The 70,598-nt window shown below is 51.5% G+C and overlaps 1 protein-coding gene across 1 annotated transcript; it reads left to right on the top strand.

Moving 5' to 3' along the window:
- Positions 1–23,046: 23,046 nt before the first annotated feature.
- On the top strand, positions 23,047–57,522 carry FLT4 (fms related receptor tyrosine kinase 4). The gene is made up of 31 exons (XM_064279728.1): positions 23,047–23,125; positions 23,415–23,511; positions 24,226–24,470; positions 24,652–24,764; positions 24,886–25,048; positions 25,267–25,406; positions 25,753–25,921; positions 26,208–26,325; positions 26,739–26,935; positions 27,064–27,157; positions 29,183–29,668; positions 31,430–31,553; positions 32,677–32,785; positions 33,650–34,114; positions 34,460–34,606; positions 34,695–34,826; positions 35,009–35,115; positions 35,420–35,555; positions 36,004–36,108; positions 36,462–36,575; positions 36,847–36,935; positions 37,067–37,220; positions 37,711–37,805; positions 38,236–38,358; positions 39,538–39,649; positions 41,643–41,742; positions 42,181–42,286; positions 43,625–43,773; positions 44,229–44,349; positions 45,567–45,652; positions 55,442–57,522. The coding sequence occupies exons 1-31, from the start codon at positions 23,047–23,049 to the stop codon at positions 55,638–55,640; spliced, it is 4,674 nt and encodes a 1,557-aa protein (XP_064135798.1). The 3' UTR covers positions 55,641–57,522.
- Positions 57,523–70,598: the final 13,076 nt, after the last annotated feature.

Here is a 70,598-nt window from a genome sequence, read left to right as displayed (position 1 = left end):
AAAACAATATATGTATTAATTGTTTAATGAGAAATTAATTTGCTCTGTAAACCTTCATCTAAAATACAACAAAAATAATAATAAAGTATGTCTCCTGTAGACAACATATAACCAAAAAACCAAACCCCTTGCTGTTGAGTCAATTCCAATTCATACCAACCCTATAAGCATACAGCAGAACTGCCCCCATAGGATTTCCAAGGCTGTAACCTTTATTGGGTTTTTTTTAACCTTTATGGAAACAAACCACCGTATCTTTCTCCCACAGAGTGGCTGGTGGGTTCGAATTGGAGACTTTTGGTTACCAGTCAAGCGCTTAACCACTGTCCCACCAGGCCTCCTTTAGATGGCAAACAGCTGTGTCTTTTTTTTGTAATCAGTTTGACAGGCTCTGCCTTTTGATTGTACAGTTTAATCCATTCACTTTTAATGTTATTACTGATACAGTTAGATTTATGTCTGCCATCTTAATTTTGGTTCCATGTCTTTTTTGTTCCTCTATTCCTCCTTTAATGATTTCTTTTGCATTAGGTGAATATTTTAATGTAACATTTTAATTTCTTTAATGATTTTTTAAGCGTTTATTTCCTTAGTGATTGCTCTTGGGCTTACAATAGGCACCTTAATTCAGAATCTACCTTGGATTTATACTAACTTAATTCCAGTGAGATGTAGAATGTTACTTCTATATAGCTGTATCACTTCTGCCCCTTTTTTGTAATATCGTTACATATACCGGATCTATATATATATTACAAACCCAATAATAATATTACTTTATATAATTTTATGTCTTTTAAAGAAGCTATAAGGAGAAAAAAAAAGCAAGTATATATTTATAGCTTTTGTTATATCAGCCTTCTAATTTACCATTTCTGATTTTCGGTGTTTGCTCTATGGCAGGAGTAATTTCCTTAGCCCAATACAGCTTGGGTCCCACCCTCCTCTTCTGTGATGTTATTGGCAAATATTTTTTTAGGTTACAGGCCTTATAAGACATTTATATACATATTGTTGTATATGATTGCTTTTTAAATAAGTTTAAAAAGAAATATACATTTATATTGTCTTCTATAATTACATAATTATCTTTAGAGGTGCTCTTTGACTTTTTGTATGGACTCAAATTACTGTTTGTGGTCACTTGCTTTCAACCTAAAGAACTCCGTTTAGTATTTCTTGTAAGGAGAGTCTACTAACAACAAATTCTCTCAGTTTTTGTTTTTCTGAGAATGTTTATATTTTGCCATTTTTGAAAGATATCTTTGCTGGATACATGATTCTTTTTTAACAGATTTTTGTTTTGTTTTCCTTTGAGCATTTAGAACATATTATCACACTGTCTTTTGGCCTCCACTGTTTTTGCTGAAAAGTCAGCTGATAAGCTTACTGGGGTCCCTCATAAGTGACATATCAGTTTTCTCTCAATGATTTCAAGATTTTCTCCTTGTCTTTGAATTTCATCATTTTTACTATGATTTGTCTGTTTTGAGTCTCTTTAAGTTTATCCTACCTGGCATTCATTGAGTTTCCTGGATGCATTATTGTTTTTTTTTTAATAAATTTGGAAGGTTTGCAGCCTTTATTTCTTCAAATATTTTTTTCTTCTCCTTTCTCTCTCTCCTCTCATCTGGTACTCCTATTATCCACTTGTTGTTGCACTTCATAACGTCTCACATTTCTTTGAGGCTGTGTTCATTCTTCTTCATTCTTTTTTCTCTCTGTTCTTCAGATTGCATATCTATGGATCTAACCACAGGTTTGCTAATTCTTTCTCTTTCCCCTCTGTTGTTAACAGTAATTTCTGTTACTGTACTTCTCAGCTCCAGAATTTCCATTTGGTTCCTTTTTATAATATCCATCTTTTTGATATCCTCTATTTGATGAGACGTTGTCATTGTATCTTCCTTTATTTCTTTAAGTATGGTTTCCTTTAGTTCTTCGAACATATTTTTAATGACTACTTTGAAGTCTCAGTCTGTTAAATCTGACATCTAGTCACTCTCATATGCAGTTTCTATTGTCTGATTTTTTTTTCCTGGTAATGGTTCAGACTTTCATGTTTCTTTGCATGTTTCATATTTTTTTGTTAGAACCTGGACATTTTAGATAATATATTGTAGCAATTCTGGGTACTGGTCTCCACTTGCCTCCATGGCTTGTTATTGTTATTTACTCATTTATTTATTTAGTGACTAGATAATTTTACTGAAGTCTATTGCCCTTTTCTGATGCTGCTTGTTGGAGGGCACAGCCTTGGCCATGAGCGCAGTCACTCTGGATGACAATGGTTTTGGCAGCATCTTCTCTGACTATCTCTCTCCCTGACAACACCCAGCTGTTAAATTCTACTAATTTCTGACTGGTTGCTCTATTATTTTCAGCAATGTCCTGGGGCATAAAGAGCTCCACAGACTGATCCAATTAAATTTGGGTTCCTTAACAGGGTTAGTTTTTGAGGTGACTGTTTAAGTTTTGCTTTGACCCCAAGAGGGCTCTTCTTAGCTGTCTCTCTCTCTCTCTCTGGTAAACTTGCCAGCCTATGGTTTTGCTTATATCTCTAGCATGTCTACCAGTTTCGTCATTAACTGTTTTTTTACCATACCTCCATTGTTTTTGAAAGTGCCCAAATGCTAAACTTCCCCAATTTCTGTTGCATATGAACTCATTTCCTTTTGGCAGATCTCTGGAGCTCTCTGTTTTATGGCCTGCCTCTCTCACTGGGTAAAAATTTCTGAGCCGCAAAGCTGGAGCTGGGGATGGGGACAGTGACGGTTTCTCTCCAAGTGGACCATCTGCCATAGGAGCAAAGTGCTCAGCCAAAAGAGGGGTTAGCTGTAGCCTCTGATCTTCTTTGCTTGTTTCTCGCAGAATGGAATCTCCACTTTACAAATGAGCCAGAATGAGAGCCCCTATTACCGTCAGCACACTGCGCCCCAGGTAGATCCTCTGTCCCATGAGTGGGATCTGGATAAAAGAAGAGAGCTCCACCTCTCAGCTACACTTGCTTGGAACTTAGCCTCTGCAAGAGGTAGATAGGGGAGAAATACTAATGTCCTGCCCCACTGGAAAGATACTGTAGCCCTGTGATTGGGAGCTGAGGTGAGGGCACCCTGCGTTCCTGGCTCCACCTATCTGGAATGGAGTTTCCATCACTCTGAGCTGAGAGGAGGAAGGGGGGAGCAGGTTGTGGTTCAAATGCCATAGACTCACTGCTCTCATTGAATTTAGGTAGATTTTCTTGAAAAAAATGTTTCTTCATTTCCTGTATTTCCTTAGGATCATTTCCAGAAGACATTAAATGTTGTTGTTGCTGATGTTGTTTTAATAGTTTTCAACAGTTTCACTGGAAAACAGGTGTATGGAGCTCCTCACACCACCACGGAGAAGTGGAAACTATGCTACCATTTTTAATGTTGTTGTTGTGGTTAGCTGCCATTGATTTGGCCCCTGAATCATGGTAACCCCATATACAACCACACTAAACACTGCCCAATCCTGCACCATCCCCATGATTAGTTGTGGATCAGACTGTTGTGATCCACAGGGTTTTCACTGGCTGATTTTCGGAAGTAGTCTGTCAGGCCTTTCTTCCTAGTCTGTCTTAGTCTGGAAGCTCCATTAAAACCTGTTCAGTATCATAACACACAAACCTCCAAAGACAGATGGATATGGCTGTGCCTGAGGTACATCAGCCAGGAATCAAACTGGGTCTCCTGAATGAAAGGTTCTACCACTGAACCACCAATAATCTCTACCATTTTTAATATGTTCCTATCATTTTTAGGTGTTACTGATGAAGTTTTTTAAAGCTGTGCCTGGTCCCTTTTTTTCCATATACTCTGTGGTTTTTATTGCATACTATTTTTATTATTTTTAGAAACCTGTATTGCACTACAGCAGAACAAACTAAACGCTGAAAGTAAGAAAATGTTAAAGACGGACTACATAAACAAAAATCAACAAAAAGCTGGTGTGGCTATAGTAATGTCAGACAACTAGACTTTAAGTTAAAATATATTACAAGAGATAAAAGTTGCAAGTATTCCATACAGATGAAAGGGTCATTTCAATAGGAATATATAACAATCCTAAATTTGTGTGCTCCTAAAAATATACATTCAAAATACATAAATGTATAAATCAATAGGAGGAGCTGCATAATCCCATTTTAAAGGGCATGGACCCAGAGGGAAGTAAAGGTGGGTGGCTATCTTTGCAATCTACCACATTAACAGAAGACAAAAAAACAATTAAACAAAACTCTATTTGATTAGTCCATAAAAATACATAAATACATAATAATATACTTTCAAAATACATAAAACAAAAATTAACAAAACTAAAAAAAGTTGATATATCCAAATTATAGTTAGAGTTTTAACATATTTCTTTCAGCAACTGACAGAACAAGAATACAAGAGAATTGAACAACATAATTAACCTACCTGACTTAAATGCCATGTGAACAATGCTACACCAAACAGCCTTTTCAAGTACATTATTTCCAAGTATAAAGGTATGTTTACAAAGATGGAAAACATGCTGAGCCTAAAAGCAAGTCTGAACAAATTCCAAGGAAGTGGACTAAGAATACCTTCTCTGATCACAAAGTAAACTAGAAATCAACAATAACTCAAAATCTCCAAATATCTGTAAATTAAGAAATGTACTTCTAAATATGTTTTAAAACATACTTTTAAATAGGTCGAAAATGAAAATTGTATAAACCGAATCATAATGAAAACACGGCAAATTATTACAAAACATTATAGGTATAAATGAAAGAAAAACTAAATAAATTGTTGGATATAACAAATTCTTGAATGGAAGATTCAATTTTTTTTAAGATTTCAGTTCCTCCAAAAGTAATTCAACCATTCAATGTAATTCCAATCAAACTTCTAGCAGAATTTTATTAATGAAAATTGACAAACTACTTATAAAATTAATATGCAAATGCAGAGTCAATAATAAGTAATTCTCTCTGGAAACGGAAGCACGATGTTCCCCCAAAAAAGGGAGTGAGAAGTAAGCCACGGAATGGGAGAAGAGATTTGTAGCACATTGTGGCCAAGTGTATTTTGGAATCCTGGCCTCAACAATATCTCCTAACCCACATGCTCTTCTGCAATGTGACCTTGCCTCTCCCTATCTAGAGTTGGGGAGCACGTCCCTTGGGCAGGCTTGTGACTACTTCATTGATCAATAAAGTATGCCAGAAGTGATGCTATATGACTTTCAAGGTTAGATTACTAATATACCCAATTCTTCCTCTGCAGAGAGATGGTCCTGGTTTTCGGCAAGGAGGTTGGACTTTTGTGGGGGCGGGGAATGGAAAAGTGGGAGTGAAGTAGAATTTAAAGCAGGGAAGGAAAGTTGAGATAGTCATTGTCATGGGATTTATTTTAAATTAGATTCTAGAGACAGAACCGAAAAGAGAAAGGAAGTCTGTGCGAGGGTTTCCAAGTCAGAGAGTTCAGTGTCACCTGATTAAAGGACTTACGGATGAGCTCAGAGAAAAAAATTCGGGGGAGACCTAAAGGGGTGCCCAGACCTGCAGGTTGGGGGTTAGTTACACCGGGTGCCTGACTCAATGGCACTGCCTCCACCTGCACCAAAGATGTAGTAAGGTAAAGTCTGCTAAACGGTTTCAAAGCTTTGACATTACTGCTGCTTTCAAATCATATGTATTGCTTTTTTGCTTACTCTAGGGTAGTATCTTGACGGCAGTGGGTGGGAGGCATAGTATTTATTGCTTGAAAGAAATTACGTAATTACAAGTTTGTGAAATTGTAATGCGCTGCCACATTTTGTCCATCCTTTAACTGCCAGGCCTCATTCCCCTTTACGGCGCATAAAGAACAGTGGCCTTACCTGCACTCCCTGGCCGCAGCAGCCTCGGGGGGGCTGAAGGGCGGCGGTGCTATGGGAAGTTGCGGAGCCCTCACGTCTCACTTCGACTGGATGTTCAGGCGGCTGAGACGCACCGAGAGGTGCGAGGGGCGGTCTGCGGTCCCCGGCCCCGCCCCGCTCGGCCCCACCCCGGCGCCCCGGTCCCGCCGGCCGCCCCGCCCACCCCCGCGCCCGGCCCACGCCTACACTCGGAGCCCTGAGCCGCGGCCGGCTGGTCGGACCCGCGCCGCAGCGGCCGGAGATGCAGCGAGGCACCGCTCTGTGCCTGCGCCTGTGGCTCTGCCTCGGACTCCTCCCAGGTGAGCACGAGGAGCCCGCTGCCAGCCTTCCAGAGTGCGGGGCGGTGGTAGGGGCAGGGGTACCTCCCGCCGGGGGCGAGTAGTGGGACCGCACCGACGGACTCAAAGGGGACAGGACTGCCCAGGAGGAAGCCCTAGAGAGCCTTGTGGAGGACGGGAGGGCGACAGGGTTGGCTGGGAGCCTGGAACACCGAGGGAGGCAGGGGCGGGAACCTGGGGTACCGACAGCGGACGGAGCGCCGGGGTCGGGGCGCTGGGACAGCCAGGATGAGGAAAGGGCGGGCGGGGACTGCAGCCGGGTCAGGGACCGGCAGCCGTGCTGCGCCGCTGCGCAGCGATCGCCCTTGGGCTCCCCCGCTTCCCCCGTCCGTGGCTCCCTCGGAGCCGTGTCCCGTCGCGTTGCATCCTCACCCTGGATCCCTCGTTCCCTTACTCGGTTCCCCGTGGAGTCCCGGCGCCGCACCGCTTGGCCCTGGCGACCCACGGGCACGGAGATGGCTCCCTGGGTGCCGCGGCGCCAATCCTGGCCGAGGCCCAGACCTGGGTGCGCACTTCCCGACGCCTCCCGTCTGTGCTCGAGATCAGTCCTGGGAGGCCCCCAAGAGGGCGCTCCGGACGGGCGTCCACCTTCCCCCCCGGCTAGGGAGGCTAGGGACTGCGGAGGCAGGGACTTTGGTAGCGTCGGGCGCCTGAGGCAGAGGCCGCCAGGCGAAGAGGGCGCAGGTGAGAGTTGGGATTTGAGGTAGGGTCACCGCCCAGAAAAGGCAGGCAGCCAGGCCTTCCTGGATTTGAGAGGGCAGGAGCCTTGAAGGCCGAGCCAATGAGCCTGGCTATTAAGGCACAGGCCTCCACAGAAGGGTCTTTAAGCACAGGAGAGGCAGAGGCGGTGTTGTTGGGTACATGACTCTGGCAGGGTGAGACCCAAACCAGAAGCTGCAGCTGTGGGATTGGAGAAAAGGGAGGTGGGGCGTGAGAGAGGGAGCAGAAGGGATATGGTTAGAGAAGAATTTAGAGGACAAGGGAGGATGAGCTGGAGTGCACACAGGAACTGGCAGTCTCTGAAAATCAAGGAATGCAGGAGGGGTCCCAGGCCCTGGTAGATGGGTAGGAGTACATGTGAGATACCAGAACCTCCTTATGTTGAACACTGTAGACATTAAATACCTGCTTTACATCTTTCATCACTTTTAATCCTTACAGGGAGTGTTAGACCTATTTTACAGATGGAGAAGCTCAGATCAAGGACATTATGAAACTCCCCCAAGGTCCCCAGGAAGCCAGTAGTAGGGAAGAACTGGTCTGTGGGAAAAGAGATCCCCTGCTGTCTGCTCACACACCTGTGCCTTCAGCAGCTGAGTGGCTGAGGACAGGGAGAGGAGGGAGGTGGGGAGAAGCCTAAGGGGGAGGCCATCTGTAGCCTCTGAGTCTGGGCAGGTCTGGGCATAGAGGCTACCCTGGGCCCTTCCCTCTTTCCCCTGCACCCTGCCCAGGACCAGGCTCTCACAGGTGCTCAGTATGTTTGTAGAGTGACTAAATGGAGGAGCAGGGGTGAATGGAGCCCTGGTTGGACTGCAGGGGTCAGGGTGTGAGACCCCATGTTGAGCAGATGTCTGAGAGGCAGCTGGGTGTAACATCTGAGGCTCAGGAAAGAGGCTGAGTTGGGGAGCCAGAGAGGAAGCAGAGCAAAGGGTCCAGGATCCGACCCTAGGGCAGGGGGCCAGAGGCAGTGGGGGCTTGCAGGGAGACAGGGATGAAACATTCATCCTAAGGAGAAGCAGGAAAGGCCAGAGTCGTGGTGCCACGGGGCAGAGCAGTCACAGAGCTAGAATTGCGGCCGTGGCAGATGCCTGAGGGAGTCAGACGGGGTGAGGATGGGACCAAGTGTCCTCTGGATTCAAATCAAGAATGTTGTACAATGGGTGGCACCAGCGTGGGTAGTTGAGGAGTGAGGGAGGTGAAGCGGGGCACCATACTAAGTGTGGCTGTGAAGCGAGGGGAGAGTGTCAGCTGGAGGGGCTCATGGAGGAAGGGTGGCCCAGCCTGGACCAGGGTGGGGCTGGTGGGGAGATGTCAATGGAGACCATCGCCAATGCCCTCCCTGAGCCCGCACCTTGCCCCACCAGATGTTAGGTGGAGGAGGACTGGAGCTCCTGGCCTAATGGGGGATGCTAAAGCTGAAGCATAAACGAGTTAAGTGTAGTCAAGCATCTAGGCAGCTAAGTGGGAGACGAGCAGCCAGCAGGTGAGAAACTGGGAACCCTGAAGCTGCCCCCTCAAAAGTGTGCTGTTGGTTCTAGAACCAGGCCTGCCCCTGAATTCCTTGCTGTGTGGTCTGGGATCCTTCCTTGCACTCTCGCACCTCAGCTTCTCCGTGCACAGCTGCAAGTGCTAAGGGGCTATGGCTTGGGCTGTGACTTTCTGGCTAGATGTCCCCAGTCCAGTTCCATGAAGTCTTGCCCAGCAGTGTCCCTGTGGAGAGGGTTAGTGACAGTTGTCGTCCCCAAAAGGCTTAGTCTGTAGAAAGGCTGTTTGTGCCTCTGGCCAGTACAAACTGGGGAAGCAGGAGATTCCTGGGCTGGCCCAGCCAGTGAACAGCTCACCCTGCCTTGGACTGAGTCCATACATGACCATCCCAGCCCTCTGCTGCTCTGCTATTCAGCCCTGAACCAGACCCAGGTGTGTACAGGGATATGGAGATGAGTGGGGGACCCAGCCTGCTTTACGTGGCAACCAGGAAACTTCTGGCCCCAGCTCAGTGCTCTAGGGACTCAAATCCAGGTGCTGCTCATTTGCCCACCTGCCTGAAGCACAGGGTGAGTGTGGCTGCCCAGAGCACAGTGCTCACCCACATGGGCAGGCCCCAAGTAGGGTGTGTCTGACCGATGAACTCCCCAGTATGCCATCCCACCCTGACCCCAGCCAGTGGCACCCAGACCAGGGAAGGACTGCAGTTCTATGTAAACCCCGAGCCACAGTGCCTCCTCAGGGTGGCCCCAGAGAGGATTTGGGCCTGGCCCTGTCCTATGGGGGTTTCCTGAGTGCCAGACTGGCAGGGACACAGACATGGAATCAGACATCCTAGTCCAGGGACCAGAGTGCTCAGTGACTCCAATGAGTCCCAGCTGGTGGCTGTGGGCTACCGGACGAAAGTGTCACTTCCAGCCAAGGGCTTCCTGGAGGGGTGCTCTTTGAGCTGAGTGGCAGAACTTGGGGGAAGGGCATTCCAAGCAGGGCAAAGAACCCCTCAAAGGCCCAAAGCCAGGAAAATCCAGATGGTGTATGAGGACAAGTCATATGCGGCTGAGCCTGGGCTAGGGGGATGGGAAGAGGTGGGGGAAACACAAGGCAGAAAGGGTGACAGGAGCCTGCAGCATACCAGGAAAGGTGGGTTCTGTGCAGGTCAACCACCTGATCATATTCCCTGAAGACATTGCTAGAGGAGTAAGACCAGATGAGGCAGGCTAGGGCTGAACCAGGGAGGTCATGAAGGGAATTGCAAATAGATGGACCCAAGAGAAATGCCAGGGGCAGAAGCAGTAATAACTGGATGGAGTGGGCATGCGGCTGGGGAGAGGTGGGAGAGTACCAGTCTCTGGCTTAAACAACAGAGTGGATCATGAGATAGTTTACCCAGATAGAGACCCTGGGGAGGAGGAGCAAATGTGGGGAGCTCCACTGGGAATGCAGGTCGGGTAGGTGGAGACCTCCAGCAGAACTTCCCTGGAGGCCCCAGTTGATGCAAATTCGCCAGATAAGCAAGAAGGAAAGTTGAAAGCAATTGAGTGTGAAGGGGCAGAGGGGAGCTTAAGTGTTCCAATTCGCAATAAATCCGGGGACCCAGGGAAATTGAGTGAGATCTCAGTCTTGAGGGGAAGTTCTTCTCCATGTCTAGCTTACACCCCTCCTGCTGTCGTTTGAGCCTGTTTCTGTGTATGGCAGATTTCTCTCCACTAGGGCCTACCCTGTTTCCCATAGCCCTCTGAGATGCCCTTCGAATCGAGAGAGGGGCCCAGGGAGCCTCTCACACTCCCTGGACCGACCTGTGAACAAGACGCAGCCAACGGGTGCCCAGCTGGAGCCAGGGATTCCTGCGTCTAGATCCCTTTCAGACACTGGCTTCCTCTGGGATCTCAATTTTGTTTTCCGGTCATTCCGAGGGGAAAAGTCTGGGGGCAGGAAGGTGCGGGTATTCATTGCTGGAGGAGGCGAGGCGCCTGCCCAGGCCAGGCAGGGCGGGGTGGAAGGCAGGCCCACCCCCAGGTTCTAGCGCCCGTGCCTGAGGGCGCCCCCGCCCTCGCGGACCTGCAGAAGTTGTGGACGGCTGCGTGAGCAGGCGCAGGTCCGGGTGGCGAGTGGGGGAGCCCCGCCACGTGGCCGTCGAGGTCAGCAGGGGTTCATGGGAAAGGACTTGTCGGCAACAGGAGAGGACATCCTGCCTGCGTTTCCCTCTTCCTGCGGCAGGAGCCAGTGGCCCCGATTTAGCAGCGCTGGGGGGCCACCTCCGACCCAGCTGGGTTGTCTGATAACACCACCCGTCCTGCCGGCTGGCGCAGCGGAGTCCTGACCCCAGTGAGGCCAGAACGAGTGTCTCGCACAGCGGGTTGCACCAGCGGCGTAGCGCGGGGAGCCCAGCATCTGCCAGGTGGCCCTCCCCTCCTCCGCCACAACTCCACCCCTTGGGCCGGAGCAGCCCAAGTTCTCAGCAGGTGTAGCCCCGCTCCCCTCAGCCTCACCAAGTTCCCCGCTGTCAGCATCTTCCCCCAAATTTGCTTCCACACTGCCCAGAGGGACTTTTTAAAACAGATTTGAGCCTTCAGTGCACCCCCTTGAAGATAAAGCACTGGCAGTGCTCCCCTTCCTGCTAGGGTTCAAGGGTGTCCCTGCCCCATGCCCACCCAGACTGAGCCCACCCTAAACCCCATCCTCATGACCTTTCTCCACCTTGAAAAGGGTGCTGCTCCTAGTAGAGGGGTCTGCCAGGGTGGGAGGAGACTTCTTTCCCACTTTGTTACTGACCCTGGGTGCGTGGAATCCAGGATTTGGGGCACATTCGGACTGATAGATGGGTATAGGGGAAACTGTGATCCTCACCCAAGCCAAGTACTATCCTTAAAGATTCCCTAAATTCCAGCAAATGGAGATTTGAGATTTAATTGTGTTAATAAGCAAAGTGTGAGCTCACTCTAGCGCACCCTTTCTCTCTCTCCTCACCCCCACCCCCTGCCTTAGGCAGTCAGCCATACCTTCATGTGTAAAATGTTTAATCAAATTACTTCACACTAGAGTGTCTGAAGATTTTAACCTTCTGTCATAGGCCATATCGCCCCCATTTTAGAGATTAGGAAATTAAAGCCAGAGGGTGAAATGGCTCACTAGATGCCGGAGCAGCTAGAGGCTTTCAGGGAGGTGACAGGTGTCTGGTATCCCAGTTGGCATGGGGACTAAGGGAATAAGAAGGGGCAGGCACAGTAGGAGGTTGTCCATATTCCCCAGTGAAGGCCCTAGAGAGGTGGGGACTTGGGGTCCCAGATCTCTGGCCACCCCTTAGATGTTTCCCTTGATGTCCCAGAGAACTTTCAAAAGCCCCAAATAGATGCATCATCTTCCCCCCAGGTCTGTCCCTCATCCCATGTGCCTACTCAGTGCCTGGGGTCTTCACCTTTCCCACCACACCACACTGCTCTTTCCCTCCCTCACTTCCACACCCCTCCTGACCCACACACATACACATGCTATGCTGTCCTTTTTGTCCCCCGGATCCTCAAAACCAGTCATTGGTCAAGTTCTCTGCTGGGATGCCATGATGAAAATGAGCTTAACCCCTTGTCTTTGCATTAAGGAAGCATAAAGTATAGCAAGCCAGCTGCTACCCCAGAGTTGCATCAAAGTTCAGAGGAGCCCCTGAAAAGGGGAGCCTCAGCTTGCAAATCTGGGGAGGTGGAGCTGGAGCTGAGACATCCAGTGGGGAAGGAATTTGCCAGTTGGAAAAATGGAGAAGAGTGTTCCAGACAGACGGTGTGCCATGGGCAAAGGTTCCAACTAGAGTGGGCATGAGAGGCAAAGGCAGGAAGGTGTGTGGCAGGGAGGCTGGCGAGGCTGGCTGGAGGGCCTAGAGGGTCATGGGAGCTCAGATTCTGCCCACAAGCAGCAGGGAGTCAGGGAATGGTTTTAGGTAGGATAGGGACTGTGTTCTAGGAAGATCACCTGACCACTGGGGATGATCAGTGAGGAGACCCAGGAGATGGGTAAGTGGCCGACCTGGTGATCCAGGGAAGAGGTGTTGAGACTGGCCGGGCAGTGGAGTGGAAGGGAGGGAGAATGGAGAGCTGGGCAGCCCCAGAATTTCTAGGAGTGGCTCTCTGGCCAGAAAACATCCAGTGCAAAGTGTCCGAAAGCTGTTTGTGCAGAGTTCTTTGTCAGGATCAGGGAGACGTTGGATGACAGGGAGGGGAGAGAGGACAGAGACCATGGCACTCCCTGTCACCCCATCCTTGGCACCGGGTCTGAGAATAGGTGTGCCTTGCTGACCAGTTTGGTTGTGGGGGGATTTGAGTGGAGTCAGGAATGCCTGGTGGGGTGACCACCACTAGGATGGTCAACCTAGGGGGAAGGAGGAACCATTTTTCCAGAGTTGGTGAAAGAAGGATTATTAGATCAGCTCAAGGCCTTTAAATTTCTTGAACAGTAAAAATGCAGACATGATTGTTGTTAGTTGCCATTGAGTTGACCCCAACTCACGGCAACCCCATGCACAACAAAATGAAAAACTGCCTGGTCCTACACCATCCCCATAATCAGTTACAGATCAGACCATTGTGATCCGTAGGGTTTTCATTGTATGATTTTTGGAAGTAGATCACCAGGCCCTTCTCCCTAGTCTGTCTTTAGTCTGGAAGCTTCTGCTAAAACCTGTTCAGCGTCATAGCAACACCCAAGCCTTCACTGACAGACGGATGGTAGCTGTGTATGATATGCATGGGCCAGGAATTGAACCCAAGTCTCTTGCATGGAAGGCAAGAACTCTGCCACTGAAGCATCAATACCTCATAGTCCCCATAATCCTCTCCCCCAAAGATAAGAATTTAACCTCTGAATGCCTTAGGCTCTTCATACAGAATGATAACAATAGCACCTACTTCAGGGGCAGTATTGAAGAAGCTGATGCATGTAGAAGTACACAGGCCTGTGCTGGCATACAGAAAGTGCTAGATGTGTGTTTGCTGTTATGATTATAACAGGATGTATCAGTATGAGCAGAATTTTGAGGTCAAAGTGTATGCACTTTTTTTTATTACTGTGTGAGTGCGTTTCCCCACGTCCTTGCCAGCACTGTATTCTCTCTCTTTTTTAATACTTACTCATTGGGTGAGTGGACACTGGTGTGCCCTGTGGCTCCAGGTTGACCTGTCCAGTGGTGGGTGTGGTCTGGGACATGCTGGATTTGAGGGTCAGGTGCGCTGGGCAGGAGACATCTGGGAAGCAGGGTCACCTAGGGCTGGAACTCAGGAGAGTTGGCAGGGAGAAGTGGGGGAGCCGTGTATACAGCCATGTATACAAAGCCTGGGATATACCACTGCCTGGAGGAGGGAGTGAATCCAATGAGCAGGATAGGCTCCAATCCGGCAAGCTCCTACTCAGCCTGCAATGCCCATTTCAGCTCACATATATGCTGCCCACCCCCACCAGTGAGGCTCTCCCTGACTTTTGCCTTCATACTGTGACCATGGTACAGAGCTGTAGTGAGATTCAACAGATGGAGCATGCAAAGCACAGCAGCGACACAGAGAAGGCTCAGTGGTACTAGCCAGTAGTAGTTTAATTCTTGTGGTGGTTCTTATTGTGGTCTATGTATGTTCTGTGGTTCCCAGTAATCCTAGGACCAATCCTCATTTCAAAAGTGAGAAAACTGGGGCTTGGAGGGAGGAAGTGACTTGCCCAAGGCCAGACAACCAGAGAGTGGCAGAGTGGGGTGCCCAGCCAGGCTCTAAGCATACTCTGAAACAGAGGGCTCGCTACCATCTCAATCAGCAGGGCAGGAGGTGGGGGGGATCGGATGGGCTTTGAACCTCACCCTTGAGCTCTGGAGGCGGACACTTCTTCCCACCTCCTCCCTGGACCTGTGAAGACACAGAAGCTGCTCTGCAGGATGAGGCCAGTGGAAGGACTCCAAGACAGAGCCCTGCCTCCTTCCCAGCTCAATAGATAGGCCTAGCCCCAAGAATGAAGGGACAGGGCCTAATGTGGGTCTCCCAACTCTGCTCAGCCCCAGAGCCAATGAATGGAACACCCTGAGCCAAATCTATTCCCCAGCCTGGCCTGCTGACCCTCAGGTTTCCCCCGCAACCCAGGTCCAGTCTGCAGCCACATGCCTGGCCCCTGGCTGCCTCTGTCCTCCGGGCACAGCTGCCAAGGGAAGACTGGCAGGACTGCCCCAGGAAGAAGGTAGAAAGGAGCCAGGCCCAGGGTGGCACTCTGTCTGCCAGAGTGTGGAGGGGCTTCCTGGTGTGCAGATGACCCTGCCATCACCCCTGTGCCAATGACTTTTCAGCCCCAGTAGCCACCTTATGACGCCAGCCATCCCTGTGCTGTGGGTCAGGGCTAGCTGGAGGCAGAGGCAGTCCTCTCTGCCTCCAGGATCGGGGCAGCCTTCCCAGGCCTTAGACCACAAGCAGCAGTTGTCCAGGCTTGGAGAGAGGGAGGACAGAGGAAACAACCCAAGACAGGCAGGATAGGTGAGGGCCTGCTGTGCCGGGCAGCTGGGCGCTGAGTGTGGCAGTTGCGCTGATGGTGTGCCAGGAGCATTAGAGGGAAGCTGGCCAAGGGGCAGGGCTTGTGGGGATGGGCATCACCCTGGAGGCCATGCCTAGGGTATGCCTAGCTCTAGAGGGCCACGAGATCAGTGAAGCTGACATCAGGCCATGGCGCCCTCTGGGATTGGAGGGCATGCCTGGAGGCCACAAAGGATGCTGCTGGGAGCAGGGAGTCAGCACCCAGGGTGATGGTGGGAGAGAAGGGGACAGAGAGATGTGGGAACGAGGGTGGGGGAGCAGCAGCATGCACCAGTGTCTGGCTTGGTGCTGCTGCTGTTCTTAACCCTAGCTTTTTCATGCCAACCCCTTGTCCCTTCTGCACCCCCACCTGTACTCAGCCGTGTCCTGTTGACTCAGTGATCAGCCTAGAGGCAGCCCCTCAGAAACCACCACAGGGTGGCCCCTATCCCTCTGCACTATGGAGAAGGCCCAAGCTCAGTGCTCGGGGTGGGGGGGACCAGGATCCTGTCACACTGGTGTCTGTATCCCCAAAGTCTGTCCAGGTGGGCACAGAGTGGGAGACACAGGACAAACAGTTTGGGGGCTGAAGGAGGGGACCAAAAAACCAAACCAAACCCGTTGCCATCAAGTTGATTCCAGCTCATAGAGACTCTACAGGACAGAGTAGAACTGCCCTATAGGGTTTCCCAGGAGTGGCTGGTGGATTCGAACTGCGAGTCTTTTGGTTAGCAGCCAAGCTCTTAACCACTACACCGAGTGCCCTGGGGCTATACTAGGACAGGTATGGACTCTCACTTAGTAGTTCTTGTGTTTGGTTGGGTTTTCCTTCAGCTTCCCAGGAACATTCCTTTTGAAAAATATCATTGGAAACTTAAAGGGCTTTTCCCGCAGCCAAGTGTCCTTGGGTGATGCAAAGGGTTAATGTGCTCAACTGCTAACTGAAAGGTTGGCCATTCAAGCCCACCCAGAAGTACCTCAGAAGGAAACCCTGGTGGTCTGCTTCTGAAGACCAGCCATTGAAAACTCTGCAGAGCACAGCTCTGCTCTGACACACACGGGGTCACCATGAGTCAGAGTCGACTCGACGGTAACTGGTTACTGATTTGCCTGCAGCCAACAAGGTCATAGAGTTGGGGGGCCAGGGCTCAGAAGTGGGGTGTTGTGGGGGCATCTGGGAGTTAAGGAGCCAAGGCGGCCAGACTGTCTATCTGTGTGGAGTTTCCTGAGCGGAGATGGGGAGGTTCTGAGACATCGAAGGGCCCTAAGCAGGGAACAGCTTTGGGCTCAGACAGACCTGGGCTCCAGCACAGCTGCCCTGCAACTGACTACTGTGAAGCCTGGAGCCTCCGTTTCCTCATCTGTTGACTGGGATCATAATCCCTCCCTCCCAAGCTGCTGTGAGGAACCATTCCTGGTCAATGCCTAGCCTCTGGGACTCCCTCCCAGGACCACACTCCCCAAGGGACGCCAGCACTGCCCTGGGGAGGCTGCAGGATCCCTGCATGCTGCTCCCACAGTCAGTGCCTGCAGCTGACAGGAGGGTCCCTGCTGCCTAAGGCCAGAAGGTGTCCCGGGTCTGCTGACAACACCGAGAAGAGGAGGTGTGCACTCTGGCCTTGCTGACCTCAGCCAGCCCGGCGCCTGCCCCACCACTCTGCTGCAGGCCCTGGGGGCCAGGGCCGAGGCCAGTGAGGGAAGGAAGAAGCCAGTTCCTGGGCCAGGAACAGGAAGGCAGGGGGAGTGCGACAGAGGCCAGGATGACAGCTTCCTGATGTGGGAAGGGAAGGACAGGAGGAGACAGACAACAGTGAAGCAGGAAAAGATGCGCCTTCTTCAGGGCTGCAGGTGGGGGCTGGGGCTCCCATGTAGTCTCTGAACATGCAGCCTGAGGTACACGGTCGCCAGGGAGTCAGTCCTTTAAAACTAGAAGCACCTTTTCAAAGGAACGATAGGGTTTGACAAAGTTCTAGTGCCAAGGAAGAACTCAGAGGTCTGTGTAGCCATTCATCCATCCATCCATTCCTCTGTCCATCCATCCATTCATTCATCCTTCCATCTGTCCATCCACTCATCTATCCTTTGATTCATCTATCTGCCCATCTGTCCTTCCATCCATCCTTCTTCCATCCACCCATCCTTCCATCCCTCCATCCATTTATTAATTAAATAGGTATTTATTGAGCAGTTACTCTGTTCTAGGCACTGTGCTAGGCATGGAGAGGAAGTAGAAAAGAGAACTGTTATGGTCCCTGTAGAAACCCTGGTGGCGTCGTGGTTAAGTGCCACAGCTGCTAACCGAAAGGTCAGCAGTTTGAATCCACCAGGCACTCCTTGGAAACTCTATGGGGCAGTTCTACTCTGTTCTGTAGGGTCACTATGAGTTGGACTCAACTCAATGGCAATGGGTTTGGTTTTTTCTGGTTTATGGTCCCTGTCCCACTGAAGTTTTCTGTCTAGTGGAGGAAGTGGAAAACATAAATTAAACCAGTAAGTAGATAAGATAATTATACATTGTGATAAGTGGGAGGAAGTAAGCAACCAGGAGGATGAGATGGAGCCAAAGGGGGGATTTAAGTTCAGTGAGGAGGTAAGGAGATCATGTCTAAGCTGAGTCATGAAGGTGAGAAGAGGCATAGGAGAGGAAGCATATCAGGAAGAAAGGTGTGTGCAAAGGCCCTGGGGTAGGAAGAAGCATGGCATGTTTGCAGAACAGGAGGCAAAAAGGGTGTGGAGGGGTGGACAAGAGCCAGGCCATAGTCAGGAGTTTGGTTTTCTTGGAGGAGCAATGGGAAATCACTGACAGCATTTAATCACAAAAGTGATATGGCCCCATTTGTGTTTTTAAAGCAGCACTCTAATGACTGTGTGGTGAAGGAGTGGAGGAGGGCACGAGTGGACCCAAGAGACTACTTTGGGGCATGTGCAGTTGTCAGATCCCCAAAAAGAGAGAAAGGACTGACTCCGAGAAACGTTCAGGCCTCCCTGGGTTTGGTGGTGGCCTGGATGTGCTGGGAGGATGAGGCGGTGTCTGCAGAAACTCCTGATTTTCTTTTGGGAAGATGGGAAATACTAGGGGAGGAGTTGTTCCGTAGAGGTACAGAGGGTGTGCGTCTGGGGTTTAGCACTGGAAATTCGTAAATTGAGGTGCTGTGGGGTGTCTAAGTCAAGTGGGCAGTTGGATACGTAAAGCTGGAGTTGAGCAAAGCGGTCTGGGCTAGAGATAGACATCTTGAAGGTGGCTGAACACTTGGGAGAGAGGGTTATGGAGAACAGGGAGCTGAAGAACAGTACCATCCCCTGTTGGGCAAGGGGGGCAGAAGAAGACCAGGAGAGCATGAGAGGGTCACAGAAGCCTACCAGAAGGGCTCTGCTCCCTACCCTGAAGGGGCTGAGGGGGAGAAGTGCAGAGAGTGCTACTGGATTGGCAGTCTGGAGGTCACTGAGTACCTTGACTGACAGCCCTGTAAAGGGTAGGGGCCCTGCCCCCCGCAGCGGGTGGATGAGCAAGCATGAAAGGAGGGGGTCAGTGAGCAGAAGCAGCTGCTCTGAGGACTTTTGCTATGAAGGGGAATAGAAAAGAGGGCAGGAATTGATTTGTTTTGTTTTTGAGATGGGAGATGATTCCATAGAGAGAAAGACTGGTGATCCAAAGAGAATGAAATTACCTGCAGGAATCAGGTCCGGGGAGATGGGTTCCCAGGCACTGTGGGGAGCTGCCCTTAGGAGCAGAAATGTCAGAGATGCAGTGTTTCCAGGGACCCTGGCTGGTGGCTGTGGGGTCTGGATGTGGGAAGGTGTGGGTGTATCCATTTGATGGCTTTACTTTGAGAATGAAGGCGGAAGAAGCATCTGGAACTGCCAGCCAGGACTGAGTACCCATAAAGGTCTGCAACCATGAAAACCAAGGGAAGCAGCTAATGTGGGGCTAGGACTTTCTTCTACAGTTCTCTGCTGCTCAGGGGACATGGTGGTGTGGAGAGTAGGAATGGAGGGTGAGGAGACCAATAAGCAATCGCAATGATGGGCTGTGGAGCCCACGCTGAACTAGGAAACAGGTGGCACGGTAGGGCTTGATGGATGGTGAGAGGGCAGTGGAGTCCCTGAACTGGAATTTTGAGTGCGGTTGAAGAACCTAGCAGTGGCGGAACAAGAACGCCTGAGCAAGGAGAGGAGAAGGTGGATGAAAGTAGAAAATTGTATGAAGTCAGGAATTCCGTGATGACGCCATTTCCAGTGATGACCAGGCCAGGGTGTGCCCACAGAAGTGAGTGGCGTGGGGAAGAGGAGGGAAAATTGTGGTGATGATGCAGTCACAGACCTTAAAAGCCAGGGTGCTGGTGAGTCACCATGTGGATGTTGAGGTCATTAGAGAATGGCATAAGCTGGAGTGGAGAGGTGGTGTTGAGCCAGGAACGCCGGCAAGCAGAGAATGAGGGGAAGTGAGCAGGAGAGCACTGACAACTATAGAGGGAGAGGGTGGTACAGTCAGAGTAGGAGCCTCAAAGGGGTTTGGTTAGGGAGAGGAAGTGGCCACCATCCTCACCTCCTGGTCTTAGGCCTGTGCAGTGTGAGCAGAGTGTCCTCAGAGAAAGCCCGGTTTCAGTTGAGAAAGGAAGTAGAGGAAACATTCAGAGAGGACAGTGAGGTGTAGAGGAAAGTTTACTGATAACTGAGGTCCCAGTGGAAAGTCAGTGAAGGCAGAGGGGGCATTGGGGTAGGTCAAGGCATGTGGTAACAAAGGGGAGAGGCTTACACAGATGGATAAAAGGGTTGGGAAGCAGGATGGATGGTCCCTCTGTTTTAGTACAGTGATCTGAATGCTTTCTTTGGTGGTATGGTAGCCTCCAGGGAGGAAGCTACCTCAGGGTCCATTCCCCCATCCATCCATGCATCCATCCATCCACGTACCCATCCATCCACGCACCCATCCATCCACGCACCCATCCATCCATCCACGCACCCATCCATCCATCCATGCATCCATGCATCCATCCACCCATCCACCCATCCACCCATCCACCCACCCATCCACCCATCCACCCAACCACCCATCCATCCATCCATCCATCCATCCATCCATCCATCCATCCATCCATCCATCCATCCATCCATCCTTCCATCCTTCCATCCTTCCATCCTTCCATCCTTCCATCCATCTATCCTTCCATCTATCCACCCACCCATCCATCTACCCACTCACTCTTCCTTTCATCCATCCACACTTCCATCCATCCATCCTTCCACCCACCCACCCATCCTTCCTTCCTTCCATCCACCCATCCATTCACCTGATTACCCATCATTCATCTATCCTTTATCCATTCATCACCCATACAACCTTTCTTGTATAAATCTCCTGACTGTCGGGTGCTCATGTCCTTTATACTAGGCTTAAGATGATGAATAAAATACAGCCCCTATTCAGACTGAGCAGAAATGCACAACTCAGCCTGACAAGTGTTCTAACAGTAGGAGCCCAGAGGAGGGCAGGGCTGACACTGCCTAAGAATTGATGACTCCTCCATAGGGCAGGGGTGCACAAGCTAGACATTAAAAAGGAAGGTCAGTGAGCTAAGGACAAGCAAAGACAAAGACTTCAAGATGTGAAAAAAACTGGCACTTGGGAAAATGGCAAGTATTCCCGTGCTTTTGGAGGTATGTCAGGAGATGAAGCTTGAGAGAAAGGGGAAGACTGGCATGTCCTGCTAATAAACTTTGTCTCGGAAGCAAAGGGGAGCCATGAAAGGAGGCTGAGCTGACCATTGCCAGGTATGTGCCTTGGGAGACTGTGAAGCCAGAGAAGCTGTGCCACAGCCACCCTGAGGACCCCCCAATGCCTCAGACCTCTCCATGAGGCTTTTCCTTCTCACAGTGGCTTGAACCCCACTGGTTGCCTAACCATTGCTCAGTATCCAGGGACCTGGAGCCAGGGTGGGGCTGCCCTTCCTGTCTTCTCTTCTGCACCCTCCCAACTTCAAGTCTAACCATGTGCCAGAGTCAAGCCTGACCTCTCCACAGACCTCTGGCTGGCTGCCAACACCTCCATGGGGAGGGCACAGTCATTTCATCCTCCACAGGTCCAAAGCCAAGCCCACCATTTTCCCCAAGCCCTCCATCCACTCATTGCCCACATATTTGCCTGCTGCCTGCCTGGAATGGCCTTATTCGCTTTTCAGTGCCTGGAAACTCCTACTTCTCCTTCATAGCCCAGCTCAGAGGTGCTCTCTGTCGTTCCTTGTCTGCCCCCGCACCACCCCTGGAGGGGAGCCTTCTCTCTGCTGGGGTCCCTTGATCTCCGGAACCCATGTCTCTCCCTAACAGCCCCAGGGATCGCTGATGTGCATATGGAGGGCCTGGGGACACAGAAGGGATGGGGTTGGGGGGGAATAAGGGGAGGTGGCTAGACATGGCAGAAAAGCCCAGATGGAGAGGCCCTGAGGACAGAGTCTGGCGCTACCTTCCTCCCTCATGGCACCAGGGCAGGGTGGGCCCCAAGGGCAAGATGCCGGCCGGAATGCAAGGGAGGGGGCTCGCTGGACTCAGGCCAAAACAAGAAAAACCAAACCTGTTGCTGTTAAGTCGGTTCTAACTCATAGTGACCCTACAGGACAGAGTAGAACTGCCCCATAGGGCTTCCAAGGCAGTAATTTTTACGGAAGTAGACCGGCAGATCTTCCTCCAGCAGATCAGCTAGCAGGTGTGAACTACCGACCTTTTGGTTAGCAGCCAAGCACTTAACCACTGTGCCATTAGGGCTCCTCTGGGCTCAGGCTAAAAAAGGGCTTTGCAGGCTGAAGTTGAAGCATCGGCCAGGCGAGGGGCTGCCTTCTGAAGGCGCCTCAGTTTCCTTGTCGGTTCAGTGAAACTAGATGCTCTGTAAGGGCCTTCCGGCTCTGACCCATGTTGGTGTGGAGCCTCCAAAGGTTAGGCCGGGGCGGAGGGGCAGGAGAGGCTGACCTGGACACTGGCTGTGGTGTCGACCTGGTGTTGAAATGAGATCTTGGTATGCGGAGTGTCCCACCCTGGTGCCTCTTCCTTGGGTGGCTTGGGTCGGGGGGGTGTGGAACCAACTGTGGCGGGGTCCCTCTGGCTTCGCTCCACTCCACTTGGCTGCCAAGGTGGGAGCCAGGCCCTAGGCGAGCTGGGCTGGGGAAGACAGAGAAGCCTGACCTCTGCTGCCCAGAATGCTGCTGGCCTGCGGGACTGTGGGCACTGGGGGGAGAGCAGGCTGCGCTCCCCCAGGAGGACAGGGACTTGGGGGAAGGGACAGGACACAGCCCTGGGCATCCGGCCACACAGTCCTCCCTTCCTGTTGTCTCAGGATGGTCCTGGCAGGATGCATCTGCCAGATTCCAGGCCAGACCTCCCCCAGAGCCTGCTCCTACCCCCACCAGGATCCCCCGCAACACACACAGCTTCATATACACCCACAAGCGCATGTGCACACACACTAACATGTGAGAGACACACAAACGTACACACACACAAGGCCGCACACTCAGACATAGATGCACATGCAGGTATGCACAGTTGGCCCTATGCACTAATTCACACAGTCCCCAGACTCACACAGTCCCACAGACACACAGACCCACATCCACCGACACAGACAGACGCACATACAGGAACATATACCTTCCCGCTTAAAGGAGGAAGGGAGGGGAGCTGCCTTGGCAGCAGGGCCTGGGTCCTGGGGGACAGAGGCCCAGCTTATCCCTGCAGGCAGCCAGAGCATTTGGGAGGATTTTCAGGGAGGAGAGGCAAGTTTGTGTGTTTGAGGACTAGCCCTGTGGAAGAATGGTGGAGACTGGAGGCAGTGAGAAAGGAGGCTAGGCAGCAAGTGGGGCCTGCATGGGGTGGAGAGAGATTCGTGGGGTCAGAGGACATGTGAGGTAGAGTCTATGGTACCTGGGACAGGCAGAGTCACAGGCAGCCGAGCCTGGGGAAGGTCTAGGACATTTGGGGGCCTCTCACAAGCAATGGGTCTGGAGGAGAGGCTTCCAGCAGAGTTGTGGGGTCACAGTGTCAGGGTGATGCTCCAGGCCTTCCCCCATACAGGGATGAGGTCTGAGGCCTCCTACTGTCTCCTTCATGCCGGCAGCCCAGTGTGGGGCTGGGTGTACTCATTTGGGGGCAGAGGTCAGAGTTGAATCGGTCAGACTCCCTTGGGCTGGGCTCCATCTGAGGGCAGGGTCAGGGCTCTGTCAGGGATAGTTGGCAGTGGGGGCAGGGGGCAGGTCTCAGGCTGTGTGGAGGTTATAGCTTGTCTTGGGGCCTTGCAGGTTGTGACACTCAGGGTGTACATGGGCTAGCCCAGGCTGCTGGGTCTGCTCCTGTGAACAGAGAAGGGTCTGCAGCCTCCTGGTCAGTGTCTGTCCTGTGACCTGACCCCATGATCCAGTGCCAGTAACCCTGTCTTCCTCCCCAGATCTGGTGAGCAGCTACTCCATGACCCCCCCAAGCCTGAATATTACAGAGGAGGTACACATCATCAATACCAGTGATAGCCTGTCCATCTCCTGCAGGTACGTGGCCCCCAGTCCAGGGAAGCAGGGCCTGGGCCCTTCCTAGCTAGCAGGCGAAGGAGGTTGAAGAAGGCTGAGGCAGGAGATGGTGGCTGAGGATCCAGAAGGCACTCTGTCCCCAGGAAGCTTGGGTGTATGCAGTGTGCTGAAGGGACAGACATCCCCTGCCCTGCAGCTATAGGCACCTGCACTCACTCCACCCCACCTCACCCCACACCTACTCCACATGCACCCCACCCACCCCAGGACAGTCCCCACTGACCCCGGGCGACCTCTCACTAGTCCCAGGTCATCTGCACTGACTCCACCTGAACTGACTCCAGTTCACCCAGACTGACCCTAGATGGCCCACACTTACTCTGGATCATCCCCAGGCCACTCTGCATGGACCCTTGGCCACTTTCATGCTCCCTCAGCTGTCCACACCAGCCCCAGGCCCCAGTGATGTTACCCTCCCTGGAGCCCCAGCTGTAATCTCAGGCCAGGCTTCTCTGCAGGACAGTCCACTACAAGCAGCTCCTAGAGCCAGGCAGAGGCCCCAGATGGCTCAGGGCTGGGTCCATGGTATGGGCCTGAGCCTGGGTTGTCCTGTGAACACACCTATCCTTGGGGTAGGTAAGCTATGGTCAAGGCTTAGCCATTGATGGGGGCTCCTTGGGGACCTTTCCCTGGGCTGCAGCCAGGCCCCTCTTGACCTTCCCCATCCTCTGCTAGGGGGCAGCACCCTCTCGAGTGGGCCTGGCCAGGGGCTCAGGAGGCACCAGCCAAGGGTGAGAAGGACAGTGAGGATACAGGGGTTGTGCGAGACTGCGAGGGCACTGACACCAGGCCCTACTGCAAGGAGTTGCTGCTTCGAGAGGCTCACGCCAATGACACGGGCAGCTACCGCTGCTATTACAAGTACATCAAGGCCCGCATCGAGGGCACCACTGCAGCCAGTGTCTACGTATTTGTGAGAGGTGAGACAGTGCTCCCTCACAGAGGGTTGCCAGGCCCTGTAGGCCTACCCACAGCCTGCCAACCCTGGCTTTCAGGAGGTCATAGGCTGACCAGCACTAGGGGTCTACCCCTGCTGCCCCCCACCTCAGAGAATCCCTGAGCCCACCTTCCCCTCCTCCAACTCCCACTCCTTCTCCGCAGACTTTGAGCAGCCTTTCATCAACCAGCCGCACACTCTCCTGGTCAAAAGGAAGGACTTCGTGTGGGTGCCCTGCCTGGTGTCCATCCCGGGCCTCAACATCACACTGTGCTTGGTACAGCCTCCACCCACACCCCAGGGTCCAGCCCGCCTGTCCAGTCCCTGGGAAAGGCAGTTTCTGGTCTGGCTGGGAGGAAGGGGGCAGCTGGGCCCTGATGCCTGCCATGTCCCTCCAGCAAAACTCGGTGCTGCGACCAGACAGGCAGGAGGTGGTGTGGGATGACCGCCGGGGCATGCGGGTGCCCGTGCCACTGCTGCGAGAGACCTTGTACCTGCAGTGTGAGACCACCCTGGGTGGCCAGGACTTCCAATCCAGCCCCTTCCTCGTGCACATCACAGGTAGGGGCCTGCCAGGCTGGGGCTGGGCCCCTCAGCCCAGTGACCACTTACTCTGCCTTGGGAGGAGGGCTGTGGAGGAGGACTGGTGATGACTCCCCAACTCAGTTCCCAGGAACAGGGCTGTTAATGCCATGGCCTGTCTCAGTGGTCACTGTGTAGTGCACATCCTTGTGTGTGTCCCATATGGGGTGTGTGACTCACTGTGCATGTGTCACCAGGCAATGAGCTCTATGACATCCAGCTGTTCCCCAAGAAGTCGCTGGAGCTATTGGTTGGGGAGAAGCTGGTCCTGAACTGCACCGTGTGGGCTGAGTTCAATGCAGGTGTCACCTTCAACTGGGACTATCCTGGGAAGCAGGTGAGGTCCCAGCCCTGCCAGGGCTCCTTCCTCCTGCCCATGCCCACCTCATGCCCAGCACGTCCCAAGAGTCCCCTGGACACCACCCACGCCTGCCCCGTGCCCGGCACGTCCTGAGGAGTCCTCTGGACACTGCCATGGCCCCCCCCCGCCATGTCCAGTATACACTGGGGCTCTGTCTAGAGAAGGCACAGACCCAGTCCTGCTCTACAGGTCCTGGTTCAGTGGGGAATTTTCCTGCCCTAAGGAAAACTCTGGGTCTGGGTTCAAGACTAGGGAGTGTGCCTTTGGCACATCAGTTCTACCAGAGCCTCTCTTCTGACCCTGGCTTCCCTGGTGCGGGCAGGCAGAGCGGGGTAAATGGGTGCCAGAGCGGCGCTCGCAGCAGACCCACACAGAGCTCTCCAGCATCCTCACCATCCACAACGTCAGCCAGCATGACCTGGGCCCCTATGTGTGTGAGGCCAACAACGGTGACCAGCGATTCCGGGAGAGCACCGAGGTCATTGTGCACGGTACAGCCTGGGTTTGGGCAGGCATCCCCAAGCCTGGGTCCTAAGAGTCAGTGCGCAGCATGGCCCCACAGTCAGAGCTCATGGTGTACCTGGTCAGTGGGGGGTCCAGCCAGAGGGGAGGGAGAGCATGAGTGAGGGTCTGCCCAGCTCCCATATCCCAGCACAGGGTGAGCCCCCATCTGCAGGGGTCAGCAGCTGGGGGTGTAAGGGCTGTCACTGTAGATCCTGGGCAGTGGTAGGTCACAAGGCTGGCCCTGGCCTTACACTGGATCCTCCCACCTGGCAGAAAAGCCCTTCATCAGCGTTGAGTGGCTCAAGGGTCCCGTCCTGGAGGCCACGGCAGGAGATGAGCTGGTAAAGCTGCCAGTGAAGCTGTCGGCATACCCCCCACCCGAATTCCAATGGTAACAGCATGGGCTCCCTGGGGCCCCAACTATTCCCTGCCCTCACTGCCCATGGGTCCTGCATGGGAACAGACCAGGGGCTAGAAGGGACCTCATCAGGACCTGGGTACTGAGACCCGGGGTCAGGATCCACTGTAGGGGCACTCCTACAGGTCATCCACATAGGGAGGGCCTCTCCCCTCCACTCATAAGCAGTGAAGAATGCAGGTGGAGTGAAGGTTGACTTGGGTTGCTTCCAAGCTGTTGAAAGCTGTAAATCCTGGCTTTCTGTTTGGTGTGGATGTAGAGGGCAAAGCGTGTGCCTTTATCTGACTGCTTCCCACATGCACTTAGCATCTCTAAGGGCCCTCTCAGCCGGACCGACATTGAGTCAACTCAGGCTCAACTCGTAGCCTCTGTCTTGGGGCCCCTAGGCCTTCTTCCAGCCAGGCTACCACCTCCAGGGCCCTCCTATCCAGAAATCCTGAGATGCCAAGTTGTCATGGAGGCCGGAGCTATGTGGCAGTCAGTAAGGAGCTTACAGAGAGGTCTGCGGGGCCACCAGAGCTCAGGCAGAAAGGAATGCTCCTCCTGCAGGGTGTGCTGAGTGGACCAGCATGGCCCAACCATGGTAGGCCTCACTTTAGCCTCAGTTCCCATTGTCCAGATGAGGAAACTGAGACTAAGAAAGGGTAAGGGCATTCCAACCTGAGCCCTGAGCCTGCTGGGACAGGCCTCCGCTTTGCCTTTCTGGTTTAGCCAGAGGAGCCTTGCCTGCTCCAGCCTACCGGCACCTCCCTCCGGGCAGGATGACCTTCTCTGAAAGGCTGGAGCTGGGCAAGAGAGGCCCCAGGTAGCCTCAGTCAGGATTCCTACCACACTGGCCACAAGGCTGGAAGCTGGCCACAGGCTTTGGGATCCGTGAGGGTAGGGGGAGCAACTGCTGCAGAAGTAGGCCTCTTATGGAGGAACTCTGAAGGGCCCTGAGAACAGGCAAAAGGCAGGATCTGCCTCCAAAGCCTCATTAGCAGCTGCGGGACATGCCTCCTTTGTCTTGCCCATAGTGTGAGCTCACAGGTGTCCTGGAGACATTGGGGCCCTGTCCCCTGCCCTACAAAGCCACAGGACTGACTCTGCTCTGGGCAGAGTGGCTGGCTCTGCTACATCTAGGGCCCTGCACAGGCTTGACCCTTCATCTGCTTTTCCACTTGAACATTCACACAACATCTGGCCTTTCTCTTCTCACACGGCTAATGCATCCTGCAAGGAAGGCTCAGCTGGCCCCACTGTCCACCTCAGACATCCACCCCAGCTGCCCTGTGATCACCACAGCTCCCTAGGTGCCTGATCTTCTGAGGCATCCTGTGGTGTTTGTGTGAAGAAAGAGCAGGTAAAGAAATGGATGAAAGATCTAATGGACAGACAGACTGGCACTCAGCTCCGGCAGCACCTACTGTGTGCCCAGCACTACCCTGCATGCTACACTCCACATCTCAGTTTGCCCTCACAGCCTCCTGCAAGGAACTCCTGTTCCTCATTTACAGATGAGGATACTGAGGCTGTCAGACAGCCCAGCGGTCCAGGATTTTGGAAAGGAGGGCAAACCTCACTCTGATCCCTTCCCTACCTTTTTTTCTCTGTGACCCAGGGCAGGTCCCATCCCTCTCTGGGCCCAGCTGGGGTAAGGTAGGAGGTGTCACAATTGAGAGCAGAGTTCCTGCATCCCCATCCCTTTTGGTCCTTGCCTTGCTCAAGAGATGCATTTCCTCAGCTCTCTCCCCCAGGCCACACCACAGCCCTCCTGTCTGGCTAAACACCCCCAGCACCCATGGGGAAAGTGCTGCCTGGGGGGAGGACTGATCTCAGGCAGCATCCAGAACTCAGGCCACAGTGCAGCTGCCTGGATGAAGCCCAGCTCTACATGGGGCAAGAGCCATCCCAGGCTGTGGGGTCTGCACACGTGTAACACACTGTTTGGGAATCTACCCCATCAGGTGCAATTCTACGTGTGCAACTGCAGCAAGAAGGCGGTCCCTGTCCTCATGGGGCTCACAGTTCAGTGGAGAGGCAGACAATCAACGGACACATGTGTAAAAACCAATGTGTCAGCAAGAAGCAAAGCAGGGGAAGAGACAGGGCTGGGGCTGCTGCTTCCTACAGGAGGGTATGAGGGGAAGCTTCCCTGAGGAGCAGGTATTTGAGCAGATGGAATGAAGAAGGTGGGAGCCGTGGAGATATCTAGAAGGAAGAGCAGTCCAAGCAGGGGTGCAGTAAGTACAAAGGCCCCAAGAGGACAGAGAGCAGAAAGGGAGACAGGGACCCTAGCACAGAGTTTTGTGGCCACGGTAAGGGTGCCAGACTGTGCTCCAAGACGACTGCACCTTCTCTCAGCACACACTCTCGGATACCTGGGAGACAGAGGCAGAGCCCATGGAGGGCCCTGTGGTTGGTCCTGAGGCTGAAGCTGGGGTGGCAGGACCCTCTGGGCTGGGCCTCGTGGGCCTGGCTACAGGAGGCTGCTGCCCCAAGCAGTAACATGGTCTCCTCACTACTTGTAGAAAGGCTTGGAGGCTTTGGGAGCGTGGGAAGTGCTAGAGACCTCCAGGGATGTCCCTTAGACAGCTGCCTAATGCTGGTGGTGGCAGGGGAGGGGAGCTTCAGCTGTGAGGCTGGCAGGTCTTGCCTGGGAGACCATCTCCATGGCCTTTAGGCCATCGACTTCCAGACCAGGGTCTGTCCCCCTACCCCGCCCTCTTGCCAGCTTCTCAGCAGCTGCCTGGCCAGGGCCCAGGGTGGTGGGGGGCTGCAGGGAAGACTTGCTCTGACCTGACCTATCAGGACCCAGAACCTGACCTTATCTTCCTGCCTCTGGTTGGAGGGGGGTGGGATGGAACAGGGAGGGAGTGCCAGGATGGGGTTGGGGTAAGTCCACATGGGCCCTGAATGCCCTTCCTGGTAGGTACAAGGACAGGAAGGTAGTGTCAGGGCGCCACAGTCCACACGCTCTGGTGATCAAGGAGGTGACAGAGGCCAGTGCTGGCACCTACACCCTCGCCCTCTGGAATTCAGCTGCTGGCCTGCGGCGAAACATCAGCCTGGAGCTGGTGGTGAACGGTACGGGTGTTGGGACTTTTAGAACGCATGGGCTGGGCCAGAGAGGGGTGGGGGTCAGGCTGACTGACTGCCTGCCTGTGCCCCCAGTGCCCCCCCACATCCATGAGAAGGAGGCCTCCTCCCCCAGCATCTACTCGCGCCACAGTCGCCAAGCCCTCACCTGCACCGCCTATGGGGTGCCCCCACCCCTCAGCGTCCAGTGGCACTGGCGGCCCTGGACGCCCTGCAAGACCTTCGCCCAGCACAGCCTGTGAGTGTGGCTTCAGCCCCATCCTCCCCTATCCCACAGCCCCATCCCTGACCTCAGCTGTGATTCCATTTCCCAGCTCCTCCCTGCAACCATCTCTAGGCCTAGCCCTGCTCCAAAGGAACCCAGCACTGATTCCACTGTAACGGATCCCTGACCCCACCTCACCTGGCGGGGGAGGCCTGAGGTGGCTCAGACACTCCCTGTGTAAACCCCCACCCAGCAGGCCTGGGCTGGACACTGGGCATGCGGCTGACCCCACTCAGTCTCCCTCAGGAGCAAAGCCCCCAGATACATCACTGCATTATCAGGGCAGGACCACAGAACGAGCCTCTGGGCACCAAGGGGTCTCCTCCCACCGAACAGGTGGCTCAGGGATAGCTTGTGAGCCCCAATCCCCACATTCACTGGCCCTGTACGGGGCTCACAACCACCCCCTTAATAGGGGAGGAGTCAGACCAAAGAAGGGATGTGACTTTCCCAAGATCAAGTAGGTGCAAGCAGTCCAACTGCTGAGCCACGCTTCCTCTACGCGGAGCTGGATGTCAGCAGGACAGAGAGGCAGGGGACACTCAGGACAGAGGCAGACACAGCTTAGACAAGAAGGGGACAACAGGAAAGGCAGTGCCGAGGTTAGCAGTGGCAGCAGGTCATGAAGCACACCAAGCCTGACCTCTGTCCTGAAGGCACTAGGGAGCCAGAGAAGGGCTTTGAGTAGGGCAGTAGTGGCTCATATCCTTGCGAGGCTGGCTGGAGGATCACAGGCTGTGAAGGGGATGACACCAGGAACCTGGGGAGGAGGCAAGGGCAGTCCCAGTGCAGAGGGGCTGTAGCTCTGTTATGGTCAGTGGGAAAAGACTCAGTCTGTGGACCCAAGCCTGCCTGGCAATGTTCAAGGCTCATAAGGAATTCTGCTCATCCAAGTGGCCTGCAGGTCCCTGTTGGCACCTCCAGAATCCGCTTTCCTCTGATGCTCCACCATTATGTTCTGCCCCACTGACCCAGCCTGGGGTCTTGTTCCACTCCACTAGGGGCAGGCAAGAGCCTCCCTTGAGGCCTTGAGATCCCCCCATCCCAGCGGGAGCCCAAGGTTCTGAGGGTGCACGCTTGGCCCCAAGGGAGAATGTAGCTCCTGGAAGGGGAGAGGGAGAAGCAGGGGAGAAGGGCCTCCTGGAGGAGGAGTGGTGATTTGTGCTGTGCCTGGAGATTGGGTGGCCAGATCCAGTTGGCCATTGCAGGAAGAAGCACAGTAGAAGTGGGCACAGCAGTGGGATGAAGCAAGGTGCATGTGGGGTGTGGTGGAAGGTAATGGCAGAGCCTGTAGGGGTGTGCTGCCCTGCGGCAGCAGTTGACTGCCCTGCGGCAGCAGTTGACTGAGACTACTGAGGGAGTCTGTGTCTGGCAGCCTGTGCAGCATGGGGTGCACGGCCCTGAGGGTTAAGAGTTGGGAGTCAGTGTCCCAGAAATAAAGCCTCTTGTCCCCCACGCTCACCCCAGGCCCTAGGGCCAACTGATCACTGGGTGGGATCCCTGTGATGTGCCCACAATAGCCCCAGGACTGCCCATTGCACCTTTCCCAGGGCCAGGGGAGTGGCCAGGGGAGGCGCTGGGTCCCAGTCTACCAGGAAGACTCTGGACCTCTAGACCTTGCCCATTACAGAGTAAGCAAATGACTCTGAGTATGACAGAGGCTTGACCTCTGGCTCCAAGATGAGCCCTCCCTGCACCATATCACTGACCTGCCCTTGCCCCCTCCACCGACAGCCAGCAGCAGCAGCAGGATGGCATGCCACAGTGCCAGGACTGGAGGGAGGTGACCATGCAGGATGCTGTGAATCCTATTGAGAGCTTGGACACCTGGACTGAGTTTGTGGAGGGGAAGAATAAGGTATGGCCATGCATGCACTGAGTGAACACACAGAGCAGGTCTCAGACAGCAGAAAAGAAGGGCAGTGGGAGGGGATCTCCCCTGACTTTGTTTTTCCTGTTTTCCAACTTGCCTGCAGAGTTTTGGGGATAGCAGTTGAGAGCCAGGTGATCTTTCTGCAGTGTCTTTGGGCCTCAGCTCCCCCCGCTTGCAAGCTGATGGCAGGCCGGACCTCCGGCAGCTTCCCAGAGAAGGAAGCTGAGATTCCAGGGTGCCTAGCCAGGCACGGGCCCCAGCCACTCATAGGCCCCAGGACTGGGAGGGGACAGGGGAACTGGGGGCCAGTCAGATCCCCACAGAAGGCTGCAGAGCTGCTGGCCCAGCCTGGGGGCAATGCCAAGAGGCCAGGCGGGGGAAGGGGGCTGAACAAAGGCACCCACTTCCTAAAGTCACTTCCTGTTTTCCTACACACCTCCAGTGCCTTTTCCTGTTCCAGGCCTGGCCAGGAAGTGCCTGGCTGGAGAGGGGCGCTCTTTGGATGGTAGGCAGGGCCTATGGTCCTCTCCCTCCCCTGTCTCCCAAGCTTCCTACTCCCAGGAGGCCAGAGTCCTTCTGGAAGCCTGGGACTCCACCCCTCCCCTGGCCACTGGGAGAGGTGCTATAGGCAGCCCTATAGGTATTGTGGGTACATCACAGGGACCCCACAAGGTGACCAGCTGCTGACCTTGGACCACAGTCTGATGCCAGTCCAGGCAAGGCTGGCCTTGATGTGAGCACAGCCTGAATCCTAACGCTGGCTTGGAATGACCTCAGTGCCAGACTGGCTCCTGTGCCCTCCTCAACATGGCCACAGACTGAACCAGTCACAGCTAGACTTCTGACCCCCGCCATGGCTAACACCAGCTGTCTACTGTGCTGCCCCCAACTTTCCTGGGGAGCCACCTCCTCTCCTTCCCAAGGGCCTCATCTTCTGTTTCTGGCCACACCATTCCTGGTTCTGTTTCTGAGCTTTGGTCATCTCCAGACTGCAGCCTCAGTTTCCCCCATTACTTTGATGGGCACAGCAGGCCTCCTTGCAGAATGGGAGGGCTGGGTGGGGGGAACTCAGGCAGGAAATGGATCCTTGTGCCTGTGCTCTGCCCAGACGGTGAGCAAGCTGGTGATTCAGGACGCCAACGTGTCTGCCATGTACAAGTGTGTGGTCTTCAACAAGGTGGGCCAGGACGAGCGGCTCATCTACTTCTACGTGACCAGTGAGTGACTGGACAGCCCCCAAGGGCAGGAGCCAGTGGTGGTACAGGAGGGAGGAGAGCAGACCTAGGAGAGAATGATGAGTCCAGGTCCAGGCCACCAAGTTTCTGGTGACCATGTTGGGGAGAGAGACCCAGGGCCCCCTGGGCCCCTGAATCTGAGCAGGAGGGATAAATTTGGAGGTCATCAGCATGTACACTAGGAGTGTGGTTCACTGGGGTAGAGGAGGAGGTCCTTCTCCAGGGGTGCCCTATTCCACAGCTCCACTTAGAGCTCAGCCCCCGACCTACCACTCCGGAAGCCTGGTGGCTCACATGTGCATTTTGTCCTGAGAAGGTTTCCTCAGATTTTCAAATGGGTTAGTGACCTCAGGAAAGCTAGGAAGCCCAGGAGTGGACAACCACTGGGTCCAGAGACATAGATGAGGGCCCCTAGAGGGGACAGAGGGGACACAGACAGAGCCCATGAGAACCCTGTGGGTGGGGAGAGGGGAGAAGAGCCCACAGGAGCCTGACAAGGAGCGACCAGGAAGACAAAAGGAGATGAGAGTGTGGTATCGAAAAAAGCTAGTGGGGGGATTGTTTGAAGGAGAGGAGGGCACGGGGTGTGGCCAGCAGCAAAAGAGGGCAAGGATGCAGGTCCCTGCTGAGTGTGGTGACGGGGAGCTCACTGATGCCCGGGGCTCTGCAAGAGGGGGGCAGTAGCCACATTGAGGTTTGCCCAGGAGAGACAGAGAGGGAGGTGGGACAGGAGACCTCAAAAGCTGGTCACCTGCGAAGAAGAGAAGGCCATAGTGAAGATGTAAAGAAGGCCATGGGAGGTGTTTTGGCTCAGATATAGGCAGATACTCACACTTGATAACTGAGTAAGTTCAAGGGCCGATGGGAAAGGGGGAAGAGTGAGTGAACACCGGGCAGGTAGGTGGGCAGCCTGGGCAGTGTGGCAGCAGCTCCTCCTCTCTCTGGCAGCCATCCCCGATGGCTTCAGCATTGAAATAGAGCCATCTGAGGAGCCCCTGGAGGGCCAGGCCGTGCGCCTGAGCTGCCAGGCAGACAACTACACCTATGAGCACTTGCGTTTGTACCGCCTCAACCTGTCCACGCTGCACGACGCTCAGGGAAACCCCCTGCTGCTGGACTGCAAGAACGTGCACCTGTTCGCAACGCCGCTGGACGCCACCTTGGAGGAGGCAGCGCCTGGGGCGAGACACGCTACACTCTGCTTGAGTATCCCCCGCGTGGCGCCTGAGCACGAGGGCGATTACGTGTGCGAGGTGCAGGACCGGCGCAGCCACGACAAACACTGCCACAAGAAGTACCTGTCAGTGCAGGGTGAGGCGAACTGACCCGCCGCTAAGGGCGGGGCCGCGTTCCCTGAGAGCCTTCGCTGCTTTGCCTTTGTCCCCAGCCCTGCACTCGCCTCGGCGGTCCATTAGCGCGCCGGGCTCTGTAGAAGCGTTCCCCATCCCACCGTGGAGGTGCGCAAATCTCTTCACCCCACGCCGGAGGGGCAGGCCCTCCCTTCCACTCTCAAACCCCTGACCCTTCCTTCCGCATCGTGCAGCCGTACCACTCTTGGGCCCCCTCCCTACCCTCTGCCTCGTCCTTGGAGGGCAATCTCCCGAGGTGCCCAGCAACTCATCCTAGCTCCTCCTCTACCACCACCTCTCACCTCAGCCCTGGAAGCCCCGCGGCTCACGCAGAACTTGACCGACCTCTTGGTGAACGTGAGTGACTCCCTGGAGATGCTGTGCCCGGTGGCAGGGGCACACGTGCCCAGCATCGTGTGGTACAAAGACGAGAGGCCGCTGGAGGAGGAGTCCGGTAGGGGGTTGGACCCCGGTGAAGGGCGGGGCTTGGAGTCCCAAGACCCACCTGAACTTGAGCCCTGCTCTCTGCCCGCTCCCTATAGGAATCGACCTAGCGGACTCGAACCAGAAGTTGAGCATCCAGCGAGTGCGCGAGGAGGACGCGGGTCGATATCTGTGCAGCGTGTGCAACGCCAAGGGCTGCGTCAATTCCTCGGCCAGCGTGGCGGTGGAAGGTCCGGCCTCAGAGCCCCTCAGCGCCTGCCCGCCCCCCCCCCACGCCCCCCGCCTTGGTACCTTCTTGCGGCCACCTCACGCAAGCCGTGCCTACCAGAAGGGGCGCTTCCTGCAGTGTGCACCTCCCCCCGCACGTGTGAAAAAACACACATAACGCACTAGTCCTTTTCTGCCCATCCAGGCTCAGAGGATAAAGGTAGCATGGAGATCGTGATACTCATTGGCACCGGGGTCATCGCTGTCTTCTTTTGGGTCCTCCTACTCCTTATTTTCTGTAACATGAGAAGGGTGAGCATTCCTTCCCCTGCTGAGCCCCTTCCCAGCTCCTTACGGGGTCACCCCTTCTCCCCCCACCCTGGCCAGCCCTTAAGGTAAAGAATAAGGTCCCCATCCTGGCTCACGGGGCCCTGGGGTCTCGCCTTGTCCATCTTGCAGCTTCCTCTCTCTCTGTGCTGGGCTCTGACACAGCAGGGGTTTTCTGTCTGTCCCTTGATTGAGAGCTCCTAAGTAGGTCCTGTTTGTCCCGGGTGAAGTTTTACCCAGGCCCTGCAGTATGGCCAAATCAATGAACTGTTCCCCTACCCACCCCCAGCCGGCCCACGCAGACATCAAGACCAGTTACCTGTCCATCATCATGGACCCGGGTGAAGTGCCCTTGGAAGAGCAGTGTGAATACCTGTCCTACGATGCCAGCCAGTGGGAGTTCCCCCGAGAGCGGCTGCACCTGGGTGAGGCCAGCCCCTTCCCCGCCCCGCCCTACCCCTCCTGACAGGCAGCTGAAGCTGCAGCGGCAGCGGCAGAGTGCCTAAAATCCCTCCATTCTCAGAACTTGTGCCAGAAGGGGCCGCCAGGCCCCCACCTAGCCTGGCGTGTCCATCTGGGTGTGCGTCCCCAGAACTGTGCCAGGGCTCCCAATTCCCAGGCCCCCAAGGTCACTTCCTGCTGCTCTGAGCAGGGTGGGCCTGTCACACCTGTCAGAGAGGATGCAAGGCCTTCCTGTCTGCTCTCCTCTCTCTTTTCCCGCTCCTGCTCCCCACGCTCTTCCTGTTTGGCAGAGAGGCTCAGACTTTCCTCCCACTCCCAGGAGGCCCTCATGGACTGGTCGCTCCTGCTGCCCACCCCTCTCCACCCTCACCCCTATACAGCTCACCTAGGATCCACTCCCTGCCCCCACAGGGAGAGTCCTCGGCCACGGGGCCTTCGGAAAGGTGGTGGAAGCCTCAGCTTTCGGTATCAACAAGGGCAGCAGTTGTGACACCGTGGCTGTGAAAATGCTGAAAGGTGTGGGGTCAAAGGATGGAAGAGGGCCCTGGCTGGTGATGGGCAGCAGCTCTGTGGTAGGCTAGTGGAGCTGTGCTGCAGGAAGGGAAACTGAGGCTCAGAGCCAGAGAGGCTCACGCAAGGTTCTACAGGGAGTCAGAGCTGGCCCCGGGCTCAGGTCTGGGTAATACGTCCCAATCCCACCCGACTCCCTGCCTTAGAGGAGCCAGCAGGACGTGCTGGGGACCCTGCGCCCCCACCAGCAAGAGCGCAGATCATGCCTTAGCCAGTGGCTGGGGAGGAGCGGCAGCAGGCATTGGGGGCCCCTGCCGGGAGGGCCCCAATACCATCCCAGGTCCCTGTGTCCCCTCCAGAGGGTGCCACAGCCAGCGAGCACCGTGCCCTCATGTCGGAGCTCAAGATCCTCATCCACATCGGTAACCACCTCAACGTGGTCAACCTCCTGGGGGCGTGCACCAAGCCCAACGGTACGGAGTTTTCGGGCAGCCGGGAAAAGGGAGGTAGGGGAAACGACGGGTGGGCGAGGTCTTCCAGGGTGCACCTGCACTGCTCTGGGTGGGAGGGGCCTGTTGCGCCTAGAATGGGCTGGGGCAGAGCATGGCGGAGCCTGGGCACCGGGCAGGGCGAAGGAGGGGTGGAGGGAGTGGCCGGTGTCAGGTTGGGGGCTTGCTGCGGAGCCGGCCTGCCCAGCCTGCTGTTGATCACTAAGCGTCCCCCTCCTACCCTACCCTGCCCCAGGCCCCCTAATGGTGATTGTGGAGTTCTGCAAGTACGGCAACCTCTCCAACTTCTTACGCGCCAAACGGGAGACCTTCAACCCTTACGCGGTAGGTGTCTGCCTCCATTCCAGGAGCTCTGTTGGTGATTTAATGGGGGGCCAAGATGGAAGAAACTCTTCTGCTAAAGGGGGTGGAACCGGGGAGGTGGCCACCCTAAGACCCGCTATGCGCCTCTTCAGGAGAAGTCCCCAGAGCAGCAAAGGCGTTTCCAGGCCATGGTGGAGGGTGCGAAGGCTGACCGAAGGAACCAATCCGGAAGCAGCGACAGAGCCCTCCCCGTTCGGCTACTGATCGGCAAGGGCGTGGCAGGACAGGCGCCTTCAGTTGGAGACGGTAAGAGGTTGCATTCCCCCACCTTCTGCCCCACCATGTCTGGCTGGCATGGTGATACCTCAAAATCAGGGGACCCTGGGATAAGTTGGCCTGGTGTCCTCCATAGCGGGGCTTACTGTCTAGCCACACACACAAGGCTGCATGTGCAGGTGAAGGATCATGTAATGGGCTCTGCCTTAGAAAGGGAGGACACTTCAGGGACAGTTTTACAGAGACATTTGACTTGAGCATCACAGGGTGAATAGGAGTTTGCCTCACAGATGGGAGCAGTTCAGGTCACAGTAACATGTGCAAAGGCCCAGTGGAGTAATAGACTTTTCTGAGCTCTCGGTGTCCCAGATAAAATAGAGGCTAACATGCTTCTTAGCTGGTGCTGGGGGCCTCAGAGGCTAGGTCAGGAGAGATGCTGTCAGGGATACAGCCCTTGGGGGCTGGGAGATGAAAGTCATGGAGGAGGCCTCTCCTGAGTCCACTTCACTCCTTCATGCAGCAGAGGACCTATGGCTGAGCCCACTGACTATGGAAGACCTGGTCTGCTACAGCTTCCAGGTGGCCCGGGGGATGGAGTTCCTGGCCTCCCGCAAGGTAAGCTGCCTCCTAGAAGGCACTTCTAGGAGGGGGAAGGGTGCAAACCCACCAGTGTGGCAAGATGGGTTCAGTTCTAACTTCACCCGCAAAAAGACCCTGTGGTGGAGCAGTGTCTCCCATTTTACAGAGGAAACAACTGAGCCCAGAGTGTGGAAGTGACTTCCCAAGGTCTCCCAGCTGGCAGAGGGGGATGTGGAGTCAGAGTCTGGGTGACCTCCCAACTGTCTCTGCCATCCCCACAATTCCGTGAGCCCTCTCTGTGGAGAGTCCTGGGGACATACAGACTCAGAGTTGATAACTCTGCTAACCAGGAGCAACACCTTCCCCAAAAGAGCAGGGCTGAGGTGGGCACCCCAGAGCTCCAGGCATGGACGTCACTGGGTTCCTGCTCTGATGGCCGCCCACCCCACACCTCCCATGCCCCTAGTGCATCCACAGGGACCTGGCTGCTCGGAACATTCTGCTGTCAGAGAGCGATGTGGTGAAGATCTGCGACTTCGGCCTCGCCCGGGATATCTACAAAGACCCGGACTATGTCCGCAAGGGCAGTGTGAGTGCAGGCACTGTGAGAAAGGGAGGTGGAGGTAGCAGGGTAGGTGGGGAGGGGCTGATGCAGGACTCTGCTTTGCCAGGCTTACAGGATCCAGGCCACCTGCCCAGCTGCGGGGGCACTTACTGTCCCCTGGACGCACCTTGGGGCCTGGGGGCCCTGAGCCTGCAGGGGACACCAGTAACCCCACTGAGGGAGCTTGGGGCAGGGAAATGAAATAGGAGTTGACAAGCAGGGACTAAACTTCTCAGATTGGAGCTTGTGTTTTGACCAATGCCTGGGTCCGTTTGATGGACACTGAGTCCTTGGCCTGCCCTGGGGGTCCTGAACATGCAGTCATGGACCCCATGAGGTGCCAGTCCTGGAGACGGGCTGGCCTGGTGCTTGGGAGGTAGCCTGCCCCTCTCTGGTGGAGCTCTGCAAGGGAGGTGCCTGAATGAGCCTCTAAGGTTGGTCAGGAGTTGGGGATAGGGGAGGGGGTTGGAAGCAGGGAGATGAGCAGGGTGGGTCCAGGCCAGGACAGGCCCTGGCCTCAGCTTTTGTCCTTAACCCTAACTCACAGTGTTTGGAGCATGTGGAGGTGAGGGGGTGAGGGCCAGGTACACATTTACAAGACTGCCCCCCTGCCAGCTGTGAGGAGAATGGCATCAGGGTGAAGGGAAGAGGCAGAGGTCAAGGCCATACAGAGAGAGAGATGGGCGGTAGGGAAGATCCATTGGAAGTGAGAGGCCACAGGAGGGAGGAGGGTCAGGAGCGACCACCAGGCTTCTAGTGAGGGGACAGAGCAGACAGAGTATGTTTGTCAAAGCGGAGCTGCCAGAGGACAAGTGTGTTGGGGGCAGATGGTAAGGGCATGCAAGGCCTGGCCCCACAGGAGCTGGGCTGAGGGTTGGTAGCTGGAGGAGGGGGTAGAGTGTGCCTCAAAAAACCTCAGAGGAAGAGAGGGGCCAGGCAGACCCAGGACAACCGCAGCCATGAAGAAGCCTTCAAGTGAGACCAAAGGTGCCTGCAGAGGGTGGATGGGACGGGGTGCCAGAGTGGGGAGCCACAGAGCAGGGAGACAGAAAGGAGGAGAACAGGGCAGGGCCACCCTGCAGGAGCTGCCAGAACACAGGCAGGGGAGTGACCAAGTCCTGGAGAGACGGAGGCCACCCCAGGTCTCACACTTGCCTCCTACAGGCCCGGCTGCCCCTAAAGTGGATGGCTCCTGAAAGCATCTTCGACAAGGTGTACACCACGCAGAGTGACGTGTGGTCCTTTGGGGTGCTGCTCTGGGAGATCTTCTCTCTGGGTGAGTGCGGCAGCCGGGCTAACTAGCACCCAGCTGTGAGAGTTGGCACAGGCACTCTCAGCTCCAGGGGGCCAGGGTCACCTGCCCCAGCTCCCACACCAGCTGCTCTGATACAGGAACAGGGCAGCAGGGGTGTACACTTGGAGCAAGTGCATAGATCATTCTGAGACACCAAGAGTCCACTCCCCTCCGTGGCCAGGCCCAGGCTCCCAGAGGACTTGGCCTCCAACACGGGCCAGGCCCTGGCACCACCTCTGGAGGGCTGTGTACTGGAGCCTGTGCTGCTGTGTTCACACGGCAGCCCCAGCTTGAAGACAGGCATGCCCAGGACTCGCCATGGGGCTGCAGAGCGGGGGCCATGCCTGGGTCTCCCCCCAGGTCTGTCTCCTACTAGGTGAGCCCCTTCCCTGTACCAGCTTCACACTCCCCACCTGCCACATGGGGATGCTGCTCCTGCCCTCACGGAGTTGGGAAGAGGCCCAGAGGAGATGGGAGTGCTCGTTCGATAAGAACACCAATGTATAAAAGCCACAGCGGACAAGCCCATGGAAGTCCCCAGCTAGTGTGGGGGGAGGCAATGAACAAGTGACGAAGTAAAAATACCATCAGATGGCAACAATGATAGATGCTGTTACTAAAAATAAAGCAGTCTGAAAAGTACAGGGAGGAGCACTGGTAGCGCAGTGGTTAAACGCTATGCTGCTAACCAAAAGGTCAGTGTTTCAAACCCATCAGCTGCTTTATGGGAGAAAGATGTGGCAGTCTGCTTCTGTAAGATTTACAGCCTTGCAGACCCTATGGGGCAGTTCTACTGTGCCTATAGGGTTACTATAAGTCAAAATCAACTTGATGGCAATGGTTTTTGTTTTTGTTTTTTTGGTTTTAAAGAGTACAGGAAGGATGGGCTGCTGTTAAGCCCCAGGGGCCAGGGAAGGGCCCTGGGCAGTGCAAATGGTTGTTAAAACACTTTGGTGCTAACTGAAAGGTTGGGGGTTGTAGTCTACCCAGAGGCACCTCTGAGGAAAAGCCTGGCAATCTACCTCTAAAAAATTAGCCATTGAAAACCCCATGGAGGGATAGTTCCACTCTGACACGTGAGGGGTTGCCAGGAGTTGGAAATGATTCAACAGCAACTGATTTGGAATGAAGGATGGGTAGGTGAAGCAGGGGGCCTGGGAGGAGAGCAGTCCCAGAAAAAAGGGCAGCCAGGCCCACAGCCTTGTGTGTCAGAGGTGGTCAGGGTGCAGAGGAGAGCAGGCGGGGGCTGAGAGGGTGCATCAAGAGATGAGGCTGGAGTGTAGGAGAGGCAGCCAGGCAACCGTTACTATGGCCAGGGTGAGGACTTGGAATTTAAGTCGCATGGGAGCCTGCAGAGTTCTGAGTGAAGGAGAGATGCCAACTGACTAGTGTTTTAAAAGCATCACTCTGGCTGCTGAGTAGGAAATGATCAAGGGAAAAAAAAAAAAGTTTTCGAAAACAGAGAGGCCAGTTAGGGCTATTCCAGTGGTTGGCAGAGAGGAGGTGCCTGGGTCAGGGTTGGGAGGGGGGCGGGGGAGAGAGAAGAGGGTATGTTCAGGAGGAAGGAGCTGACAGGACTTAGGAGGGAATGGACTGGGAGGCCAGGGAAGTCTGTCCAAAGAGGGGTCATTGAGGCAAGCAAGGGCTTTCTTGCTGAACTGGCTCAACACTGGCTCCGCCCCCTGATGATCCCAGTAGGTAACCATGTTTGAGCTAATGAGTCCTGCATGCCTACTGTGTGCCAGATGCCTGGCATAGGTACCACAGTCACGTGCACAGCAACTCTAGCAAGTGGGTGCAGCATCCTCTTGTGACCAAGTCAGGAGCCAGAGCTTGGGGAGGGGAAACGACTGGCCCAGGCCAGCTGGGAGCAGCAGGAAGGGCACCCTGCTGTGGGTGAGGGGAGGTGATTGGGCAGCTGGGCTGACCAGTGAGGTGCCTGCTGCCTGCTCACACCCCCATGTCCTGCTGTCAGGGGCCTCCCCATACCCTGGGGTACAGATCAATGAGGAGTTCTGCCAGCGGCTCAAAGATGGCACCAGAATGAGGGCCCCAGAGCTGGCCACTCCTGCCATGTGAGTGTCCCCACGGGACCAGGAGAAGGGGTGGGTTGGGGGGGCCTTCGGCATGCATTCTCTCACTCTCCTCTCCCCTCTACTCATCCACCTAACAACTCTCCTCAGCATCCGCCAGGGGATGCCGACCGTGGAGGCCAGCGCAGATAGCACAGGCCTGGCCACTGCCCTAAAAACACACAGACCACCATGAAACCAGGGCTGTGATGGGCACCGAGAGGGGACACCAAGGGAGCAGCCAGTGATCAGGGAAGGTGTCCCCAAGGAGAGACACTGAACTGAGTGAAGGAAGGGAACCCAAGGCAGGAAGGACAGTGTGGGCCTGAGCCTGGAGGTGGAAGGGAACAGGGCAGGTCAGGGTGGCTGGGGTGGGTCTGCTGGTGGAGGGGCAACGGGGCATGCTCAGACCACAGTCCTACACCACACTGTACCCCACAGACGCCGCGTCATGCTAAGCTGCTGGTCTGGAGACCCCAAGGCCAGGCCTGCATTCTCTGAGCTGGTGGAGATCCTGGGGGATCTGCTGCAGGGCAGAGGACAACAGGTGAGCCCCTCCTCCCTGTCCTGCTGCAGCCTCTGGTCCTTTCTCCTGGGCCTCCCTCCTGTCCAGCAGGGCCCTGGCCTGCCCCCTCTCCGACCGCCCCCTCCCCGAGTCCTGTGTTCAGCCCTGTCAGTCCTGCATGGCTCTCATCTACCAGGTGAAAGTTTGTGCAGAGCCAGTCTCCAGGCACCTGGGCCTGCTTTCCAGTGCCCACTGCCTGCGCCCCCACCTCCACACCCCAGCTATTCGAGCTGGAGACACAGGCATCTTCCTGTTGAGCACACACCCACCAGCGCCTTGCTGGCCATCACGTGGATGGTCAGAGCCTGCTGTCCTTGCCCACGGGGAGCTCCAGGCCACTATAAACAGCATCACGGTGACTGTGGGGATGCTATGCTTCTCCCATTTCTGTGCTGGTTTCTCACTGGGCCTGCAAAGCAGACCCTCACCTCCCCAGCATCATAATCATGAAAACTCCCTCATCTCCCTCACTGCACCTCAGGCCCACTCTACTCTTTGTACCCATCAAGCACACAGGCCCTTGTCCTCTGTGTCCTAGCGTATTTCCCTCACACATGGTGTTCCTTGATGGCAGGGAACAAAGCCAGCTCAGGGCCCAGCTCACGACCAGCACCAGGGACCATCCGTGGACACAGTGGGGGATAGAGGAGAGAGCTATGAGCAGGGGCTCCCAGGGGCTGGGGACAGGCACTTTGGGTTCAGTTCTGCCCCAGGATGAAGAGTGTGGGAAGCATTCACATTGGCTCCTGAGGCTGCAGGGACAGCTGAGGACCCTGGACTGAGGGCACTGTGGCTGGGTCCTGGCCTGCCCCCAACCCCCTGAAGGGTGCCTTCTTCATGCATAAAATGGAGAGCTGTTGTGAGAATTTTGGGAGACTGGCACACAGCAGGAGTTCCTGAGTGGCGCAAATGGTTAACGCTCTCGGCTGCTAACCAAAAGTTTGAATGCTCAAACCCACCCAGAGGTGCCTCAGAAGAAAGACCTGCTGATCTACCTCCAAAAAGTCAGCCATTAAAAACTCTCTGGAGTCCAGTTCTCCTCTGACACACATGGGGTCACCATGAGTGTAACCCACTTAATAGCAGCTGGTTTTACTAGCAGCACGCAGCCAGCCTTCATCAACCTTGAGGTGCCACGTGTCGCGAGAGCTGCAGTGTACCAGCCTCTGGGTGGGAATCTCGCTCAGACCTCAGGACGTTCAAGGCACCACCACAGTTAGAGCCCACTTCTCAAGGAAGGAACCATGCAGTCCAATGCAGGGCCCGCCAGGGAGGGTGTGCGTGATGTCTGACCCCAGATGCCTGTCCTGTCCCTGCCAGGAAGAGGAGGACTTCGTGCCCCCACGGGGCTCCCAGAGTTCTGAGGAGGGCAGCTTCCTGCAGGCGTCCACCACAGCGCTGCATGTCGTCGCCGGCACCGACTCCAAGTGCAGCCCGCCCAGCCTGAACCGCCACAGCCTGGCCGCCAGGTCAGCTGCCCTTCAGGGCCCAGGAGTGGGGTGGGGTGGGGGTCGGGCAGGGAAGCAGCTTGGACATGGTATATTTTATCCTCATAAGTCATCAAGGAAAAGCAAATTTTAGAGACATGAGGGACTGTTACAGACCAACTAACATAGCAGAGTCATTGTAAATGGCTGAACTGGGTGTGGGTAAAGCCGCGGGGGGCCTCGGTGTGGCCACTCTCCTTCCACACTCTTCCCAGCAGTGGACTCATGAGGCTTTATCCCTCTGGTATAGGAGAGGCTCTGGGCAGGGAGGGACATGACCACCATATGGAAGTGGAGCCTGGGGAGGGGTACCAATCCTCATGCCCCAGGCTCAAGGTTCTTCCTGAAAGAAAAGAGGGTAGAAGGAGAGGTAGAGAGGACTCTCAGGAGGGTTACTGAGGTGTGTTTCTCCAGCACTTTCCATTTTATCTCCACAGATACTACAATTGCGTGTCCTTTCCTGGGTGCCTGGCTAGAGGAACTCAGACCCAGGGTCCCTCCAGGATGAAAACGTTCGAAGAATTTCCCATGACCCCAACAACCTACAAAGCCTTGGTGGTGAGCTCCCTGGTGATAACTGGGAAGAGGGGAGCTGTGGTCTTCAGGTCAGGGCTATCTCTCTGGGTGGAGGTGACGGGCAGTCAGGAACTCTGAAGCAAGTGGCAGAAACCAACTCAGTCTCACTCCAGCGGAAAACAGAGCCCGTTGTCCCTGAAGATGTCAAGTCCAGGGCGAGCCTCAGGCATGTCTGGATCTGGGAGCTCACAAGACGCTTCTGTCCCTCAGCTGCTTTCCCCTGTGTCATCACTGCCATCACTCCCAACCCGGCTCTCGCCCCACAGCCTAGAAACCCCATAGAAAGGCAGCTTCTCTATCCCAGTGGCTCTCAGTGGATTAGCCTGAGTCACGGGCCCCATTTGGTGGCAGTCGGCACACCAAGCCACATTGCCTGTGGTAGGGGACCGTATCACTAAAGAGGAGGCTGGGGTGCCCAGGACAGGAAAACACAGGTGTCCGTTCAGGTGATGACACCTGTATTCTCAGATGCAGGTAAACAGTTTGAACAAGGTGCTCCCTGAAGCTGGTCCTAGTGTCTCCCTTTTGTCAAAGAGGAGGCTGTGCCCCCCAAACATGAATTCCAGCAGCATGCACCCAGGATTCGAGCCCCAGCCTCCCAGGCCAGCCTCCCTCCCAGATGAAGGGCCGTGGGTTCTGGGTCCTGGTCAGTAAATGCTGAGCCCGTGGGAGGCCCTGGGGGTAGCAGAGGAACAACAGGAGGCCTGGATCAGAGCCAGGTTGGCCCAAGTTCCTGTCTCCAGGGCCAGAGGATGACTGCAGAGGGCCCCAAGCGCTGAAAAGATTGCAGGCCCCACTTGTGTAATTGCAGATAAAAACCACACCAAACCACAATCTAAGGGTAGCAAAGCCCCACTAAAGTTCAAATATTGTCCCCATTTTCTCTTGGTGCTTCTGCTTTAACCATACCCTGAGCCCATGCTTGACCACCTGTGGGCCCCCAGTGTGGTGCATCTCAGCTTTTCTACCTCCCAAGCGTGGACCAGGCATTACCCCCCAGAACCTGTTTCTCGCTCTGTGGATTGGGGTATGTGACCCCTCTTCCGCAGGCTCTGCCCAGGTTCTCCATCAATTCCCAGGGGGCCGGGGGCATTAAGTCAGCAGATACACAGGTTCATGTGTCCCTTCCGGCTGGAGATAGCTGCCCCTCAGAAGGGTCTAGGGCAGCACACAGCTCTAGACTTGCTCTTTCTGCACAGGATAACCAGACAGACAGTGGGATGGTGCTGGCGTCTGAGGAGTTTGAGCGGATAGAGAACAGACATAGACAAGAAGGTAGCTTCAGGTAAGGTGTCTTAGTGTCCTGGGATGGCTGTAACAAAATACCATAAACTGGGTGACTTTTCAAAACGGAAATTTATTGTTTCACAGTTCTATAGACTAGGAGTCCAGTTGGCAGGCCTGTGCTGTCTCTGTCTGCTCTAGGGGAAGGTCCTTCCAGCTTCTGATAGCTCCAGGTGTTCCTGACTTATAGATAGATCTTCACATGGTCATCTTTGCCCTGTGTCTCTGTACCTCTGTGTCTCTTCTTTTATAAGGATACAACTCAGATGAGATTAAGACCCAGCCTACCTAGTATTACCTCATGTTAACTGATAGCATCTTCAAAGACCCTGTTTCCTAACAAGGTCACATTCACAGGTACCAAGGATTAGGACTTCAGCATATCTATTTGAGAGACATAATTCAATCCATAACATAAAGCCTTCTGGAGCCTTCTCCTCTGTAAGAATGGCACTGACTGGGGCTGTCCACCCCAGAGGGGTCTCAACAGGGGCTGGTAGCCCTGGGGGCTGAACGCAGTGCCTGGTGAGAGAGGCTGGTTCTCTCTTAGTCAGAACATTTCATGGCTTCCCACTACCTTTTTATGTATTCAAGGCAAACCACTCTGAGACTTCAGGCCTTCGGCAATCCATCCTCTCAAACACATCCCCACTCCCCTGTCACCGTTCTGGCCCAGCAGCACATGCACAAGCTGGTTCCTGACACCTCCCTTTTAGGCTTCCACTTTCAAGCCTGTGTTCAATTATCAGATGCTCCGATGCCACCTCTTTGTGGAACCATGTGTGATCCGCCATCCTCAGTGTACACATACTGCCCCCGCCCAGCCAGGGAGAGTCCAACCCATCCCCTGACGCCCAGCACTTAGCCTGACGGCCACAGGAGTCAGGCAGATAATATAACCTGGAGCTGGCAGGGATCATATTTTAAGAATACAGTTACAGAGAAGTACTCGTGTTTGCCTATACAGAGAGTGACCCCGTGTATAGGGTGAGCTCCATTTGCCCAACAAGAAGATACCAAAAAATTTAAACTTCTAAAGGTACAGATCAAATAGTTAAATATCTACTTAAAATATTTTCTTTATTAATTTATTTACACATACCTGTTTAAATGACATGGCCTATGGCATTATACAAAACATCACTCTTTTCCACTTTCTTCAAGGAATTACTTCATTTAGACCATTCACTTGCACCTTGGGCATCAGTGTCTTTGTCAAGAGCCACGTTTTGGATCATCTGACACAGTTTTCACTTTTACCTAACCTGTTTTTGAGTCAGTATATGCTGTTGTCACTGAAAATTTTACCCCAAAGCACAGGTATATTTATTTGCATAATATTATTTAAAAAAAAAATTTTTTTTATAAAAACCCAAATCTGTTGCCATCAAGTCAATTCTGATTCATAGTGACCCTATAGGACAGGATAGAACTGTCCCATAGGGTTTCCAAGAAGTGGCTGGTGGATTTGAACTGCCGACCTTTTGGTTAGCAGCCTGAGCTGTTAACCACTGTGCCAGCAGGGCTCCAACATTAAAATAGTTGATGTCATTTTCCACATTTCTTGTGGGTGTATTTATGACGTCTACACCTTAACCAATCATTTGATTACCTTTTATACCAGCCTAAAAACGGTGTGTTTGCAGCACCATTAACACTGGCAGTTGTGGGATCAACCCAGAAATAATTTCTGCATCTGTGTTTTGTGTCCTTGCCTCCCTTCTTTTCTTTTTTCCTCTAAATGATTCTGCCAGATAACTTCTATTAGTAACCTAGTTTTGAAAAATTAATGTTAGTTGCATTGACAGAGTAGATTTTGGTTAATGGTTCTTTATCAAGCAGTATTTTATCATTCAAAAGAAAGTAAGTAAAAAGGGTAAACAGCTGCTTAAATTCAAATCTTCACACATCTTCTTAAAAATGACTCAGATCATCAAGGATATCAAATAAAGTCATTCATAACCCATGCCTATAGTGTAACCAGGAGCCCTAGTGGCACAGTGCGTAAGAGCTTGGCTGCAAACCAAAAGTTCAACAGTTGGAACCCACCAGTCGCTCTTTGGAAACCCTATAGGGCAGTCGGAATTGACTCTATGGCAATGGATTTGGTTTTTTTTTAATAGTGTAACCAGGAGACACTTCAGTGTGTGTGTGAGTAGAAACTAAAAACTCAAGACTGGCAGAGAACAAGCATCAGACGGAGACTCTCCAGCAAGAGGAGAATGAGGCAAGGTCCTTGGGACAACAGCCATATAGACTGGGGAAGATAATGGAGGTGGCTGGGGAGATAATGCCTCCAGGAGGAAAGTTTGAGGCACAAGCAGTACCTGTCTTGTGAAGGCAGTGCTTCTGAACAGACAGTGAATAAGAAGAAGGTGCTGCACCTCAGATACTGGGGGATGAAAGAAAAGAAGAAACTGTCCTTTGGGAAGCAAGATAGTATCAAGAATTCAGAAGAAGACAGACACACGAGGGATCCATTCATTACAAAAACTGCACTTTAGGGGCAACAAAAGGTTTGCCTTGGCCAGCAGTTTGCTTGGCAGGTGCATTCTTGTGGAATGGTCTCCAAACAGTTACAAAGACAGAATGTGCCTTGGAGAAGTCTGCAAGAGGGGGAGAATAGAGTATGCCAAGTCTCTTCCTATCCCCTGATAACTGTTCATCGCATGGGGAGTTAACTCGTCTTCACTTCCAGGTTGCATTATTCAGCCCTTTTGGTGGCCACCCAGGATGCCAGAAACTGCCACCTGTAGCATGGTGCTTTGTCTAAATCTGTTGGAGAAAGGAGGATCTGTAAACTCTGGGCTGTGGTTGGTCAACATGGTGGCATGGCAGTAGCCAATGAGAGGGCCCAGTGCTCCCTAGGTGACTGGTTGACCCCTGGTGGTGATACAATATGGGACATGAATGGAGCTTTTGGAAAAAGGATGCAGTCAAGGGATTGTGAAGTGTACTAAAGATGTGGGTCTGATACTCCTGAATGAAGAAACCTAGGGAGCCACCGAAGTTTCTACCCCTTTCCATAAGATACTCTGCAATTCCTGGTAAATTCCAGCATGAATAATCATAAACAGAAAAAATAAGCACTATCCATACAAAGTCATTATAAAAATAAAACAGAAAATTAGAATTAAAACTTTTCATTAGATGTAAACATTCAAAAAGGAGGAGGAGGAGGAAGAGAAAAAGAAGAAAAGGGAATACAACACTCCAAGATGAATTAAACATAGAATTAATCAGACCAGAGTGCCCAAGGAAAATAGATATGACCAGACTTACAGTAGAGGACACAGAGGATAGACATGAAAAGCGTCAAGAAAATGAAACTTAAATAGAGTTGAGAGGCGGGGCCAAGATAGCGGAATAGTCAAATGCTTCCACAGATCCCTCTTACAACAAAGACCCAAGAAGACAAGTGAAATGATTATATTTATGATAAGCTTGGATCCCTGAACATCAAACGCAAAGTTAGAAGACAGACTGAATGGCAGAAGGAGGGAGAGGTGGCTCAAAAGCAGAGAGAAGTTAAAGGACCTGAATCACTGGGAATCCGTAGGCACCATTCCCTGGAGCGAGGGCAGTGGGGGTGGTAGTAGTGTTCCAGACATGGTTTCCTTAGGGAGAGACAGTCACAAGCCTACTCACACCTCCGGAACCAGAGAAAACGGTGCTCTCAGCAAAAGCTAAGTACTTTTATTTTACCATGCCCCCAGCTCTGAAGCCAGCTTCAGTGGCTGTCAGTTTCCCTGGGCCTAGGATAGGCTCTGCTGTGTGCCCTGGGCCATTCTCCCAGCCATGGAGAAGGAATAAATTCACAACTGGGGGAAAAGATAATCTGCCAACTCTAATAAGCTGGGGAGCTCAGGACAGAAGCGGCTGCATGGACCTGTGTGAGCCTATTTCAGGACAATAGGCCCTTGCTGGCTGACTGGAACTGTTTCAGCTATGCAGTGGAGAGGTGGGTGTTTGATGTTTGACATCACTTTGTCTGTTAAACAGGGTCCTCATCTACCCACATCAGGTGGCTCCACACATATCACCTAGCCATCCACAACAGGGATCCAAGGATAAGTGGTACCTCCCAGTCCTTACAACCAAAAGCATGGGCTGTCCATGGCCATCTGCAGGACCCACCCACCTGTGCACAGGAAAGCACTTTCCTCACAGACACTTGGAGGATGGTTGTCAGCCCCCTGCCTTGCTCAGAGGGTGACCCTCTGCTGCAACGAGATACCTGTATCTACACCAATCACCCCTGCCCCTCTAAGACTGTAGGACAGAGCCTGTACCACACACTTGATGACCAACTACCTGGACACTGAGCTGAATCCATACAAGAAAAGCGAATGGACTCCTAGGCTCATATACATGATAACAGCTCTAGCCATCTGGTGATAGGACGTCAGAGCTTCAAAGGAAAAATAAGCTAGCTCACTCAAGCAGCCTATTTGGGCACATCAAAACAAAACAAAGCAAGAAGCTAGGATACAGTAAGCAAACATAAAATAAACTAATACAATAACTTACAGATGGCTCAGACAACAGTCAATATCAAATCACATAAAGAAGCAGATTATGATCCCTTCAACGAGCTCTCAAAACAAAGAATCAAGGAATCTTCAGGATGAAGGTGCCTTCCTGGAATTACCAGATGCAGAATACAAAAGAATAATATATAGAACTCCTCAAGACATCAGGAATGAGATCAAGAAGGACATCAGGCAAAACACAGAGCAAGCCAAGGAACACACAGATAAAGTGGTTGAAGAAATTTAAAAAATTATTCAAGAACATAATGAAACATTTAATAAGCTGCAAGAATCCACAGAGAGACAGCAATCAGAAATTCAGAAGATTAACAATAAAATCACAGAATTAGACAACTCAATAGAAAGTCAGAGAAGCAGAATTGAGGAAGTAGAAGGGAGAATTACCGAGATTGAAGATAAAACACTTGGCACCAATATATTAAAAGAAAAATAATATAAAATAATTTAAAAAAAAGAAGAAACCCTAAGAATCATGTGGGACTCTATCAAGAGAAATAACCTATGAATGATTGGAGTACCAGAACAGGGAGAGATAACAGAAAATACAGACAGAATTGTTGAAAATTTGTTGGCAAAAAACTTCCCTGATATCGTGAAAGATGAGAATATATCTATCCAAGATGTTCATCGAAGTCCACATAAGGCAGACCTCAAAAGAAAGTCATCAAAACATATTATAATCAAATTTGCCAAAACCAAAGATAAAGAGAGAATTTTAAGAGAACCTAGGGATAAATGAAAAATCACCTACAAAGGAGAGTCAATAAGAATAAGCTCAAACTACTTGGCAGAAACCATGCAAGCAAGAAGGCAATGGGATGATTTATATAAAAAACTGAAGGAAAAAAATTGGATATATGACGTAAGAATCATATATCCAGTAAAACTGTCTCTCAAATATGAAGGCGAAATTAAGACATTTCCAGATAAACAGAAATTTACAGAATTCATAAAAACCAAACCAAACCTACAAGAAATACTAAAGGGAGTTCTATGGTTAGAAAATCAATAATATCAGATATCAACCCAAGACTAGAACACAGGACAGAGCAACCAGATTTCAACCCTGATAGACAAATTACAAAAATAAATCAAGATTAAAAAAATGCTCAAAACAGGGAAACAGCAATGTCATTGTGTAAAAGAAGAGAACATTAAAACAATAAAGAGGGACTAAGAAATGTAGTCATAGATCTTTCATATGGAGAGGAAGTCAAGGCGATATAAAGAAATAAAAGTTTGGTTTAAACTTACAAAAACAGAGGTAAATATTAAGGTAACCACAAAGGAGACTAACAACCCTACTCATCAAAGTAAAATACAAGAAAAAAATAAAGACTCAGCAGAAATAGAACAACAATGAATAAGAGGAAAAGACAATATATACAGATAAACTACTCAGCACAGAAAAGTGGGAAAAAGAAACTGTGAACAACACACAGAAAAAGACATCAAAATGACAGCACTAAACTCATAACCACCACCACAAACTCATACCTGTCCATAATTACACTGAATGTAAATGGACTAAATAACACCAATAAAGAAACAGTGGCAGAATGGATTAAAAAACACTATCCGTTTATATGCTGCCTACAAGAGACACACCTTAGACATAGAGACACAAACACTCAAAGGATGGAAAAAAATATATCAAGCAAACAACAATCAAAAAAGAGCAGGAGTGGCAATATTAATTTCTGACAAAATAGACTTTAAAGTTAAATCCCCCACAAAGGATAAGGAAGGAACTATATAATGATTAAAGGGACAATATACCAGAAGGATATAACCATATTAAATATTTATGCACCCAGTGACAGGGGTGCAAGATACATAAAACAAAGTCTAACAGCACTGAAAAGTGAGATAGACAGCTCCACAATGATAGTAGGAGACTTCAAAACACCACTTTCGGTGAAGGACAGAACATTCAGAAAGAAGCTCAGTAAAGACACAGAAGATCTAAATGCCACAATCAACCAACTGGACCTCATAGACATATACAGAGCACTCCACCCAACAGCAGCCAAGTATACTTTCTTTTCCAACGCACGTGGAACATTCTGTAGAATAGACCACATATTAGGTCATAAAGCAAGCCTTAGCAGAATCCAAAACATAGAAATATTACAAAGCATCTTCTCTGACCATAAGGCCATAAAAGTAGAAATCAATAACAGAAAAAGCAGGGAAAAGAAATCAAACACTTGAAAACTGAACAATATCATGCTCAAAAAGGACTGGATTATAGAAGACATTAAGAATGGAATAAAGAAACTCAGACTCCAATGATAATGAAAACACTTCCTATCAGAACCTTTGGAACACAGCTAAAGCAGTGCTGAGAGGTCAATTTATATTAATAAATGCCCACATACAAAAAGAAGAAAGTGCCAAAGTCAAAGAATTATCCTTACAACTTGAACAAATAGAAAGAGAGCAACAAAAGAAACCCTCAAGCACCAGAAGAAAGCAAATAATAACAATTACAGCAGAATTAAATGAAATAGAAAACAGAAAAACAGTTGAAAGAGTTAACAAGACCAAAAGCTGGGTCTTTGAAAAAATTAACAAAATTAATAAACCATTGGTAAACTGACAAAAGAAAAACAAGAGAGGAAGCAAATAACCCAAATAAGAAATGAGATGGGCTATATCACAACAGAACCAACTGGAATTAAAAGAATCATATTAGATTACTATGAAAAATGGCACTCTAACAAATTTGAAAACCTAGAAGAAATGGATGAATTTCTAGAAACACACTACCTACCTAAATTAACACAAACAGCGGTAGAGCAACTAAGTAAATCCATAACCAAAGAAGAGATTGAAAAGGTAATTAAAAAACTACCAAAGTAGTCAGTTGCAAAAGGTGAAATATTGTATGAGACCACTATTATAAGAACTCAAGAAATAGTTTAACCACAGAAGAAAATATTCTTTGATGGTTATGAGAGTAGGAAGAGAGGGAGGGAGAGGGTTATCACTAATTAGGTAGTAGACAAGAACTATTTTAGGTGAAGGGAAAGACCACACACAATACAGGAGAGGTTGGCACAACTGGACTTAACCAAAAGCAAAGAAGTTTCCTGAATAAACTGAAAGCTTTGAAGGCCAGCATAGCAGGGGCAGGGGTTTGGGACCATGGTTTCAGGGGACATCTAGGTCAACTGGCATAATAAAATCTATTAAGAAAATATTCTACATCCCACTTCGGAAAGTGGCATCTGGCGGTCTTGAAATGCTAGCAAGTGGCCATCTAAAATGCATCAGTCTCAACCCACCCGGAGCAAAGGAGAGTGAAGAACACCAAAGACACAGGTAATTATGAGCCCAAGAGACAGAAAGGGCCACATAAACCAGAGACTACATCAGCTCAGACCAGAAGAACTAAATGGTACTTGGCCATAACTGATGACTGCCCTAACAGGGAACACAGCAGAGAACCCCTGAGGCAGCAGGAGAGCAGTGGGATGCAAAGCTCAAATCCTTGTAAAAAAGACCAGACTTAATGGTCTGACTGAGACTAGAAGGACCCCGGTGATCATGGTCCCCAGACTTTCTGTTAGCCCAACATAGGAACCATTCCCAAAGCCAACTCTTCAGACAGGGATTGGACTGGACTACAGGATAGAAAACGATACTGGTGAAGAGTGAGCTTCTTGGATCAAGTAGACGCATGAGACTATGTGGGAAGCTCCTGTGTGGGGGTGAGATGAGAAGGCAGAGGAGGACAGAAGCTGGCTGAAGGGATACGAAAATAGAGGGTGGAGAGAAGGAGTGTGCTGTCTCATTAGGAGGAAAGCAACTGGGAGTATATAGCAAGTTGTATATAAATTTTTGTATGAGAGACTGACTTATTTATAAACTTTCATTTAAACCACAATAAAAATTTTAAAAGAAAAAAAAGATTGAAATACTTGGCAAGCATACAAAAAAAAAGATCAATTTAGCCTTATCTTTAAAGTCAAATTTCTGCCCGTACTTTACAACACAAAAATTTTTCCAGATATAAAAGAGAATTCATAACATCACTGCTTGCACCAAATAATAATAATTAAGAAAGCTGGAGGTAACCTAAATGCTCATCAACAGAGAAATGAACACATTGTGTTTTTAGCAATATTTTATAAACAATAAAATATTAGCTCTGAAAAAAAAAGTTAAGAAGGATCATAAAGGAAGTGAGCAACAAAGAAAACATAAAAAGATCTAATATATGTAAAACTGGAGTCCCTGAGGAAGAAGATCCAAACAGTGGGATAGAACTAACATTTTACATTTATAAGGCTAACTGTCTTAAATAAAAGAAGTCATGAAGTTAACGTAATGGAAGGGCCCCCAGGTACCTGGAAAAATGGGCCCAGAATAGTAAACTCTGAAGCATATCCTACTAGAACTATTAGACTTTAAAGACAAGAACTCTGGGAATCTAAGCAAAAAAGACCAAGTTATCTACAGAGAGAGAGAGAGTCAGATTGGCATCAGGCTTTTCGATAGCAATTTACAAAGCAAAACAAAAATAAAGCAAACATTTTCAAAGAAAGCAAGAGCCAAGGGTGAAGTGTCATGGGGAGAGAGAGGCAGGCAGGGGCTTGATTCTGCAGGACCTCATCAGCAGAGTGAGAAGCTTGGATTTCATTCTAAGAGTGATGGGAAGCCACTGAAGCCATCTGTCTATAAAGAATCTCTCTTTAAGATTAGGCTGCAGGGAGGCAAGAGTGGAAGAGGAGAGACCCGGCTCGGAGGATATGGCAGAGCATGTGATGATGGCAGGTCACTCTAAAATAAGGTCAAAGGAATGGAAGAGATGTGGACGGGTACATTTTAGAATTAGAATAGGCAAGACTTTTGGATGGATTGGATATTAGGGGTGAGGGAAAGGAAGGAAGCAAAGGTGACATCGAGGTGCTTGGCTTGAGCAATTGAGTGAATAGTACCGCCATTTACTGAGATGGGCAAGACTAGGGTAGAAGCAGACTTGAAGAGATTAAGTCAGGCATTATTTGTGGTCTTGTGCCCAGACTTGGGACAAAGAATGTTCCAGTGAATGTTTGCTAAAATAAATCAGACCAGTTTGCTATTTTAAGTCAAATCTGTGTGTGTTTCCTACTGTCTTTGAGCTTGCTTCGGTGTGTCTTTGGTGGTTCTAATCAGACCACAGACCCTCACGCAGGTGCAATTCCACCTCTCTCCTTGCCTCTCTAATGCCTTCTTCCTTGTCTTGGCAGTTGTAAAGGACCTTGCCGGAATGTGGATGTGACCAGCGTGCACGCAGACCTTCAAGGGATTCGGCGGTGGCCCAATCAGGGGGCACAAGGAGGCCAGGTGTTTTACAATAGCGAGTACGGGAAGCTGTCAGAGCCGCATGAGGAGGGAGAATGCACCCCATCGGCCTGTGCCCCCTTCTTCACAGACAACAGCTACTAAGGCAATGCTGGGCAATGCCCCCACTACTGGCTGACCCTGGGCTCCAACAGGTGGTGGGGGCTGTGCCTGGCAGGACGAGCAGAGGACTAGGGCCCAGGTTGGGAACTCATCTCCTTTGGACCAGGCTGCAGAGGAGTTTCCCATTCCCTCTGTATATCCTCCCCAGTAGGAAGAGCAAAACTGTAGGTTCAAGGGCTCCCCTGAACTCTACCATCAAGCCCAGGGCCGTGCTTTGAGCCCCCTGTAGTTTCTCTTCCCCTTCCAGAGTCAGATTCCATGTAGCTCAGCAGCCACAGGGGCCGATCAGGCGGTCCCATGGAGAATGTCTCCATGGCATGGTCCCCATTTTCTGATGAGGAATGTATGGGTCTGAGGGTCACACAATGATTGAGGTAGAGCTACACTTGAGCCCAGGATTCATGCTCCAGCCCAAAACGCTGTCTTCTCCACATGCAGCCTTCGCTTCCCTCAGGAAGTGGCTTTCTTCACCTGCCTCTCAGGGGCTGAAGAGAGGGTGTCATCTTTCTCATCTCAAAGTAATAAATGAGGAATTTGGGGGTTTCTCTTCTGAGCCTGACCAAACACCTAACCATCTCAAAGCAGCCATCTCTGTAGAACTGATTAAAGAAAGGAAGACAGCGTGTCATTTACCTTGAGTGTTGAGTGCTATTCAACGAGAACAGATTTTTTTTTTTCCGCTAGATCTTCAAAGACTATTTTAGCTGCTGTGAAGAATTTACTTTTCAAAACTTCACTCTGAATAAAGCCCAGGGAAGGCCTTTCTGAATCTAGAAGATTCTTGCCTCTGACTCTAGGTCAAATGCCATCATAGCAGATGCTGCAGTCATCATCCACTGACAGACCCAGAATCTAAAGAATCATTTGATGGTCTAGAGCTGCTGTGTTTGAGAAGCACTTGGTTCTTCTCTCTGGGGCCTTGATCTGCCACCTGAGGCTCCTTCCAAGCAGTGAAAGATGAACACCATGGGTTCCACCAAGGAAGCCTTTGGGGTTGGCACAAAGGAGCCACCCACTGTTGTCCTGTGCCACTCGGCAACCAGTGGAAGTTCTTGTGGCCCTGGGGTGGCCCTGTGTTCTGCCATCCCCTCCTCTGTGCCAAGGTGCCCAGTCCCTGGAGGCAGTTCCCTGGCAGGTCAAGCCTCTGCCCTCAGAGGGGAGCAGCCAAGAGACTTTCTGGAGGCCTGAGCTGTTCTATGCAGGCCCCCTCTATGAGCTCACATTGCCCCATCACTCCCCTGGCCAGTAGAAAGGCCCTCATCCCAGTCAGAATCCCTGCGATTGACGTCCCCACCCCCAACAAGGCGCTTGCAGGTCAGGCGGCTGTGCGCTGAGCAGAGAGGCATGCTCGGCAGACCCTCACTCGAGTGTAGTGTTACTTCATGATACATAGAAGGCATTTATGACTGAAATCCTCGGTTCCCCCTCCCCCGAGGGCCCCCTTCATCTTGCTCCTTCCTCTGCTTATTACCTGACTTGTGGAACCTGGGTCTCTCGGCTTTACCTAATGGAAATCCAGAGCCGTTTTCTCTCAGAGAAGCAACGTGTGTGATGGGGCTGCAGGGGTCCCTAGGCCCTACCCACGTGTCTACCAGAGACAGTATTACCTACCCGTCTATATCACCTCTCCTCCTGTCGTGTATCTGCACATACAAAAATGTACTGGGGAAGAAAATCTCCCACGCCCTTGTAAACATGTTCTCTGAAAAGATCTAAAATATTTAACAAAAGATAATAATAAAGTTGATGCCAGTCTTTGAGTTACAATGAATGGATTATAAATTTAGTCCAAGACCGCTGTGAAAATTGGGTTTTATTCCTCCCTTCCCCCAGATTACCTGCTCCACGATGCTACTAGGCAAGGACCGCCTCTTGTCGCTTGAGTGGGCGGTTGAGCCTGGAGAACCCTCTCTCTTCCAGTCAGGTGGGGGAGGGGTTCCCTAAAGCCGCCAGCAGAGGGCGCCCGGGAGAGGCCAGGAGGCTGGGCTTCGCTCCACTGCAGTGCTTCCCGGCCCAACGCTTTGACGAGCCCCCTTTTACAAAGCCCTGAACTTTAGACCAAAACCCTGGTGACGTAGTAATTAAGAGCTCTGGCTGCTAACCAAAAGGCCGGCATTTCGAATCCACCACACATTCCTTGAAAAACTCTGGGGCAGTTCTACTCTGCCCTATAGCGTCGCTATGACTGAAAATTGACTCCTGGGCAACAGGTTTGGGTTTTGGAGCTTGCTGCGGAGGCGTCCTCCTAATACGTGCTTTATCCGTAAAGTAAAAGGCACTTTGCCCAGCCTAAGAGAGCCAAATGCGGTTTTAGGACACTGACACCGCCAGCTCCCCAAGGTCTCCCTCCGCCCACTGCGCGGGCAAGTACCTACCACCATCCCCATACAGGGACATGGACTGAGAGGGCCAGTTACGTGCCTGAGGTCACCCAGCAGGTTTAGTGATTGCCTGGACTCAGGTCAGTGAGGTCCTAGCTAGACTCCTAACTCACTGCCTGCTCTACTATGCGAGCTTGAGCGAGGAGCGTGCAGAGCACTCAGCACAAGCAATGCGTGTGGGACTGCCTGCACAAGTGAGTGGCTGCCATGTGGTGGCCGCAGATTGGGACCATCTCGGCCCAGGGGCTCAGGAGGGAGGGAAAGCAAGAGACGACCACCTGGCGGCCAGATGGACCCGGGTGTCGGTAGTAACCACAGTGCGATTGGGCACTTCACCCAGAAAGCAGAAAGGACCCAAGTCAAGGTCCAGAGTGAGAGTGAGCAGGCTGCGTGGCTAAAGCCCAGAGCTGGGAAAAGCGCTCCCAGGCTGGCCAAACTCCGAGCGGGGCCACTGCCTTCCCCTCAGCTGTGATACCTGCTGCTCCAGACCTTGTTTTCAACTCTCCAATTTTTAATGGGAAAAAGGGTGCCCCTGAGTGGCGCAGTTTGCTCTCAACTGCACACCTCACCATGTTGAGCCCCTAGGTGGGCTTGAACACTCAACTTCTTAGGTTAGTTGTTGTTGTTAGGTGCCATTGAGTCGATTCTGACCCATAGCAACTGCGTACAACAGACCAAACACTGCCCAGTCCTGCCAATCATTGCTATGTTTGAGCCCATTGTTGCAGCGCTGTGACAGTCCCTCTCACTGAGCATCTTCCTCTTTTTCCATGACCATCTACAAAGCCTGATGTCCTTCTCCAGGGAGTGATCCCTCCTGATAACATGTCCAAAGTAAGTGAGATGAAGTCTCGCCATCCCCGCTTCCAAGGAACATTCTGGCTGTACTTCTCCCAAGACAGACTTGTCCCTTCTTCTGTCTATAGTCAATATTCTTTGCTAACACCGTAATTCAAATGCACCTGTTCTTCTTCCATCTTCCTTATTCATTGTCCAGCTTTTGCATGTATATTCATTGTCCAGCTTTTGCATGTATAAGAAAAAAAAAAAAGGCTACTGAAAATACTATGGCTTGACTCAAGCACACCTTAGTCCTCAAAGTGACATCTTTGCTTTTCAACACTTTGAAGAGATCTTTTGCTGCAGATTTCCTCGATGCAATACATCATTTGATTTCTTGATTGCTGTTTTCATGGGCATTGATTGTGGATCCAAGTAAAATTAAGTCCTTGACAACTTCAATAATTTCTCCATTTATCATGATGTTGCTTATTGGTCCAGTTGTGAGGATTTTTGTTTTCTTTATGTTGAGGTGCAAGCCATACTGATCTTTGATCTTCATCAGTAAGTACTTCAAATCCTCTTTACTTTCAGCAAGCAAGATTGTGTCATCTGCATATCACAGGTTGTTAATGAGTCTTCCAATTCTGATGCCATGTACTTCTTCATTTGCTTAGTATACCGAAGGGGGAAAAAAAAAACCCATTGCCGTCGAGTCGATTCTGACTCATAGCCACCCTATAGAACAGAGTAGAACTGCCCCGTAGAGTTTCCAAGGAGCTCCTGGTGGATTCGAACTGCCAGGCTTTTGGTTAACAGCTGTAGCACTTAACCACCATGCCACCAGGGTTTCCTTGCTCAGTGTACAGAACGAATAAGTATGGGGAAAAGATACAACCCTGATGCACACCTTTCCTGATTTTAAACCATGCAGTGTCATCTCTTTCTGTCCCAACGACTGCCTCTTGGTCTAAGTACAGGTTTCTCTTGAGCAAATTAAGTGTTCCTGAATTCCTATTCTTTGCAATATTACCCACAATTTGTTATGATCCACACAGTTGAACGCCTTTTCATAGTCAATAAAACACAGGTAAACATCTTTCTGGCATTTTCTGCTTTTAGCCAAGATCCATCTGACATCAGCAATGGTATCCCCAGTTTCACATCCTCTTCTGTATCTGTCTTGAATTTCTGGCAGTTCCCTGTCAATGTACTGCTGCAACTTTTTTAATTATCTTGGGCAAAATTTACTGGCATGTGACATTAATGATATTGTTCGATAATTTCCACATTTGGCTGGATCACGTTTCTTTGGAATGGGTACAAATACGGATCTCTTCCAGTCGGTTGGCCAGGTAACTGTTTTCCAGATTTCTTGGCATAGATGAATGAAAACCTCCAGCACTGCATCCGTTTGTTGAAACATCTCAATTGGTATTCCATCAATTCCTGGAGACTTGTTTTTTGCCAATGTCTTCAGTGCAACTTGGACTTTTTCCTGCAATGCCATTGGCTTTTGATGATATGCTACCTCCTGAAATGGTTGAATGTCAATCGATTCTTTTGGTATAGTGACTCTGCTAATTCCTACTATCTTCTTTTGATGCTTCCTGCATCGTTCAATATTTTGCCCATAGAATCCTCCAACATTTATTACAGTCAAAAAGGTTATAAAAGAAGAGGCACATAGAGTAAGGTTGGAGCAGGGTCCCACCACAAATCTTCCATGTCTCTAAAATGGTACCACGCTCTCCAGAGCCTGGTCACCAACCAGGTAGCTTCATCCAAACTTTAGGGCTCAGGGCTCTTATCAGCCTCAAAACATGGTTATGGTAGATTACATCATGCTTCATGGGTTTAGTCAGCATCTGACCACTAGGTGGTCCCTCTTGATCTGGTCATCCGCCATTCCTTAGCCTTAGGTATTGGCATGGGTGGAAAGAACCAATTAAAAAGGCCAAATGACTTTCTGCGAAGTGATTCCACACCTTGCAGGTATCCAGAAAAAAAAAAATCCTTTTCCTAAGTGGCTTTTGTTATGGATTGAATTGTGTTCCCCGAAAGATATATTGAAATCCTAACCCCTGTACCTGTGAATGTGACCTTGTTTAGAAATAAGAGTCTTTCCTTTGTTATTAGTTGAGTTAAATGAGGATGGGTCCTTATCCTAATCCCTTCTTATAAAAGAGAAGGACAGACACAGAAACAGAGTCACACACAAGGGGAAGACAGCATGTAAGGATCTATCTATAATTCAAGAAATGGCTGCAAGAAGCTGCAAGAGACAAGGAAAGGTCTTCCCGTAAAGCGTGTGAAATGGAAGTAGGATTAACAGTAGCATCATCATCAGAACATGTCTAACTTCAGGGGGAATAATGACCAGGGTCAGCCCAAAGCAGATTCCTAGGAAGTGCAGCTCAGACGTGCCTCCACTCTACAAACTTTTTACCAATTCTGACACCAGTTGTTCCTCCCACAGCACTCTCTACTTCTCTTCTGGGTTTGATAATCAGTTGCAATGGCCACACAGAACTCACAGACCATACTTACAGTTAAGTGGTTTATTAAGGAACAGGGTGCAACTTGGGATCAGGATCAACAGGCTAAAACTCAGGAATCAAGATCAGGAAGCACGTAGGGAGAATCTTCCTTCTTCAGCTCCCCTCTGCCCCCTGAGGACAGCCTCTTCTTGGCACTGTTGTCTGTCACCACCAACTCTGCTGCTAGGCCCCTTCCCAGCCTATCACCATCTTCAGTGTTAACAGCCCTTGACCCTTGTTACAGCTTTTTTAGGAGGTTCCTTGCCTCCTGTCTCTTTCTCTGCTTCTCTCTTTTTTCTTCCTGCTTCTTTCTGCCTCTACCTCTGTGAGAACAAAGGTGAAAGATAGCATAAAGGAACTCATTTCACCTCAAGCCAATAGAGAGAGAACATGGCCCTGCTGATAGCCTGAATTTGAACTCAGCCTCCAAAACTGAGAGACAATAAATTTCTGTTCTTCAAGCTACCCACTTTGTGGTATTTTGTTTTGGCATTCCTAGCTATGGCTCTAACCCAAAGGTCAGCAGTTCAAATCTACCAGCCACTCCTTAGAAACCCTATGGGGCAGTTCTACTATAGGGTCACTATGAGTTGGAATTAACTCGATGCAATGGGTTTAGGAAGCTAAGACAGTCCTCTACAAAACCTGTCCTAAAACCCGCTCTACTACAACACCTGAGGTTTAAGGCAACACCACTTCTTGGCTATGGAAGAGGGTCAAACCAAAGTACTAGAGCCAGGGCCAGGGGATGAGAGCAAGAAGAGGACGGAGAGAGCCTGACTCGCACCCAGGGGCTCTTCATGGCTTTCTTGGTCCTGGGAAGGGTGCCAAGGCCCAGGTGGGAGAAGAAAGAGTTAAAGGAGAAGGGAAAGAATACACTAGAAGCAAGCACGGTTTGAGGGGTGGGAGTGAGAGGCTATGTCCTAAGGAAGCCAGAGGGATCCCCAGAGGCAGGACAGGACCTGAGGCCTCATCAGCACACATTACCACATAGCTCCTAGCCCTTGATGCACATTGGCTGGTGGGAGGGAGATACTGACATCCTCCTGACCCGGGCCTCTTTCCTGAGCCACTGCCCATCAGCTGGCATAGGCAGACCCTTGAGGCCAGAGCTCAGCTTAGATAAACTTCTACAGAGAGTGTCCAAAATGCTGACCATGTCCATGTCACTGGTCCACCACACCACAAACTCACACATGTACTCAGGGTGGGGCTGCAGCATCGCCGATGGGAGGCTGGGTTCCATCGGCCACTGGGCAGAGATCCTGGCCCAGGCTGGGCCAGAGAGCAGAGGATGGTGTGATCCAGGCTCAGGGACAACTGCTGGGAGGTGGCACCCTGAGGCTGTGTGGCCCTGAGCCAGGCACTTGCCCTCAGAGCCTCAGTTTCTCTTCCCTGACTTGGTACCTGGCAGAGCTTTGTTAATGAGTAGGTGAGATAGTCCTGGTGGTGTAGTGGTTAAGAGCCACGTACGTCTGCTGACCAAAAGGTAGGCAGTTTAAATCTACCACGTGCTCCTTGGAAGCCCTATGGGGCAGTTTTACTCTGTCCTATAGGATCTCTATGAGTCAGAACTGACTCGAAGGCAACAGGGTTTTGGTTTTTTAGGTGAGATAATAGGTATGAAAATGGTTGGTTCAGATGCGAGGCTTCGATATGGCCCCAGGGAGTGACCACATAAGGGTGAAGCCCCTGTCCCACCAGGTCATGTATCACCATCTCATTCAATGAGCCATTGTTGGCCCCACCTTGGACTTGGTAGGGCTTCGCCCTACCCCCAAGGATGAGGCAGGTAAACTGGCCCTCATTCCCACAGGCCATTTCCTTGGCTACCGACACCATGGTCAGTCCAGGACTCCTAGAGCCCTTGACACTCAGCAAAATTCTGATTGGAAGGCCCCTGGAGACAGCAGTGTGACCTCATGGTAACTGGTAACATCTTCAAAGACCCTATTTCCAAACAAAGTCACATTCCCAGCTAAAGGGGTTAGGATTTCAACCTTTTTGGTGGACACAATTCAATTTATAACACCTGGAATTTCAGTCTCAAGCCGATAGAGGTTGGTTTTCCTGTCCCTTTCACCAATGCCCTGAGGCATGCAGCAAGAACCATGTCAATGGCATCTATCTCCCCACCCTCAGCACCTGCCTTTGCCCACCTCCCCACTGCAGGGCCCTGTGGGGAGGAAGGCCCCGGACAAGGAAGGGGCAGAAGGAAGTACTTGAGAGGGTCAGATCAATATTGACCAAAGTGAAGGCGCCCAGAGAGCATGAGAGGACACCCTTGGTGACACTACCCCAAGCTCCTGGGGTTTAAGGACTAGAGCTATGAGGAAAGAGGAAGTGGAGCCTGAGGTGAGGGGGTACTGGCAGGGATTCATGTCATGAGCCCTGGGCAGGACACTTTGTGCCTGATGGGATGTACTGAGAACCCTGGAGAGCCCGGCAGCCCTCCCAGCTCAGTTCTACCCCATGGCTGCTTCACTGAGAAACCCCAGAGGGTCACTGAGCTGCCCTCAGCTCTGAGCAGAGCCCGATGTGCCCACCTGTGCCAGGGAAATGACTCAGGGCAGGGGAGGGAGGGAGGTGTCTGTTGGCTGGTGCGGTGGTCCTGGACCAGGAGGACTTCCCCACAAGTGTCACTCTGCCTGGGACAGAGCTAAGCTGGCCGGGAGCCTCCAAGGGGCCTTAGGATCCAGGCAAAGAGTAGGGTGTTGGGCTGAACACCCTCAGGGCTGCCCCGTGCATCGCTGCATTCCTGAGGGAAACAAACTCAGAAGGAAGGATCAAAGGCCACCACAGAGCCTGCTCCCAGGTTAATGTGTGCATCTGGTTTAGAAACAGAAAAACAGATAATTTATATCTGACAACATCACAGACACATCCAAAAGCACGTAGACAGGAATCATTACACCTCAAAGAGCTAACCTAACTAGTCCTCTGTCTTAGTTACCTAGTGCTGCTATAACAGAAATAACATAAGTGGATAGCTTTAACAAGGAAAAATTTGTTCTCTCACAGTTTAGGAGGCTAGAAGTCCAAATTGAGGGTGCCAGCTCTAGGGGATGTCTTTCTCTCTATGTCAGCCCTGGGGGAATGTCCTTGTCATCAGTCTCTCCCTGGGTCTAGGAGTTTCTCAGCACAGGGATCCCAGGTCCAAAGGACAAACTCCTCTCCTGGGTCTTTCTTGGTTGTAGGAGGTCTCTGCGCTGAGAAACTCCCAGACCCTGGGGAAGATTGATTACCCCTAGTGACCCACTCACAAAATTTCTGCTTCCTGTCCCCAAGATTCTATGCTCTGTGGGTCGAGAGGTCTTAGTTCCAAAGGGAGAAATGCTCCCGCCTGGAGATACATCACTGATTCTTTTGAACTGAAAGTTAAGAATGCCACCTGCCCATTTTGAGCTCCTTATCCCTCTGGCTCAATGGTCAAAGAAGGGAGTCACCATACTGGCTGGTGTGATTGATCCTGATTACCAAGGCAAAACCAGATTGATATTATAGAATGGAGGTAAAGAAGAGTGTGTCTGGAATGCAGGAGTTCCCTTAGGGGGTCTCTTAGAACTACCATGCCCTGTGATTAAAGTCAATGGAAAACTACAGCAACCCAATTCTGATATGACTGCTAATGACCCAGACCCTTCAGGAATAAAGGTTTGGTCACCCCACCAGGCAAGGGACCATAAATTGCTTGCTGACTGCTAAAGGATATGGAACAGGTGGTGAGAGAAGGTAGTTCTAAGTACCAGTTATAACCACATGGCCAATTGCAGAAATGAGAACTATAATTGTTACAAGCATTTCTTCCTTGCGTGTGTGCATCAAATATTTTTTTTTTCACTTATATAAGATGTAAACAGGGCTAGTGCATTTTTGGTTGTATTAGTGTTAGTTGTATCATGTTAGGTGCAAGTATGACTTTATAATTATCTTTATTCAGAGATTTTGTATGGCTTAAGGAGATGTGTACAGATACCAGGTTGTCAAGGGGTGGACTGTGATTGTTAAGGTTGTGTATCAACATGGCTAGGCCATGATTTTCAGTGGTTTGGCAGTTATAATGTAGTTAGGCAGTCTCTGATATAATGTGATCACCTCCATGATGGACTCTGCTGTGAGGAGCTAATCAGTTGAAAGGGAGTTTCCTTGTGGGTGTGGCCTGCATCCAATACATGTGGACTTTCTGGCAAAGCTTGCTGGCTTTTGCTCCGCTCTGGATCCTGTATTTGGCTCATCAACATCTGACCTCCAGTTTTTGGGACTTGGGCCAGCAGCCTGACATCTGTCCTGTGGATCTTGGGTTCTCTCTCTCTCTGTCTATATATATATATATATATATATATATATATATATATATTACACTGGTTTTGCTTTTCTAGAGAACCCAGCCTCAGGCATCCTCCAAACTCAAGTGGCCATGATAAGATCACATGAACCATGAGTTATTGTAGAAAAAACAAGAAGGTGGGCATTGCAGATCCCCTGAGACAACACCGATAGATGTTGATAGCAAAGAGGCCTGGCCCCAAACAAGGGGTACAGACACTCGGAATGCCTTGGGAAGGGTAGGTCCAGAATGGCCACACTGCCTTCTGAGATGTCCACATTCCACGCTGGTTTGTCTCAGTAGGGGCATCAGTGAGGGCTCCTGGGTTGCAAGTCTCAGAAACCAAGACTCTGGTTTGAGCAAAGGGGAGTGAGAAGAGAAATAAGGAGATCCCAAGGGTCTCTGAGCAGAAGGGGTTTTGTGAGTGAACATCCAGCCCACATGTTTGAGCTCCACCCCCACTTCCCCAAAGTGGCAGTGGGGGCCCAGGCGTGCCACCCCTAAATGGATGGAGCCTGGGAGGACCACATAGGCCTAGAGGCAGCTGAGGGTCCGGAGGTTGGGCAGGAGATTTTGAGGTCCCCAGAGCATGGAGAGAGAGGGCACAGCATGGGCCAAGGACACCTGGCCAGGGTCTGATCTGGGTGCTGCAAACTTACCTCGAGAGGCTGGGTGGGTGGATCTGGAAGGACTAAATAAGGCCAGTGTTGTTGCCAGGCTGTACCCGGCCCCCAAGTCGGTAACATGCCCCTCAGTTATTTGAAAAGCCTGCTCACCTGGACACTCACACGCTTGATGTTTGTTGAGAGAAGAAGCCATGATGGAGTCCTTGGCAGGAAGCAGCTGGCACATCCCTCTGGACTCCTCCTACTGGAGCCCCTGCTGGACCCCTCCTGCTGGAGCTGAGCACCAGCTCCACGGTCCACCCACAGGCAGCTGGGTTAATGCATTGTCTAAGCTCAAATACAGCATTTGGCCCATAATGAGAATCCTTGTTTGCCCTTTGACACTCCCTGCATTCCCAGAGGGGCATCTGGGGTGCCAGTGTTTGTTTTGGCCCAATAGCCTGCCCTGCAAGTATAGCCCAGGACAGGGTGCCCATGTTCTCTGCAAAAGGTGTCCAGCTCCCTCCTCGGTGTCAGCCCAGACCTCTGCTTGCAGGAGGTAGGCAAAGCAGGTGCCAGGGCTGGGGGTGCAGGTGATGCTGACGCTGATGCCACAGGTGCAGCCCAGCTGTACACCCTCTTCACACTGGGTGCCCCCAGAGCCCAGCAGACTCTGACACCTACTCTGGAGGCCTGGATGGGAGGAGGCAACATAGAGCTCAGAGGGTATGGTCAACTGAGTAATGGCCAGGAAAGATGTCCACCTCCCAATGCCTAGACCCTGGGGTTGTTGTTGCTGGTAAGTGCCATCAAATAGGTTTTAAGTAGAACTACCTCATAGGGTTTTCTTGGCTATAATCTTTACAGGAGCAGATCTCCAGGTCTTTCTTCCATGAAGCCGGTGGGGGGATTTGAACCATCAACTTTTCAGTTAGCATCTAGTGCTTAACCATTGGCACCACCGGGCCTCCTTAAGAGGTTGGAAATTTTAGATCTTGTTGTTGTTGTCTTGTGCCGTCAAGTTGATTCAACTCTGATTTATGGCAACTTCATGTGTTACAGAGTAGAACTTTTCCATAGGGTTTTCCTGGCTGTGATCTTCACCAAAGCAGATTGCCAGGCCTCTTCTTCTTTGGTGCCACTAGGTGGGTTCAAACCACCAACTTTTTGGTTACCAACCAAGTGCAAACCATTTGTACCTCCCAGGGACCTTGACCCTGGAGATGTTACTTTACGTGGAAAAAGGGACTTTGCAGATGGATTAAGTTAAAGATGGGGCATTGAGGAGGTTATTTGGTTATTCAGATGGCCCCTAAATGCAATCACACTTCCTTATAAGAGGGAGTTGGAGGGAGATTTGACACACACTCCAAAAAGAAGGTGATGTGAGGCATGGATTGGAATACGGCAGTGGGGAAAGGCAAGGAACAGAGTCTTCCTTGGAGCCTCCAGAGGGAGTGCAGCCCTGCTGACACCTGATTCCAGCCCAATGATACTGATTTTAGACTTCTGGTCTCTAGAACTGTGAGGAAATAAATGTGTGTTATTTGAAACTGCAGAGCTTGTGGTCAGTTGTTACAGCAGCCAGAGGAAACTCATACAGAGGCATCCTCGCTCTGGGCCAGGCAGGCAGAGCTGGGCACAGAACAGACCCCCGCGGTCCTCATCAACCACCACTGCAGCTGATTGCCAAGGCCCAGCTCTGTGAATCAGTGTTGAGGGAAGACTCAGACAGGTCTGAGATACTCCTGGCCTTGGTCATTACAGCGTGGAGTCTGGGGCCAGTCCTCGGCCTTCTCAGGGGTGAAATGAGGGCTTGGTTTTGTGGTCATAAGGACATAATGAGGGCAGGGATGTATTTTTTGACTTGAAAATCTTGGAGTGCACGTGAGGGAGGACTGTTGACAGGTTCATGGGGAACCAGGAATACACCCACTCAAACCACTGTAAGCCAGGAAGGGGGGTATTTTAAAGATAAAGAACACCAGGATGGGGATTTGGGGGAGGGGCCATGGGATGGCTTTATGGACCCAAATGCTGTCCAGACCCCAAAAACCCCTTGCCTGCACCTCCTCTTGGCCCCTTGCTTTATTCTTGTCTTTCCTTGCTGCCCAGCTTCCTCTGGTCCTCAGTCTACATGGTGGAGGATGGCCCCAGCTCGGCTCCCAAGATCTCTCCACTCTGACCACTTAGACCAAGGCTAACACCCCTGGGGCTTCAGCTCAGAGTCCTGCTGGGGGGCCTGGTTTGGAGGGGTCCTGGCTTGGGGCTGTGCCCAGTCCCCTCAGTTATGTTGTGTGGACGCAGTAGCTGCCTTTGTGATGGTCTCGGTTTAGGAGTCAGGGGCGCCAGGCTGAGCAATCACGACTCAGGCCGATTTCCGGGTTCTCCCAGCAGGATAATGAGCAAAGCTTCCTGTCAGGCCCACATCTGCAGATGATACAACCCCCAAAATTTTGATTGAGTGTCAGTGGCAGAGCCGGGCCTTGAACCAGGGACCCCTAATCACCTCCCTTTCCAGTACAGACTGCCAGCAATCAGCTGTACATGCTCAGGAGTGCTGAGGTGGAGTGCTGAGGGGGCAGGCTATCACCCCCCGCCCCACACACACACATACACACTCACACCCCTAACCCTAGTCCATATTAGGAACATTTTCCTACATTACTTATGACACGGGCATCCTAGAGCAGGAACACAGATTCTGGGACATAGTTCTGGTGGTTTCCAGGTTCCCTCAGGGCTGACTTTCCATGAGGCCCAGGAGACACTGAGCTGAGCAAGAGCAGGATGTTCACCAACCAACCAATTGCCGTCAAGTCAACTCTGACTCATGGTGACCCCATGTGTGACAGGATAGAGCTGTGCTCCATAACTGATTTTTCAGAAGTAGAGCATCAAGCCTTTCTTCTGAAGCGCTTTGAACCTCCAGCCTTCCGAGCCCATTAGCAGTCAAGCACACTAACCATTTTTACCACCCAGGGACTCCAGCAATACGTTTAGGACCCATGAAATTGTTTTTGTTTAATTTCTCTTTAAATCAGAAGAAAAACTATCATAATGGTAATGAATGCATAATAATGAATCTAACCTGGATACACAGTCATAAAATATATTTTTAATATTTTCTCATGGAGGCAGGTTTTTTTATGGAGGCAGGGGCCCACAGAAGTCCTAATGCAGGCCTGCTCTTGTAAACAGCTGTCAGGAACATTCTGGTAAGGTATTTTTGTTGGCCTGTCTGGTTATATCCATGGGACTAACTTCTAGAAAGAGATTTGCACAGAGAGACACAAAAGAGATGAGGAGTTGAGGAGTTTGGACAGAAAGAGGCCTTTCAAATCACATTAGGGATTTCTGATGCCTGTAGAACTTTGTAGAGTCCCTGAGCAGTATGAATAGTTAACACACTTGGCTGCTAACTGAAAGGTTGGAGGTTGGAGTCCACCCAGAGGTGCCTCAGAAGAAAGGCCTGGCAATCTACCTCCAAAAAAACAGCCATTAAAAACATTATGGAGCACAGTTCTGCTCTGACACACATGGGGTCTCCATGAGTCAGAACCATCCTGAACCTCCTCACAATTGTTCCTCTGTCTGAACCCATTGTTGCAGCCACTGTGTCAGTCTACCTTATTGAGGGTCTTCCTCTTTTTTGCTGACCCTTTACTTTACCAAGCACAATGTCCTTCTCCAGGGACTGTTCCCACCTGATAACATGTCCAAAGCACATAAGATGAAGCCTTGCCATCCTCGCTTCCAAGGAGTATTCTGGCTGTACTTCTTCCAGGCAGATTTGTTGGTTCTTCTGGCAGTCCGTGGTATGTATATTCCGTATTCTTTGCCAACACTGTAATACAAAGGCATCAGTTCTTCAGTCTACCTTATTCATTGCCCAGCTTTCACATACATATGAGCCAACTGAAAATACGATGGCTTAGGTCAGGCTCACCTTAGTCCTCAAGTGATGTCTTTGCTTTTCAACACTTTAGAGAGCTCTTTTGTAGTAGATTTGCCCAATGCAATCCATTGTTTGATTTTTTGACTGCTGCTCGTTTAGGTATTGATTGTGGATCCAAGTAAAATGAAATCCTTGACAACTTCAATATTTTCTCCATTTATCACGATGTTGCTTATTGGTCCAGTTGTGAGGATTTTTGTTTTCCTTATGTTGAATTATAATGCATATTGAAGACTGTAGTCTTTGATCTTCATCAGTAAGTACTTCAAGTTCCCTTTACTTTCAGCAAACAAGGTTGTGTCATCTGCATATAGAAGGTTGTTAATGAGTCTTCCTCCAGTTCTAACGC

Source organism: Loxodonta africana, chromosome 2 (assembly GCF_030014295.1).
Source record: "Loxodonta africana isolate mLoxAfr1 chromosome 2, mLoxAfr1.hap2, whole genome shotgun sequence".
Classification (NCBI taxonomy): domain Eukaryota; kingdom Metazoa; phylum Chordata; class Mammalia; order Proboscidea; family Elephantidae; genus Loxodonta; species Loxodonta africana.
The sequence above is the reverse complement of the archived record's forward strand: the minus strand, read 5'-3'. Positions and strand labels throughout refer to the sequence as shown.

Excerpts from the sequence above, each read along its gene's own strand:
- FLT4 (XM_064279728.1), top strand. The coding sequence starts at position 23,047 with ATGAGGTCTGAGGCCTCCTACTGTCTCCTTCATGCCGGCAGCCCAGTG. Across the intron at positions 32,786-33,649 it reads CATCTACTTCTACGTGACCA|TAAGTTCAAGGGCCGATGGG; the intron begins GTGAGTGACTGG and ends TTGATAACTGAG. Across the intron at positions 36,576-36,846 it reads GGCGTGCACCAAGCCCAACG|GCCCCCTAATGGTGATTGTG; the intron begins GTACGGAGTTTT and ends ACCCTGCCCCAG.